Below are 72,089 nucleotides of genomic sequence, written 5' to 3'. Positions count from 1 at the left end.
TCTTTTTCAAAGGTGATTTGATCCATTATTTAATAAAAAATCTCACAAAGTTGTTGTGGGCTGGATCGAGAAGGATTTTAGGCTAACTGTGAGGAAAACTTAATTGATCAGCTCAGCAGCAAGTTTAATGTGAAGTAAATATTAGAAGGCAATTAAAATTCAACTTACAGTTCTTTTCACTAAATCACAAAAATGTTATTTTTAGGAGACGTTAGAGTAGAACAATAAATTCTTTTAAATTATTGTGAATAATTTTAAAAGCCTAAAATGCAATTGTTAATTGCATAAGATGGCTTATTTGACCACTATGAGTATACATTTATACTATATGAATATACCTTTATACTACACAGTATAAAAGATGCCAAAATGTCATTTTGTGACAATTGATGTTAACTTTCATGCATTGGATACGTTTATATTTTCTCTCTTCAAAACCCTACATTATGTACACAAATTTAAACAGTAATTCCATTGAAAGGAAAAAGGAGGAGGGAAGTGTTACAGTTTTTAAAATAAATTATAAACATATTGGTGCTGAAGTTATAAGTAATTAACATAAAATCTTTTAAATACTGAGGTTCAGTGTTTTATATAGTTGAAGTAGAGAATATATGATACCATTTAGTGGAATGGTTGAAAGATTTAGTGGAATGTTTCTTAATAGTTCTTCCTTAGTCTATTAAAGATGCTTGAAATTCTACCAGCAGAAAGGTAGCTATTTGTCCTAAGGCTTAATAGTTACCACCAAAAAGACATTAAGAGTTGATTCTACATCACTTTATAACAGTGACAAGGAGGAGAAAGTAAAAATAGTGGGAATGAAAGAGAGGAAATCCAGCCTGAGATACTAAGACTTGTAATATGGAAACTGAAAAGAGCACACATTTTCAGGATGGCTGATTAGGAAGAAGTGAACAATTTGTGTACATGAATTCAAAAGAAGCCAATTTATGCAAGTGGGTAAGGCATCACATGAGACTCTAAAATCCAAGCTAAATCTATTAGCATCCTCAACTGCCTTGCTAAGTGTCAAATACATTTGAGATTATAATGTTTTGAAAAACACAGATGATCATACTCACCTTGTTATTCTTTTGGTTGACTGTTAAATATAACACTTTATTTGTAAATTAAGTATATTTGTAATTAAGCACAAGAGAAATACAACTGATTATGGCAGTGGATAAATGCCTTATGATTCTAAATATAATTGTTGATATTTCTGTGTATCACCTTTTTCCACATAGGACATAAGGCAGGACATTTCTCACAGATAATATTATCCATATGCTATACTTCGTGTATTTGCATTTTTTGTATTTTCATTCAATGTTTCATTTATGTGTGTATTTTCTCAATAATAAACGGTGAGAATCACAAAGAGATGTTTAAATTTTTGTTGTTGTTTCTCCAAAAATACCATTTCTGTCATTCTATTGGGGCATAATATCCAGTTGTGTTTGATAATATATTTTAATAGAATTGTTACATAAATATCCTGCATTTGACAATGACAGTCTTTATCTCGGGTACCTGACATGTTTACCAGTAATTAATATTTTCAAGAAAAGAACAAAAAGACCTGCAGGAAATCCTTCCTAAACAAAAATTAAATTTCTATTCTCTTCGACCTTTGGACCCTTTCCATTATAATCTGCCCCATGCCAAGGAATGGTATGCATAACTAACTATATTTAAATATATATTATAAGGATTCATAATTTATGTAATTTCAGGTGGCTGCAAATTGCTTGGGATCATGGAAAATAGGAATAACATCACAGAATTTATTCTCTTAGGACTTTCTCAGAAAAAGGAAATAGAAGTTCTCTGTTTTTCACTGTTCTTACTTTGTTACACTGCAATTTTGATTGGAAATTTGCTTGTCATGATTTCTATCACCTGCAGTCAACTTAGTAACCAGCCTATGTATTTCTTCCTGAGTTACCTGTCCCTCTCAGACATTTGCTACACCTCCACTGAGACCCCAAAGTTAATCGTTGACTTGCTGGCAGAAAAGAAGACCATTTCCTACAAGGGCTGCATGACACAGCTCTTTACTATGCATTTCTTTGGGGGCATCGAGGTCTTCATCCTCACAGGGATGGCCTATGACCGCTATGTGGCCATTTGCAAGCCGCTGCACTACACTGTCATCATGAGCAGGCGGAATTGTGATGCCATGATCGCCGCTTCCTGTGCTGGGGGATTCCTACATTCCTTTGGTCAGTTTCTCCTCGCCATCTTTCTGCCCTACTGTGGCCCCAATGAAATAGATCACTACTTCTGCGATGTGTATCCTTTGCTGAAACTGGCCTGCACTGACACAAGCAGAATCGGTCTCCTGGTCGTTGCAAATTCGGGCCTGATGGGCCTGGTGACTTTTGTGGTCTTGTTGATATCTTACACTGTGATCTTACATACTGTCAGGTCCTCCTCTGCAGAGAATCGTTACAAAGCTCTTTCCACCTGCAGCTCCCACATCACTGTGGTGGTCTTTTTTTTTGCTCCTTTACTCTTTATTTATATTCGACCAGCAACTACTTTACCAGAAGACAAAGTGTTTGCTCTTTTTTATACTATCATTGCCCCCATGCTCAACCCTCTGATATACACACTAAGAAACATGGAGATGAAGAATGCCATAAAGAAACTCTGGTGCCAGATCATAGGAAGTAAGGAAATAAACTGAAAGAGTCCCTGATTTTCACCACAGAGTTTGAATATATGACTTCTCTACCCTGAAACCTTTAAAATGCATAATGTTTGCTTATCTCTTGTAGCTAGCAACATATATAGGCCCAAATATGAGCAAAAGTTTATGATTTCTTGGATTTTTTTCAGGTTTCTTCTCTGCTGTGCTTTCTTTTGTAGTTTTCTTATTTATGTCTCCTCTGCCCTATTGGTCCTTTGGCTGTGTAACTAATTTAGATATTTACCAGCAGACCCTCAAAGGCAGTGTGCAATACACATCAGCACTGCGAGCCCATACAGCTCATTCTTGCATGTCACTCTATTCAATGAACCAATTCCAGCCACCAAACAAGGGTGAAAAAATAATTCCAATATTTGACTTGCATCACTTACAAAATAGTTTAAATTATCTAATTTATGTTTCACAACAATATTTCTCAAAAAATGTAACTTCTACTCTGATAATTTTGTAGCCAGTGGCATTCTGGGGCTTCTCACATGCCCAATGCCAAGACTCTTTCCCAAGCCCCACAATAAAATTTTTCTTTTGTTCTAAATTACTTTCTCTCTCAGCTCTGTTCATATATAAATCAACTGCTCCTCTCTGGGTTATTCTAGCACCTTATAGGGTATCAGTTAAGGGCATGAGTTCCAGACCCAGAGTTTCTTACTAACTATTAGGACTTATGCCCAATGAAGCATCTATAAATGGAAGTGATAATAGTCACCACCCACTGTCTTGTGAGGATTGTATGTGAAGGGTTAAAACATGACCTGTCACACAGTAAGTGCTCAATAAGCGTGAGCTACTTTTATTGTCCAATTCCCTGTTATGCCTCGACTGTTTTCCTTCCTAAACGTCATCCTTGAGCAAATTTGCCCAGCATCACAAATGTTTGGGAGCAAAATCAAGGCACTGAATAATTAGTTAGGAGAGGGGAGGATCTCAAAGATCTTTAGAAACTCCACTGACACGACATGCTTGCATAAGAATCTCTTTTCGGGTTGGTATGGAAGGCATACCAAATACAGATGAGTTATTGTTGCGGGTTCCTAAAAAGGGTGAAGAATATACGGAGAAAAATAGCATAATGCTGTGCCTCAGTTTAAAATGCCCAACAAATAAAACTAAAAATATTACATTTTAGATATTTGAAAAATATCTGAACATACTTCCCAAGTTGTGTTTTTTCTAGTTCTTGACAGTTATCCTGAAACTCTTGAGTAGGCTTGTTCAGTGCCCATGTCAGAGAACATCATCACAGCAGAAACGTGAAAGACCATTTTCTGGCATACATTTAACAGAGTCTCTGGTAAGAGAACCAACAAAGCCTTAAAGTTTGCCTCTTAAACTCTGCCTCCAGGAGCTCTGTCTCTCAGCCAAACAGATTTGTATTATTGAAAAATAAAACTTCAAAAATTAATACAAATGTTTCTCTTTTATTTTTATTCTTGGAATAAAAGTTTTGAACAGGGATTATTAAACCATAAGGAGCAAAAGATATTGGTAACACCAACCATTAACCAGCGAATTCCTAATTTAACTTCTTCACTTTTGCATTGGATCTCCTCCCTTCTCACCTTCTCAAGAACATCATTTCATCATCACTTCATTGACTCTCCTGTCTTTCTCTGCATCAGCAATATTTCTCTCTCCAGCTGGATCATTAATATCAGCATAACATTGTAGGGAAACATGATCAGATTCTTTGCAATTTAGTAAATGACCTTACTAGCTCTTTCATTCAGGTTATCCTTCTTTTATTGTCTTTTACTAGGATATTTTACAACTCTATAGATAGAGAAGTTGATGCTTAGAAAATAATAGAAATGCCAATAATGGCTGCCCATGGAAATACAAACTGTGTTCAGTGAAATGCAATTTGATTGTAGCCCTGTGGATATTTTGCTAGTTTTGCTTCCACTTATAAATTCATTTCAGCCCTCCCTAGCAGACTATAAAAGTGTGGCACATTTTGTTCTTGTCTGAACCAATGGCAACATCTCACTGGTTTCTGCAGTAAATACTGAGGTAAACAAAATCTTTGACATGTCCATTCATCATTTGGGTGAAAATCACAATTGTATCCTCTTTAAATATTTATCCTTTAACAAACTAAACTGTTATTTCTTTCATCTAAAATAAAGCAAAACGAAAACCTCTTTTGTCTTTACTTTCCCTTTCCAATTTCCCCAGTTTTGATTTCTTTTCTTCCTGTGCTCACTGTATCTAATTTCCCTCCCCCAGGTTTATTGTAAGCTCTCAAGTCAGATTTTCCCCTCTATCACGTCACTGAGGCTGTTGGTATCAAGGTTGTCAATGACTTTCATGTCGATATATCCAGGATTTCACAGAATTGATCACTCTATTTACCTCCAGACATTTTGACTTGGCTTTGGGGTCACCATGCTCTGCAGGTTTCCCTCTTTTGTCTAAAAACTGTCTCAGTTTTTTTTCATTTTTTTTTTCTTTTCATGGCTCTTACTTTTCTCACTAAACTCTCTATGTTAGACAGTCATGGGGGTCATGTCTTGAATCTATTTTCTTTTCGATCTTGGTTACTTTATATAATCTAATAGTTTTAAATACTCCCTATGTGCAGAGGACTCCAAATTTTTAATCTTCCAACTCAGACCTCTCTCTTGAACTCACATACCCATCATCACTCACTGAATTACTGTAACAGCCCTCAATCTGATCTCCTTTCTTCTGCACTTGCCTTCACTTTTTTTTTTTATTGATGTTTTAATGGTTTCTAACATTGTGAAATTTGGGGTTGTACATTTTTGTTTGTCCATCACCACATATATGACTCCCTTCACCCCTTGTGCCCACCCCCCACCCCCACTGCCCCTGGTAACCACAGTCCAGTTTTCTCTGTCCACGTGTTGGTTTATATTCCACATATGAGTGAGATCATACAGTGTTTGTCTTTCTCTTTCTGGCTTATTTCACTTAACATAATACGCTCCAGGCCCATCCATGTTGTTGCAAATGGGACGATTTTGTCTTTTTTTATGGCTGAGTAGTATTCCATTGTATATATATACCACATTTTCTTAATCCAATCGTCAGTCGAGGGACACTTAGGTTGCTTCCACTTCTTGGCTATGGTGCATGGGATATCTTTCCATTTCTTTATGTCATCGTGGATTTCCCTCAATAATGTCTTGTAGTTCTCATTGTATAGGTCCTTCACCTCCTTGGTAAGATTTATTCCTAGGTATTTTATTCTTTTTGATGCAATTGTAAATGGTATTATCTTTTTGAGCTCTCTTTCTGTTAGTTCATTATTAGCATATAGAAATGCAACTGATTTTTGTAGATTGATTTTGTACCCTGCAACTTTGCTGTAGTTGTTGATTGTTTCCAATAGTTTTCCAACAGATTCTTTAGGGTTTTCTATATATAAAATCATGTCATCTGCAAATAGTGAGAGTTTCACTTCTTAGTTACCTATTTGGATTCCTTTTGTTCCTTTTTCTTGCCTAATTGCTCTGGCCAAAACCTCCAGTACTATGTTGAACAGGAGTGGTGAGGGTGGGCAGCCCTGCCTCGTTCCTGTTCTCAGAGGAATGGCTTTCAGTCTTTCCCCGTTGAGTATGATGTTAGCTGTGGGTTTGTCATATATGGCCTTTATTATGTTGAGGTACTTTCCTTCTATTCCCATTTTATTGAGAGTTTTTATCATAAATGGATGTTGTATCTTGTCAAATGCCTTCTCTGCGTCTATTGAGATGATCCTGTGGTTTTTATTCTTTGTTTTGTTGATGTGATGTATCACGTTGATTGATTTGCGGATGTTGAACCATCCCTGCGTCTCTGGTTTAAATCCCACTTGATCATGGTGTATGATCTTTTTAATGTATTGTTGTATTTGGTTTGCCAATATTTTGTTCAGGATTTTTGCATCAATGTTCATCAGCGATATTGGCCTGTAATTTTCTTTCTTTGTATTGTCTTTGTCTGGTTTTGGTTTCAGGGTGATGTTGGCCTCATAGAATGATTTAGGAAGTGTTCCATCTTCCTCTATTTTTTGGAATAGTTTGAGGAGGATGGGTATTAAATCTTCTTTGAATGTTTGGTAAAATTCACTGGAGAAGCCATCTGGTCCTGGACTTTTATTTTTTGGGAGGTTTTTGATTACTATTTCAATCTCTTTACTTGTTATTGGTCTATTCAGATTCTCCATTTCTTCTTGGTTCAATTTTGGGAGGTTGTATAAGTCTAAGAATTTATCCATTTCTTCTAGATTGTCCAATTTGTTGGCATATAATTTCTCATAGTATTCTCTTATAATCCTCTGTATTTCCATGGTATCCGTTGTAATTTCTCCTCTTTCATTTCTAATTTTATTTACTTGAGCCTTTTCTCTTTTTCTCTTAGTAAGCCTGGATAAGGGTTTGTCAATTTTGTTTATCTTCTCAAAGAACCAACTCTTTGTTTCATTAATCCTTTCTACTGCTTTTTTGGTCTCAATATCATTTATTTCTGCTCTGATTTTTATTATTTCTCTCCTTCTGCTGGCTTTGGGCTTTGTTTGTTCTTCTTTTTCTAGTTCTGTTAGGTGTAATTTAAGGTTGCCTATTAGGGCTTTTTCTTGTTTCTTAAGGTGGGCTTGTATCGCTATGAGTTTCCCTCTCAGGACCGCTTTTACTGCATCCCATATGGTTTGATATGGCATGTTATCATTTTCGTTTGTTTCCAGATAGTTTTTGATTTCTCCTTTAATTTCATCAATGATCCATTGGTTGTTCAGTAGCATGTTGTTTAATCTCCACATTTTTGTCACTTTCCCAGTTTTTTTTTTCATGGTTCATTTCCAGTTTCATAGCCTTATGGTCTGAAAAGATGCTTGTTATGATTTCAATCTTCTTAAATTTATTGAGGCTTGCTTTGTTTCCCAACATATGGTCTATCCTAGAGAATGTTCCATGCGCGCTTGAGAAGAATGTGTAGTCAGCTGTTTTTGGATGGAGTGCTCTGTCTATGTCTACTAGGTCCATCTCGTCCAGTTTTTCACTTAAGTCTAATATTTCTTCATTAACTTTTTGTCTGGATGATCTATCCATTGCTGTAAGTGGGGTGTTAAGATCCCCTACTATTATTGTGTTGTTGTTGATTTCTCCTTTTAGGTTTGTTAATAGTTGCTTTATGTACATTGGTGCTCCTATGTTGGGTGCATATATATTTATAAGTGATATGTCTTCTTGATGGAGTGTCCCTTTTATCATTATATATTTCCCTTCTTTGTCTTTCTTAACCTGTTTTATCTTGAAGTCTACTTTGTCTGATATGAGTATGGCAACACCTGCTTTCTTTTGTTTGCCATTAGCTTGGAGTATTGTCTTCCATCCTTTCACTCTGAGCCTGTGCTTGTCTTTAGTGCTAAGATGTGTTTCCTGAAGGCAGCATATTGTTGGGTCTTGCTTTTTAATCCATCCTGCCACTCGGTATCTTTTGATTGGAGAGTTCAATCCATTTACATTTAGGGTAATTATTGATATATTAGGGCTTAATGTTGCTGTTTTGTCACTTATTTTCTGGTTCTTTTGCATTTCCTTTGTTTCTTGTTCCATTTGTTTTGGACTGTCAATTCAGTTTGGTTGTTCTGTCTTATGATTCTTCTGGTTTTCTCTTTGTTTATCATATGTGGTTTTAATTTGATTATTTGTTTAGTGGTTACCTTGAGGTTTGGGCAAAAAATCTTGTGTATGAGATAGTCCATTATCTGATAGCCTCCTATTTCCTTATACTAAGTCAATTCAGTCACTTTCCTCTTCCCCTTCTAAGTTGCTCTTGTTATACTTTATTCTATCTTGTGTTGTGGCTGTGTGTTTACAGTGATGAGGTTAAATTTATTTTTGGTGAATTTCTTCCTTTGATCTTTGAGTTTAGTATTTAAGTGGTTTCTAACTTATTCCGGTAAAGATCTACTATTTCTCTGATTTTGTCTACCTACTTTTCTCCTTTCTCCAAGCTTTGTGTTCCCTTTCTCTTCTTTTTTTCAGACCTGAGGGCCTTCTTGAGTATTTCTTGTAGTGGGGGTCTCGTGGCCATGAACTCCCTTAGCTTTTGTTTATCTGGGAGAGTTACTATTTCTCCATCATATTTGAAGGATATTTTTGCTGGATAGAGTATTCTTGGCTGAAAGTTTTTGTCTCTCAGTATTTTGAATATATCATTCCAGTCTCTTCTAGCCTGAAAAGTTTCTGTTGAGAAATCCGCTGAGAGCCTGATGGGAGTTCCTTTGTACGTTATTTTTTGTTTTTGTCTAGCTGCTCTTAATATTGTTTCTTTGTCGTTGACCCTGGCTAGCCTTACCACTAGGTGTCGTGGTGAAGGCCTTTGTCTGTTAATGTATATAGGCGTCCTGTTGGCTTCGCTTACTGGTTTTTCCTGCTCCTTCCCCGGATTTGGGAAAGTTTCAGCTATTATTTCCTTGAATAGGCTCTCTGTTCCTCTTTCCCTCTCCTCTCCCTCAGGAATACCTATAATTCTTATGTTACATTTTCTAATAGAGTCAGATATTTCTCGGAGTCTTTCTTCATTTCTTTTTAGTCTTAGTTCTCTCTTTTCTTCCATCTGGAGTATATCTGTATTCCTATCCTCTAAAGTACTAATTCTTTCCTCCATATTGTCAGCTCTGTTCTTTAAAGATTCCAGATTCTCCTTTATCTCCTCCATTGTGTTCTTCATCTCCATCAGCACTGATTGGTTTTTCTTTATGATTTCAATCTCTTTTGTGAAGAAACTCCTAATCTCATTGAATTGTTTGTCTGTGTTGTCTCGTATTTCATTGAGTGTTTTTATGATAGCTATTTTGAAATCTCTGTCATTTAGTTTATGGATTTCTGTGTCTTCGGGGTTGATTTCTGAGTGCTTGTCATTTTGTTTTTGGTCTGGTGATTTCATATATTTTTGCATTGTGGTTCCTGTGTTGGTTTTGTTTTTCCTCATCCTGGAAGTCTCTGGTTGCAATTTCCACCTGCCGCCACTGTCTGGTGGTAAAGGGCTGTGTAGTCTAAGCCCCCTGCGCTCTGCCCGGTTTTTCTGCTGCGATCCGCAGTTTTGTTTTTTTTTTCCCCGCTCCGATCCACGGGTCCAGTCGTTTGATCAGGACTGCCTCGGATCGCTAGGTCTGGTCTGGTCGAGCTGCAAACTCCGGGTTGCGGGGAGGGGGGAGCTCTCTCTTTTGCCCTCTGGGTCCCTGACGTGGGGGGCTTCTCATTTGCCCCTCTTTATCCGCTCTCTGGGGTGCTCAGATGTTGATGGTAGCCCTGTGGCTCCTCTGAGTCCTCTGTGCGGGAGTTTCCCACTGGCTGAGAGAGTCCAAAGAGCCACGGTTTCCCGGTTTCCCCGCCGAGGGCCGCCCCTCCCCCCCTCTCTGGGAGCCAGGCGGACCGGGATCGCTGATCTGATGGGGAGGGAGCAGAGTTCTCCTTACCTCTCCCCACTTCCTCTGGGGGCCCAGCACGTTCTGCTCTCAGATGTGCGGCAGTGTGGATCCCTCCGCTCTAGGTTTTCAGTGTCTGGGATTCCGTTGTTGGTCTGTGGCTGTTGCTTTTGTTGTATTTTGTCCGGGGAAGAGTTCACGGGAAAGCTCACTCCGCCATGATGCTGACATCACTCCTTGCCTTCACTTTTTAATCGCAACTGAGCAATATCATTCAAAGTCAAAGTGTAAGTCCTGGGAGGCTCCAGATAATTTGGATCCCTCACCTTATCTCTCCTGCTAATTTCTGCCTCCTTCATTCGATCTAACTTCATTGGTCTGCTCACTATTTCCTGAACTTCCTCTTTGTGAGTGTCATCGTAAATTTTTCCATTCAAGTATTTGCATGACTAGCCAACTCAGTTTCTTGATTCTTTACTCAGGACTCATCTTCTCAGTAAATTCTTTCCTGGACAACCTATATAAAAGTTTCACACACATTCACACCCTTTGTATTCCTCTGCTTTGCTTTATTTTATCCTTAGACATATTAGTATCTAGCCTGTTATACATTTTATATATTTACCTTATTTAGTGACTGTCTCAATTAAAACGTAAGCTCAATAAAAGCAGGGGTAGGTGTGTATTTTTTTTTACTGTGTTCCTAGAATAATAGCTGGTGTATAATAAATAATCAATAAATATTTATTGAGTAAATACATGCTAAATAAATATATGGAGAAAAATCTCTAATGACAGAGAATATAATCTAAACGGGGGGATATATTCATAGAACTATATATTTATCATGTATTACAGTATATATATATTAAGAAATATTTCTAGGTTCTAAATTCTCTTCCAAAAATATTATTTGTGCATTCCAAAACCAGTTCCTTATTGAATTGATATCTGAGAAAGCAAATTCTCATTCAGGGTTCTCATTTGCATATTATTTAATACGTTGCCGGAAGTCTAGCCATAAGTTTCTCCTTTTTTATTTCTAAAAGAACCCTGACGTGGTTTGTGCTGTCAATCACTCAATCTCCTTTGTAACTAGGTTACTAACTTTTTTAACTAGGTTAGCCATCTAGCTTTTCTTCTTTCCTTTTCCAATTCAGTTAACCAATTCCTCTCTCTCAGACATAAACCCATATATTAAAAGTTTCCTTCAGACTTTTTTTTATGAAATCAATTTTTATGATATCTTATTAGGTACAAAATATTAATATTAACAATAATTTATTAAGTTATTCCTTGCTTTAAGTTCATTATATAATTTCATCTTCACACTGATGCATGTTTTGAGCTAAGTAGTATCACCTTTACTGTGTTGACAATACAAGCCTCTAACGGTTAAATGACTAGCTCAAATAGCTACTAAACAAAAAGAAAAAGGAATGTTCGTTCTGTGAGTGAAAGGAACAGGTTTTTGTAAGTTTACTATTTGCTTCCAGGCTTTGAAAATGTGGTGACCCTGAGGAAATGAGAGATTCCATGACTACTGAGTGAAGGCTCTCAGAACCTTGTGTTTCACTGGCTTTCCATTTCAACATAATGTCTGATGTGGACCAAATTTCCTCAAGCTGGCTTGTGTCAACACGCAGAAGGAGATAGCTTGTCATATCTCTACCAATAACACACATGAGCACCCCAGGATGGTCTTTAGAGATGTATACAAGTGCCTCATTTACAATCCCAATTCCTGATTCATTTCAGGTCATCTTAACTTGCTCTGCTGAGGGTTGATTTTGTTCTTATCATCTTTTTTTTTCCTAGAATGCCCTTCCAATACTTTCTGTTTCACGTGCTACATAGACTTATTTCCAAAATGATATTTCTTCATAATTTTCCAAAAGGCGGAAGGTGGTAAATTTGTGCAGTATCTATAAGGTTTACATGCATTTTTGAACAGATAACTTGAGAAGAGTCTTTGGATTCCCTTCTAAATCTGAAGTCCCAGAATGGCCAGAAAAGAAGTAACAAGATCACTTCCAAGAATATATATTTTCAAATTTATATTGAAGTGTAATTGAAATACAATATACATAATTAACATATATAATATGAAAGTCTTGACATATATATATATATACATACATATGCCTATAAAATCATCACCGAAATCAAGATAGTGAATCAATAGTTCTGTAAACTTTTCTCCTGCCCTTTTGTAATTCTATCCTCCCTTTCCTCCCTCATAACCAATAAAACGCTGATCTGTTTCTGGAACAGTAGATTAATTTGCATTTTCTGGAATTTTACGAAATGGAAGCATATTGCACATTGCTTTTTGGAGAGGAGTGTCTGGCTTATTTCACTCAATTTATATATTCTGAGATTCAGTAATGTCTTTTGTTTATCAATGTGCTTTCCTATTTATTTCCAAGGTCATTCCACTCTATGAAAATTTCACAATTTGTTCATCTATTTCCCCAATTTTAGACATTTTAGTTGAATCCAAATTTTGCTACCATTAATTAGCTGCTATAGTAATTCATGTGCAAAATATTTATGGACAAATGATTGTTTTTCTCTTGGGAAAGTGTGAAGGAGTAGAATGCCTGGTCATAGAATAAGTGTATATTTAATATTTTAAAGAAATTCCCAAACTGTTTCCCAGTGTAGTTGTACCATTTTACATCCCCAGTTGTGGAGGTTGTATGTCCTGCTTGTTCTGCATCCTTGCAAACACTCAGTAAGTTTAATCTTTACTTTTAGCCATTCAAATGGGTATGTAGCAGTACCATAATGTTTTTTATTTGCATTTACCTAATGATTAATGGTATTTACTACATTTTCATGTACTTATTTGCAATGGGCATGTTTTCCTTGATGAAGTATCTGTTCAACATTTTTACCCATTTTTTATTGGGTTGTTCATTTTCTTCTTACTGAGTTTTGAAAGACTTCTATATGTTCTGAATAGTAGTTCTTTAGTAATTATATAATTTTAAAATATTTTCTTCCAACATGTAACTTGTTTGTTCACCCTATTAACTATCTCATTCCTACAGCAAAAGTTGTCATTTAGATGAAGTCCGATTTACCCCTTTTTTCCTTCTTAGGACATACTTTTTTAGCATCCTAAGAACTCTCCGCCCAATCTAAAATCATGAATATTTCCTCCCATGTTTCATTGTAACAATTTTATACACTTGTATTTTACATATAGATCTGGATCTCATTTGAATTAAATTTTATACAAGGTATGATATACAGGTAGAGTTTCACTTTTTCTGCTTGTAGATGTACAATTATTCCATCAAGATTGTTGGAAAGACTATCTTTTCTTCGCTGAATTACCTAAAGACCTTTGTTGACAATTAGTTGCCCATAAATGTACAAGTCTGCTTCTGGACTCTCTAGGCTGTTCCATTGATCTACTTGTCTACATTCATGAAAATGCCAAATGGCTTGGATTACTGTAGCTTTATAGTATATTTTAAATCACGTAGTGTAAGTTCTTCAAGTTTTGTTCTTTTATAAAGTTGTGTGGGCTAACATATGCCCTTTCATTTTCAATATAAATATTAGAATAATCTTTTAAATTGCAAACAATGACTGCTTTGAGTTTGGGGGTAGATTTATTTGAGATTAATTTAAAGGGGGTAGAATATACCTCAATGTGGTCTTGTCATCTGATCAATGAACATGGATTGCTCTCTATCATTAAGCCTACTTTAATTTCTCTCAACTAATTTCTATAGTTTTCATGTACATTTCACACACATATTTTGTGATATTTATTCCTAAGTATTTTGTATTTTGATGCTATTACATATGACATAAAAATTATCTTCTGATTGTTTGGTACTAATATAAGTTTCTTTTATTTTTATTATTTATTTATTTATTTATTTATTTTGTGAGGAAGATCAGCCCTGAGCTAACATCCATGCTAATCCTCCTCTTTTTGCTGAGGAAGACCAGCTCTGAGCTAACATCTATTGCCAATCCTCCTCCTTTTTTTCCCCAAAGCCCCAGTAGATAGTTGTATATCATAGTTGCACATGCTTCTAGTTGGTGTATGTGGGGCACGGCCTCAGCATGGCCGGAGAAGTGGTGTGTTGGTGCACGCCCAGGATCCGAACCCGGGCCGCCAGTAGCGGAGCATGCGCACTTAACCGCTAAGCCACGGGGCCGGGTCCTGTTTGGTGCTAATAGAAAACACAAGAATTTTTTTGTACAACGATACAATATCCTGAAATTTTGCTAAACTGGCATTAATGAAAAAAAGTCATTGAGATTGCAGAAGAACACATAAACTGTCTTTATTCACAAGTGATATAGAAGCAATGCAATCATTCTGCTGATAAGACAAGCACCTGTGCAGAGAGAAATGTCTAGGGAAGTGGGAACCAAAGCACTGAGCTGAGATCTGGTTCTGTCATTCAATGGACAAACGGGTAAATAATGATTAAAATAGTAGGACCTCCTTAATGCAAAAATAAATAGCTTAAAAGACATCATGAGGGTTGAGGTCAACTGAATTTCATTCCCTCCCTAGTAGATACAGGAAATTTATTTTAAATTTTTAGCCTTTCTGACATTACTTATTTTATTATTAATGCATGATTGTTAAAGACAAAAGGAGAAGTTTTAGATATGTAAGAACAATGCATACAGTCAAATAAGAGAAGATAGTCTCTTTGAATATAATTCAGTAGCTGTTTATTTACATCTTAGTTTATGCCAGCTTTATTGTTGGAAAAAAGATACAAAGAAAAATAAAGATAAAGCACATAATCTTCTGGCTAAGTCAAACTGGAAAAACACAGTTCATAAGAAGAGACACTATTATAGGGCAAAGGATTATTTGAAATACAGTAAATGTAAAGCTGAACAGCAATAGAAAAACAGGGCAGGTATAAGAAATACTTTTGGTTTGTTGATGGATTTGCAAAATCTACATGAATAAGAAAAAATTAGGAATGTTAATGATATATAAGACATGGACACTAAAGGATTGGGGTGGAGGCATTGTAAGCAGAGGAGATAGCCGGAGAATAAAACCATAAAGGTGAGAGATTTTAGAGAAGTGTTTGGAGACTATAGAGGGGTCCAGTGTAGTTGGGTGAAAGCATCCAAGCACAGGGAAACACAGGATGAAAGGAAAGGGAAGAGAAAATCACATAACATGAGTTTCCTGTATGTGATACGCCATGCTAAAACTTCACGTGTTAGCCACAGTAGTATTACAACATTATGAAGTATAATATTGACCCATTTAGTAGATATTTAAAAAATGGAAACTTAAATAATTAAAGCAAATTGCCAAGACACAGAGATAAAAACTTACAGAGTCAGTGTGGCATCCATTTCTCCCTGACCCCAAAGTCTATCATTGTAACACCATACTTTCCTCCAGTGTAGAGACTTCTCAGACTAGCTAGTTAGACTCAGACCAATTTGGAAGATTCTGATAAACAAGTGAGAAGGTTGGGTTTTATATCAATGAAAATAAGGTTCCATATCAATTTTTGGAGAGGGCAGTGATATGATCAGAGATGTGCTTTCCAAGGACATTTCTTGCATTCCTCAAATCGACGTAGTCACACCTGGAACTAGTTGGACACTTTCAAGTGCAGATTGCATTCTGCATCACAGTGACTTGCTTCTTTGGCTCATATATTGTCAGAGGTCATTTACTCCAACTCCCCAAAGAAAGATTATACATTTTCTATAACATCTCAAATGATAAATGCTCTTGGGACACAGGACTGAAAGCACAATGGATATCATCTTAGTTATTTTAATGTTGAATGTGCCATTTGAGACCATACCTTCTGCATGGTGATTTTCCTCTCCTCATTTCTCAGAGTATAGATGAGAGGATTCAACATGGGAGCAATCACAGTGTAAAATACAGAGATTTCCTTATCCTTGTTCTCACTCCCAGCAGGTAGAACGTAAGTATAGATACAGGGCACAAAGAATAAAACTACAACCATTATATGAGAACTACAGGTTGAGAGAGCTTTGCGTCGTCCTGCAGAGGAGTGTGTCCTAAGATTATATAATATGAGTACATAAGAAGCTACTAGGACAAAAAAAATGACAACCACTACCATCCCTGAATTAGCAATCACTAAGATACTAACAATGTGAATATCCTTGCACACCATTTTCAAAAGAGGCTTCACATCACATATGTAGTGATCGATCTGATTAGGACCACAGAAAGGCAAACTGAGTACCATGAGCAGCAAAGCAATAGAGTGCCAAAACCCCACAACCCAGGCCACAATAATCAGCATGTTACACCTCTGCCAGTTCATGACGACCATGTACTGCAGGGGCTTGACAATGGCAACATAGCGGTCAAAGGCCGTGGACACCAAGATGAATATTTCCACACCCGCTAGTAAGTGGGCAGTGAAGAGCTGGGTCATACAGTTTTTATAGGAAATATGTTTTCTTGCTGCCGCTAAGTCCCTGATCAGCCGGGGGACCACAGTGGAGGTGTAGCAGAGGTCCATGAGGGAAAGGTGGCAGAGAAAGTAGTACATTGGTTGTTGGATTAGATGGCTGCAGGTGATCGTGAGTAAGATGATGAAGTTCCCCATTAAGATGGCCAGGTAACAGAGCAGGAACAAGAAAAAGAACAGTAGCTCTATTTCCTTATTTCCCCACAGCCTCACGAAAACAAATTCTGTGACATTGTTCTGATTTTCCATGAGGTTAAGTTGAATTCCTAGTACACAGCAGAAACTCAATTCATCTGAAATGGACAGAACATAATACATCTTTAGTAACACTTTTTAAGTTTTGGAGAGATTTACACATAAAAAAAAGATGTAGGTCATACAAGATTTATTACAGACAATCTTTTAAATACTTTTTAGATTACGGCCATCATTATATATCAAATGATATTTAAAAAGAACATATATTATGTCTAGAACTTTTGTAAATATTTTGCATGTATTTAACTTACACCAATCCAATAATACTATTCTGGTACTCATTTTAGAGATGGGGAACAAAAAATAGGAGGGTTCAGTTAATTACACCAATTCTTTCATATATTAAGTAGCAACCTAGGACGAAACTGCATCTGATGCCAGATTTCATGCTTTTATGAGCTATGTAACATTATCTGCTGACCAAATGAAATTCCAATTCTTGTTCACCTGTATAAAAGATATGAGATCTTTCTCCATCCCTGCCATAACTGCCTGTATAACTTAAAGCAAGTCCCTCCCCATCTCTATGCTACCTATCATTTATGTATAAAGTTTTAATAACAAACATTCTATACACCCAGTGAAACTAAATATTTATTCTTGAAGTAAAAGTAAATAAAGGTTCTGAATCATAGCAGAGCATAGCTGAATTAGTTGAAGATAGTTTCAGTGACTCTCCTTCTTAGTATGTGTGATCTTAGTATGTGTGATCGGAACATGGAGAGGCTGGACATAGGGAACTGGAGGCACAATGCTGGGCAGCTGAATACAGGAACACAGGTTATTATTAAATAAAACCTTCTCCTTTTTGCTAATTATTCTAAAGGTACATTTTAGAGGTCACTGTTGAAACGTTAGAAACACTTTAGAGAGCTAGTTATCTTCTGTTGACATGATGAAGAACTCAGTGTCATTGAAGAACAACCTGCTTATTTCAACTCACACTTAGAACAGTGCTGCCATCTTGACGCAGTATACCTAGGAGCAGAGAGTGAGTATGTTGAAACCATCACCTTTTACCCGTAACCAAATGCCAAATAACTCCACAGCAAAATCATGTCTTTTTAATTAAAGATTGTTAATTTCAATGAGTTGTTTCAATAGAACCAGTGGGGGAACAATATGATGTAGTGGGCAGATCCCTCATCTAATGATCATGACGAGGAGCATCCAGTCTCATATGTCCTGTTTTTTCTTGTTAGCATTGAGTAGTTCATCCTCTCTGAGCCTCCTTCTTCAACTAGTAAGTAGAACTAATAACATTGGGTCTATTTGTGCCAAGAGTAAAATAAATGAAGTTCATGCAAAGAATATTCAATATAAAGAACTTTTGATTCAAATTGACAACTCCATGGAAGAGTACTTCCACAAATGTTTGGAGAGGAACACACTGTAGTATAAGAAAATAGATAGCAGCATTTTCATCAATCAATTGGTTTTATCTGTCGATTTTTATATTCTACAGAAGAGAATCAATTGAAGAATCCATTAGACTACATTAAGTTTAAGGAAGAAGCATGAGTGTTGGTGTAAGTTTATACTGGGTTCAAAGCAGAGTTTAGCAAAGTACTTTTTAACGTACATATTGAGAATATCCAAACCTAGTTTTTATTTATGTGGAAGAATCTGATCAAAGATGTAAAGAAATCTAAAGATAACTTTAAAATCATAGTACAAACTGTAGAAAAATTAGAGAATCAAAACTTAGAAAGTATAACTTTTGGTTTAGAATGTTTCCTGAACATTGGTGCAAGCCTCAGCATCTCTTAACATTTGGGCCAGTGCTGCCTAAATTACAATGATTGAATGTCAGTTGGGAAAATACAGACTAACACAGAAAAGATCCTTCAAAGCAGTGCCCATAGACTCTCTACTAGAAATCCTGGGAACAAGCTACTTCATACAGACATGTCCCCCAGTCCCATCCTCAGATCATTTTACTTCTGGTCTCCTTTTAATCCATAAAATCTCCCTGAGATTCTTTCCTTTCTTTCTCTCCCTGTTCTCTCTCTCCCTGTCCTCTCTCTCACCCTCTCTCTCTCTGTCTCCACACACACACACACACACACACACACACACACACACACAAACCCTACCCATATATATATTTAGATACACAGGGATTTTGGGGTGAAGAATATTGAGTCCACCTTATCACATACCTTTCAGTTGAATAGTGTCTCACAAAAATCTCTCCTTTAAGCTTTACATTCTTTGAGAAAAATCTCTGTGAGGAATTGTTTGCAAAGGCATGTCAAGTACAGTTTGAAAGAAAAAAAACGTTGAAGTAAGATTCTTGGGAAGTGGGATTTATGACTAAAGAATTGAGAGTACATGGATAGTGTAAAAAAGTAAAAATCCATTACGGGCAATTCGAAATGATTTTTCTGTTTCTTTAACTATCACATGTACAGTAAAGAAAAATTTTGAAATTGAAAGTTATGGCCTTCATTACTTGAAGTATTTAGAGTAAAATGTTTAGATACCATTTATAAGTAATTATATGTTCTAGGCAGTATACTAAATACTTTTCACTTGCCAACCATTTAATCCTCACTATGACCTGATGAAGTATATATTATTATATTATTGTCCCTGTTTTGCAAAGAAGGAAAGTAGAACCCAAGATTACACAAGTTCTAAGAAAAAATCTGTATCTAAACATTTTCTGTATGATTTGGAAGCCCATACGTTTTTCATTATTTTTAAATGTCTTCTCACAAATACAAATAAAGGCTTAAAATCTTCCATTTGCCCTCAAATTATTATCCAGATTTTCCTGAATGCCCTCTCTTGAAAATAACCAACAAGAAAATTAATCTGGAAGAATTCAAGTTAAAATTTGGAATTACTGAAGTCAAAATTTTATATAAAATAGTTGTTCAAAATTCCACTTATTTTATCGCAATTTAAATACATATACATATAACTAATCATAATGCTCCCTTCTGTAAGATTTTACATTTCTTTGGAATGTCAGGTGATCCTTCAGGCTGGTTCCTTTTATTTTTCGGAGACTGTGCTATGAAACAGAAAATAGATGTGGAACGCCTCTGACCCCACCATGATTCTTCCATGCAAAAGAACCTGCTGGGAATACTTTGAATTAAAATCATATGGTATTTTGCTAACTCCATCTGACTTATTTTGCTTGCCATAATATCATCCAAGTCCATCAATGTTGTTGCAAGTGGAAAGATTTCATCTTTTTTATGGCTAAGTAGTAGTCCATTGTATATTTATATATATATACCACATCTTCCTTATCCATTGATCTGTTGATGGGCATTTAGGTTGTTTCCAAGTTTTGGCTATTGTGAATAGTGCTGCAATGAACATAGGAGCACATATATCTTTTGGAATTAGTGTTTTCATGTTCTTTGGATAAAGACCCAGAAGTGAAATACCTGGGTCATATGGTAGTTTTACTTTCAATTTTTTAAGGAATCTCCATACTGTTTTCCATAGTGGCTGCACCAGTTTACATTTCCACCAGCAGTCTGTTAGCTTTTCTCCACATCCTCCCCAACACTTTTCATTTCTTGTCTTTTTAATAATAGCCATTCTGACAGGCGTGAAGTGATATCTCATTGTGGTTTTGTTTTGCGTCTCCCTAATAATTATTGATGTGGAGCATCTTTTTATATGCCTGTTGGCCATCTATACGTCTTCTTCGGAAAAATGTCTGTTTAGATCCTCTGTCCATCTTTTAATTGAGTTTTTTTTTGTTGTTCTTCAGTTGTATGAGTTCCTTATATTTTTTGAATATTAATCTCTTATTAGATATGTGATTTACAAATATCTTCTCTCAATTGGTAGGTTGTCTTTTTTTGTTGGTGGTGGTTTGTTTCCTTGCTAAGACTGATGTCAAAGAGCATACTGTCTATGTTTTCCTCTAGGAGTTTTATGGTTTCAGGTCTTACATTCAAGTCTTTCTTTAATCCATTTTACATTAAGTTTTTTACATGGTGTAAGATAGTGGTCTAGTTTAATTCTTTTGCATGTGGCTTCCCAGTTTTCTCAATCCCATTTATTTTATTTTTATTATTATTTTTTTGGTGAGGAAAATTGGCCCTGAGCTAACATCTGTTGCCAATCTTCCTCTTTTTGCTTGAGGAATATTGTCCCTGAGTTAACATATCTGTGCCAATCCTCCTTTATTTTGTACGTGGGATGCTGCCACAGCATGGCTTGATGAGCGGTGTGTAGGTCTGCACCTGGGATCAGAACCAGTGAACCCCAGGCCGCCAAAGCGGAGCACACAAGCTTAACCACTAGGCTACCAGGCTGGCCCCATCAATCTCATTTATTGAAAAATATTTTTTTCTCCATTGTATATTTCTGGCTCCTTTGTCAAATACTAGCTATATATAAATGTTTTCATTTATTTCTGGGCTCTCAATTCTGTTCCATGGGTCTGTGTGTCTGTTTTTCTGGCCACACCATGCTGTTTTGATTACTAAAGCTTTGTGGTACACTTTAAAATCAAGGAGCGTGATGCCTTCAGTTTTGTCCTTTCTTTCTCAGGATTGCTTTAGGTCACCATATTTTAAAGAAGTGATATTATACAAAACTCTGAGCACAATAAAAGTTATGTCTAGATCTAGAAATAGATACAGATAGATATAGATATAGATATACACACATATACAATTTTTGAAAATTAAAACTATACCCTGCTAAATATCTAATTTAAGAAATAAATCATACCAGAAAATTTTAAAACCTATAATTGAACTAAAAGGAACATACTATATGTCAAAGATTATAGCATGCAGCAATAGTGGTGTTTTTAAAAAAATTCCAATCTTTACATTAGGAAAAAAGAAAAACTGAAAAGGATTCTATGTTTAGAAGACAAGACAGTTTAGAGAACCAGGAAGAAAAGAAATTGGGAAAATCATAGTAGAAATTAATGGGGAAAAAATGTACAAAGAAAAGAGGAACAAAATCAAAATTTGGATCTTTGAAATAAGCCTTATCAGAATAGTTGAACTTTGAGAAATATGGATCAAAAAAAGAAGAAAGGCAAATAAATAATACTAATGAGGGCATATATAACTACAGATTAAAAAGGAGATTAAAGAACTATAAAATATCAACAATTAAAAGCCAGTAATTTTGGGGCCGGCCCGGTGGCGCAAGCGGTTAAGTGCGCGCGCTCCGCTGCGGCGGCCTGGGGTTCGCTGGTTCGGATCCCGGGCGCGCACCGACGCACTGCTTGGCAAGCCATGCTGTGGCGGCGTCCCATATAAAGTGGAGGAAGACGGGCACAGATGTTAGCCCAGGGCCGTCTTCCTCAGCAAAAAAAAAAAAAAAGAGGAGGATTGGCGGATGTTAGCACAGGGCTGATCTCCTCACAAAAAAAAAAAAAAAAAAAAAGCCAGTAATTTTGAAAATGCAGACAAAAAGGTGTTTCTAGAAAAAATTATTACGAAAAGTGACTCAAGAAGAATTATAAAACCTGTCTAGTCTATAACTAGTAAGAAAAATGATTAATTAAAGATAATTCCATTAGAGAAATACCAGACCAGAAGGATTTACAAAATTTTACTATATTTTTCCAAAATAGATAATCCTATTCTCATACAAAATCTTCCATTGAAGAATAAAAAACAAACTATCATTTCTTTCTTTTGCAAGACTATTGTTACAAGGAAATACAATTAATTACTGATCCTTTTGCCTCAAAAGTTGAGACTGTAAAAAAAAATTGAGACAACAAAATATTAACAAACTTACTCTAACTTTCTACAAAAGTTAATGGTCCATTACCAAGTCAAATTTATCCCAGATATTCTAGAACTGTTTATTATTATAATCTTGGTAAATATACTTATAAAATTAGAAATTAAAAGGAAAACTAAGTAATTATTTTAATATATCTATAAAAATATGTAATAAACTTAAATGCTTATCATATTAAGTGATTAACATATTAAAACTCTCAAGTATATTAATAATATTAAGGAAGTTGCATAACACTGAAACATAATATTTATTAAAAATCCTACATAAAACACTAACCAAAAGGGATTAAGTTATACACATTCCCTTTAAAATCAAAAACGAGAGAAAGATATTCATTCCTATCACTACTTTCATTCAACATTGTGATACAGGTCTTCATCAGCACAATAAGACAAAAATCTGATACATAAGAAATGGAAAAGAGGAAACAGACTGACATTATTTGTGGATGAAATGCTCATTCACATAGAAAATCCAAAACTTTTGTAGATTTTATTAGAAATAGTATAGCAGCATAGTCTCTGATATAAGATTAATGTACAAAATTCACTTACAATTGTGTATGCCGTCAACAAACAATAAGAAATGCAATTAAAATAGGCACAATTTACAGTATTATTAGAGAATAGAATATCAAGTAACTAACATTTTTGATAATTTTCTATGTAGTATTCCATTGTTTGGCTATGCCACAATTTGCTTACTCGTTTGCCTATTGGTAGAGTTTTGGATTATTTACAGATTTTGGCTGTAACAAATAAAGCTGTTATTAATGTTCATGTATAAGTCTTTGTATATACATAAGCTTTTATTATTCTTTGGTAAATACCTAAAAATGGAAAGTCTGGGTCATATGGTAGGTATGTGTTTAGCTATTTAAATTACTGCTAAACTGTTTCCCAAAGTTTCAGGATTATGGAACCTTATCAAGAAGCTACAACAGCCAGGGAAATGCTTAGTGAAGAAATAAGTTAATAAATTTTGGAAAGAGAACATTGTGGCATTTTAACTTACCGTTTCCCAAGTCCGAGCTCAATGGCAGCAATGGATGGTGGCCCACATTCCTCATGTACCTTGCTGGTGCCAGAGTGAACAATGCAGACCTTGATCTCAAAGAATTGTGATTGTGTGTTTTGAATTTTATGGTGACTCCCTGAAGAATTGCCTCACTCGCTTGACTTTGCTTCATGTGGCTTGGAAATTTCTCTGCTAGAATGACTTCCAGGGAAGTTTTTACCAAAATCACTTAAAGGCAAATATACTGACCACAAGGGCCTGATGCAAAGGATAAGATAAGGAAGGGGTAGAGAGATTGAAAAACCTCGGAAGAATGTGGCTGAGGGAGGAGATAAGGGGCAGGAAAAAGGCTTTGAAAAACTCCTGTGTATACCAGGGAATCTAGAACACCATGCGTATCACCAGGGCTGGATACATGTTCAGAAAAGTTCAAGACACTAAATTTTCATCACCCACTGACCTTTAGGCTCTGTGAAAGCAGGAAGTGAAGGCTAAGGCGGAGTCTCTTAGAAGAAAGCATTAGGTAAAATTCATGACCTTGGATTAGGCTGTGGTTTCTTAAATACGTCAACAAAAGCACAAGGAAAAAACAGAGATAAATTGGACTCTAACAAAATTAAAAACTCTTGTGCATCAAAGTATACTCTTAAGAAAGTAAAAGTAAACCCACAGACTGGGATAAAATATTTGCAAACCATATATCCAATAAGCGTCTTGCATTGAGAACATGTAAAGAACACTCACAACTGAACAAAGAGTCAAACAACTAATTAAAAAATGTGTAAGGATTTGAATAGACATTTCTCCAAATAAGATATACAAATGGCTAACAAACATATGAAACTATACTTAACATCGGTAGTCATTAGGGAAATGCAAATCAAAACAAAATGAGAAACCACTTCACATCCACTGGATGGCCATAATACAAAAAAGCAAAAGAAATTCTCAAGTTTTGGCACAATATGGTGCAACTGGAAAACATGGACATTGGTGATGGGATTGTAAAATGATGTAGAACTGGGAGTAAACAGTTGCAATTCCTTAAAAGATTAAACATAGTATCACCACATGACCCAGCAATTCCTCGCCTATATATATATATGTAAAATATGTAAACAGATGTTCAAACAAACTTGTATGCAAATGTTCCCAGCAGCAGTATTCCATAATAGTCCAAACGACACAAATTTCTGCCAACTGATGAATGGATAACAAATTTGTGGTATACCCATAGAGTAGACTATTATTCCATCATAAAAAGGAATAAAGTACTTTACACGTGTTACAACATGGATGAACCATGAAAACACGCTTAGTGAAATAAGTGTCTAAAGACAACACGTTGTTTGGTAATATGTATATTAAATGTCCAGAAAAGTAAATCCATATGAATAGAAAACAGATTAGTGGTTTCAGATGCTAGGGAGAGGGGGAAATGGTAATTGACTGCTTCCTTGGAGTGGGGTGATGAAAATGTTCTAAAATTAGATATTTACAATGATTTCACAATATGTAAAAGCTCCAAAAGCCAATAGACTGTACATTTTAAATTGTTAAAATGATAAATTTTACATTATGTGAATTTTACCTCAATTAAAGAAAGAATTCAGACAACAAACTAAAAACTTTTTGAAATAAATAAAATGGAATTCACAACATATTTGAATAACTCAGAAGCAATGAAAGTCTTCATAGGGAATTTGGATATATGTACATAGTCTAAAAAGAAATATTTAGGGGCTGGCCTGGTGGCGTAATGGTTACGTTCACACGCTCCACTTTGGCTGCCCAGGATTCATGGGTTCAGATCCTGGATGTAGACCTATGCACCACTCATCAAGCCCATTCTGTGGCGGCATGCGGCATAGAAAATGGAGGAAGACTGGAACAGATGTAGCTCAGAGACAATCTTCCTCAAGCAAAAAGAGGAACATTGACAACAGATGTTAGCTCATGGCCAGTCTTCCTAAGAACAGCAAAAAAAAAATCAAAGAAACATTTAAAATCAATTACCAAAGGCTTTGACCAATAGATCTAGAAAAATAAAAGAACATTAAGCAGAAAGTAAATAAAAGACAGGAAATAATAAAGATAAGAAAAGAAATCAGTGAATTAGAAAATAAAAAATCAATGGAAAAATCAATGAAACAAAAAGTTGATTCTTTGAAAAGATCAACAAAACTGATAAAGTCTTTGCTAAAATAATGAGGAGAGGGAGAGAGAGGAAATACAGGAGAGGGGAAAAGAGAGAAAAAATAGACAAACTCCTCATACCAAGAATGAAATAGCTACAGCATAACAGTTTCTACAGACATTAGCAGGATAGTAGGAAATACTATGAACAAATTAAATTCAATAAATTTAAGAACTTAAAAACCAATATTTTCATGAGTGACATTAGCATCATGACTGAGTGAGTCATCCTCTTTGTCTCTCCCCTCTAAGTTACAACCAGTCAGACATCCAGTAACCAAAAGTGGACTCCCTGTGCACCAGAACACCGGAGTGATCCATGCATCTACACACCTGACGGTGGGCAGACTGGACTTCTAGGGGGCAATAGAATAAGGGGAGTAGACCCCCTCCCTCCCTCAGTGGTGGTAACCAAAAATGCAGATCCTCAAACTAGCACACATACCAGTGACCACAGGTTGCAAGGGCAAACACTGCACTCATGGCTTGGCCTCTGCCCCCTTTAGTGGTGGCAAGTGGCACACGTGTCCTGAGGCTCCAGGACACAGAGTGGTGCCAGCGACCCTGTCTCTGGCAGTGGTGCTGGTATTTCCAGCAGTGAGGACAACATTCAAGATGTGAATTTCCCTGATGGGGGCAGAGTGCCCTGATCTGAGGTTTCAGAGCACACCACCAGTGTATGCCAGTGCCAGTAACCAGAAGCTGTGGCTCCTGCCCCCCAATGGTGGTGAGTGATACACACATTCTGATGCTTCAGGACACATAGTGATGTCAGTGACCCAGCCCCCTCCTCCGCCCCTGGCAGTGGCATTGGTCTCTCCAGCAGTGGGGACAACCACCAAAATGTGAATTTCTCAAGCAGTAGAAGTGTGCCCTGACATGAAGTCTCAAAAACCACACCAGCACACACCAGTGACCAGAGACTACAGGAGCAGCAACAACACTTACAGATTAGCCCCTTCTCATCCCCCAGCAGCGACAAGTGGCACCTGAGGTTTCAGGAACCACAGCAGAATCTGAGACTCAGCCCCAGTGGTGACACCCATGACACTAGCTCTACCAGCAGCAGGGGCTACATACAAGAACCTGGATCCATGACAGCAAGAGCAACACCCGTGAACCCAGCAACCCTGGCCGTGGTGCTGCCAGCACCCCAATATAACCCAGGAGCAACAGACAGTTGGAGCATAGGGCAACAGCACGTGAGACCATGGAGACCCCACAGAGAGCAAGTGTTGGAACATGAGACCCAGGCAACCCCAGAAGCAGCAGAAGTGCTTGCAGCCAGGTGACCCTACTGGCAACACCTGAGACTGCAATGACATCAAAAGCAGCAAGGCACCAGCAACCACAGAGGCACAAGTGGCACAAGGAGGGCATTGATGATGCCTCCGGCAGAGTTAATGGAAGGTGGAAAGCGCAGGCACTCAAATACAACCAGAAGCAGCTCAGAACCAAAGCAGCCAAAGCCAAACCCAAATAAGAAAGGTGGTTACTACCACAAATGCACCAGCAGAGGATCAATTCAACAAGTACCATGAAGAACTACAGTAACACAGCAGAACAGAAGGAGAAGGACAACTCTCCAGAACCTGAAGTCACAGAAGATTACAATCTAACTGACAGAGAATTCAAAATAGCTGTCCTGAAGAAACCCAATGAGTAATAAGGAAACTCAGAAAGGCAGTTCCACGAGCTCAGGAACAAAATTAATGAACAGAGGGAGTCTTTCACCAAAGAGATGGAAACTAAAAAAAATAATAATAATAATAATAAAGGTAGAAATGCTGGAGATGAAGAACACAATTAATGAGATGAAAAATAAAATAGAAAGCATTAAAAATAGAGCAGACCAGGGGGCCGGCCCAGTGGCGCAAGTGGTTAAGTGCGTGCACTCTGTTGCGGCAGCCCAGGGTTCGCCAGTTCGGATCCCGGGTGCGCACCGACGCACCGCTTCTCTGGCCATGCTGAGGCTGCGTCCCACACACAGCAACTAGAAGAATGTGCAGCTATGATGTACAACTATCTACTGGGGCTTTGGGGGAAGAAAAGGAGGAGGATTGGCAGTGGATGTTAGCTCAGGGCTGATCTTCCACACACACACAAAAAGATATGTATTTGTAGAGCTCCTAACCCGCAGATGAAAACCAGAAAAATTTGCTGAGAAAAACTAAATATATAAATAAATGGAGAGATATGTTATGCTGATGGATTAAAAGACTCAGTATTTTTACCATATCAATTTTTGAATTTCAATGCAATCTGATAAAAACAAAACAGTGTTTTTGAAGAATTTGACAACCCTATTCTGATATTTATAGAAATATACAAATTTTAAAAAACCTGGAATAACAAATTATTCTAAAATATAAGAATGCAGTTTGAGTACTTATTTTACCTAAATTCAAGACTTACTATAAAGCTACCATAGTCAATGCTGTGTGCTGTTTACATAAGGATAAACATATAAATCATTGAAGCACAATAGGCCTTCCAGAAATAGACTAACTACATGAATTTTTATAAAGATTCAAAATATTTCAATGGGAAAAGCATAGACTTTTCAACAAATTATGCTGCATGAGTGGATATGCATCTGAAAAAAAATGAACATCAACCATTACCTCACACCATACACAAAAATTAACTTACAATGAATCAGAGACCTAAAAATCAACGTGTTAAAGTTAAATCTATAAATATTCTAGAAGAAATACTTTTGACCTTGAGGTATATCACTATTTATTATATATGACCCAATAAGCAAGAACCATAAGAAAAAATTAAAAATTGGACCTTGCCAAAATTTTAAATCTTCTGCTCATCTGATGTCACTCTTTAAGAATTGAAAATTCTATCCACAGACTAGGAAAATATTATATACATATATAATATTTTAAATAGTAAACTTTATATATATATATTTATGTATAAATAAAATAAATAATAAAATATATATATAATTTCATATATATTTTGCATATATACATTTTTAACAAATACAAAAATATTATATACAAATTTGTACACAAAATTTTATAAATAAATATGTATTTTTATATTTATATATATAAAACATACATAGAAAAGATCTGTATCTAGAATACGTAAAGAATACTTACAACTTAGTAATAAGAAACCTAGAAGCCTATATTTTAAATTGTGCAAAAGACTTGAACAGAAACTTCAAAAAATAAGATACACAAGTAGCCAATAATAACATGAAAAATTTAAAAATGCTCATCGTCATTAATAATCAGGGAAAGCAAATTAAAACCACAATACTTTACCACTGTACACCTCCTAGAATGACTAAAAGGAAAATAACTAACAATATCAAATGACAAGGACGTGGAACAAGCTGGAACTCTGTTCTGTTTTCGTTGTCTCTCCCCGTTCTAATGCTCCCTGATATTCCATATCGGTCATCACCTGAGACCCAGAGATAGCTATCAGGAGACTTTTAGAGTTTCTGTCTACTTCTATAGCCCTCTGGGGAATGTGAAAAACAGCTATCGGAGAATACCTGCTTCTAAGACAAAGCTTTTCCATCAAAGGAGATAATTAATTCCTGGGAGAGAAAGTAGCAGATACAAGACAAGGTCCCTGAATCTTTACGGAAACCTCTTCAAATATCCATGCAGCGCAAGGTGAAAATGTCTTTTGTTGTGTATGTCTCCAGAACAAAATTCATCATAGGTGGAATGACCCATTTGAATGTGTTTCCTCCACACTTTATGCCTTTTTCAAATGGACCAGAGCCACTTATAAAAGATTATTTCCCCACAGTGTTTCAAGTGAATCCATTCAAAATTCGAATTCGAGGTTTGGGGTCAAAATATTTTGAAGCTTTAGGCTAAAAGGAAAGAATTAGACTTGTAAAAACACTTATCAACTGATTTGATGTTAAATTGTCTGAATAGTCTCTTTCTCAGCGTGTCATATATTTCATATTGAAAATTACCTATCCCAAGATGAGGTCAATTTGAAAGTGGAATTTTTTCTGCACACCCGCAAATATCAAGATCATCTAAGACTAAAAGGTAAGTTTTTCAATAATGGTGATGCTTATCAAAGATTGTTACTTTTCATATATAGTAATCATTATGTTTCAACACTTTTCTAATATAGTTATACATTTCATGCTCACTCCAATTCTTCAAAAGATAGTTGGTAAATATCATTAACCTAATTTGAGAGATGAAAAATTGGAGACTCATCAAAATTAAGCAGATAGTAGGACCCAGCTCTCTGACAAGAGACACCATGCTTTTGCAATGAGGCACCTCCTTTAGTAATCAAGACTAACCATGAGAATGAAAACAAATTTTAAATACACTGCACACACAGAAGACATAAATATTAATATTAAATGACATAAATCATCAGCTCTTTTGTGCAAGCACGAACATGGAGCTCCCTCTCTGGGATTAACTGCTATGCATGAGTCTCTGCGGCTTCTTTAAAAGTAAAATTGGGGATGATTCATCTTGAGCTTATTGCACGGTTAAATGTTTCTCTGTTTTTTTGTTCATAATGTCAGTTCTTCTTATCTCCTAAGAGCACACATAGTCACAAAAATAGATGAAAACCCTACGTGTGTCTACAACACTGCATTGGATATACTCATATATGTTCCCTTAAACAATTATCATAAAACTTGTGAGGTGGACATTACTATTCTCTCTTTATAGCTGAGGAAAGAAGTATGCACACTGGATAAAAGATGTTGCAAGTGGAAGAATCAGGATTGTAGTCTGGTCTTTCTAGTTTTCAAAGGAATATATTTAATCACTGTGGTAGCCATTTGCAACATTTTGCAGAAGAATTTGGGGGTCCATGCTTTGGAGTGGGATTGGAGAAGGGATAACTGTGTCTGAAGAAAAAGTCAAAATAAAAACACTTTCAATGAGTGCAATATTTGGTATTTGGGAGTTCAAACATGGCATTGTGTATATGTGTGTGTGTTGGTGCATGTGTGTGTGTCTGGCTGATGAAATTGCTCCATATACACTTGCATCTGAAAAAGTATTAAAGTAATTATAATTATTATGGTCATATAAAAAAGAGATTACTAATTCAACATTGTTAATTATAACAATGGGTTAGGAGGTTACAGGATAAAAAGTGTTAACACGTATATCTTGACCTAATCTTGGCTCTGCCTTTTATTAGCTGCTTGGTCTTGGGCAGGAGCCTTAACTTTTCTATGCTTCTATTTCCTAATGTATAAAATAAGTATAAAAATGAAGGTGGTAATCATATCATAGGTTTGCAGTGAGGATTAAAAAGGCAGATGTCTGCAAAAACACTTAAAGCAAACTAAATATTCACTTTTATTTAATATTATAATTGTTTCTATTATTATCAACATAAGTCTCTGAGATTGTTTTCTTACCTGCAAAATGGATGAAACAATACCAACCACGAAGGTTGTTATCAGGAGTAAATGGGATCATATGTACAAAGCACTTACTTCTGTACCATGCACATAACCATCAATCATTAAAAAGCGTGTATTATTAGCTGTTATATATATGATTATTGGATGTAGACAACAAGCAAATGAATTCTTTTACAGTAGCTCTGGTGTACTTTCCTTACACTGCCTTCACCAATGCCCTGTTACTGTGTCTGGCTTCCACGCCTTTAATGAACCTCAGGCCACTTTATCCAAGACACACAAAGATCTTTGCCACAGCAATATAAATGATTTCCCCTTCCTCAAATTCTTCTTCATCCTTCCACTCATATTCTCAATTACTCTCCATGGTTTCCTATTTCTTAAGAATAAAGGGAAAATCCCTTACCTTTGCATTCACACTCTTTACGTCCCTGTTTTACCTCCCTTTTCTTGCTTAGCTGCCACCCTGCGTGTGATCTACTACTTCAAGTTAGGCTTTTAGTCATCTCAGACGATTGAGTGTACACACGTGGTCTCCTACCTATTCATTTACAGTAGATTCTCATGTCTATACTCTTACCAGAATCTTCACCAGGGAGGCAATTTGCGTAATCCTCAAAAACTCTGACCTTTTTTTCTATCTCATAAAAAATCTCATAAGAATTCATAATGCAATATAATTCACGCTCACTTAATATTTATTAGAATGGATAAGTTTAATGAATTCAAGTTTACATTAACAACAATTGTTTTCTTTTCAGGTAATGTAATTAACCATCATATGAAAGACATAGAGAATATGAATAATGTGACAGAGTTTGTTCTACTGGGACTCACAGAGGATCTGAAGATACAGAAAATCATATTTGCTGTGTTTTTCGTCATTTATATCATTTCTATTGTAGGAAATGTCCTCATCGTGGTCACCATCACTGCAAGCCCATCATTGGGATCCCCCATGTACTTTTTCCTCGCCTGTCTCTCCTTTATTGATGCCTGCTATTCCTCTGTCAGTATCCCTAAACTGATTGTAGATTCACTCTGTGAAAATAAGACCATCCTATTCAATGGGTGTATGACCCAAATCTTTGGAGAACATTTCTTTGGAGGTGCTGAAATCATCCTGCTCACTGTGATGGCCTATGACCGCTATGTGGCCATCTGCAAGCCCTTGCACTACACAATCATCATGAACTGGAGGGTGTGTGACCTGCTAGTGGGAGTGGCATGGATGGGAGGCTTTCTTCATGCAACCATACAGATCCTCTTCGTCTTCTGATTACCTTTCTGTGGCCCTAACATCATAGATCACTTTATGTGTGACCTGAATCCTTTGCTCAATCTTGTCTGCTCTGATACCCACACTCTAGGACTCTTCGTTTCAGCCAACAGTGGTTTCATCTGTATGTTAAACTTCCTCCTCTTGCTGGTCTCCTATGTGGTCATCCTGTGCTCTCTAAGGACGCACAGCTTGGAGGCGAGGAGCAAAGCACTCTCCACCTGTTTCTCCCACATCACAGTGGTCATCTTATTCTTTGTGCCCTGTATATTTGTGTACATGAGACCTGCAGCTACTTTATCAATTGACACAGCAGTTGCTGTATTCTATACTATGATAACCCCCATGTCAAACCCCTTAATCTATACCTTGAGAAATACCCGGATGAAAAATGCCATTAGGAAATTGTGTAGTAAGAAAGTTATTTCAGGTGACAAATAAATGTGCCTGGAGACCAACATTGATTTAACCAAGGAAAAGATCAAAAGGATTTTTTGTATGAACTCAGCAAGGAATACTTATGGGATAAATACAAAGATTAACTACTATGAAACATAGATGCCACATTGAGGGGAGCAGAAATGAGTACAAGAAAATGAGCAAACCTAACCCAGAACCACTCTTTTCATATTTGGAAATATTTACCAAATTTAGGCTTAGTTTTACTAGTTTCATCCATGTATATGGATTCAAAGGCATGTATATGGATTCAAAGGCTTTCTCTCCAATAAAAATATAAGAAATAATAACATATATTGGTTTTGAGCAGTAATCTCTGTAACAATCCAAAGAGGTAGAAACAGTTTTACATGTGAGGAAACTGACAAAAGGAAGAAGTCATCAAAACAGATACATTGAAAAGCAACAACCAGAACCTAACTGATTTCTCAGACCGTGCTCTAAATGCTATGATACACTGCCAGGCAATGATGGTAGAAAGGTAAGGTAATTAAACTAGTTACTACTTATTGAGCCACAGACTGTGCTGGGCATACTGTATATTAGTTCATTATCTATAACTAAATTCTAATAATTTTTCATTATTAATTCTATTCATTTTTATTTATCACAGTTGAGGGTAATATGTTCTCTGTAACACTATGGTGTCTAATTACTTTAGGGCTATAAAAGCAATAGATCATTGAACATCTGAGGGGAAAGTAACAAATACTAGATCATGTTTCCAAATTTCTCTGTAGACATTACAACCTTTTGGTATTGCTTATGTACCATCTTAGGCTGCTAACCCATGAGGAAGAGTGATGACTCAAATAAAAGAACATTTTAATGTTAGACAGGAATTTCTATTTATTATATAAGTGGGTATACTCCACAAAGCATTTGCCTTCTTGCTAACATTAGTTAGGAAGTCCTTGTAATTATTTGGGTGTGAAAAGATGGAGGACTGAACTTTTGTCATGCCAATAGGATGTAGAATGTTGTGGACACAGTTGCATCCAGCTCAAATCCCCTTCACTGGGCCAGTACAGCCAGGACCCAGCTGCTGTGTGTCCAGGCAACTAACAGCTCACAACCCCACCCTCCCCTGGACCATTATACCTAAGAAAATGAAAGCTGTCTCACTTGGGGTATAATGCCCATCATCCCAGGGCCCAGCAGTGATCAGGGACTGACTGTCACTGGGGAAAAAAGACTGGTCCCCTTGCTTCAAGGTGGAACCAGTTCTGTAGTACAACGCATACTCCAGTGCTCCCTTGGCTCCAAGCTGAGGCCAGACTTTAATTGAGACTACATCCTTCTTCTTCCTACCACAGTCAGATTCCCTCAGCCCCTTCTTGATATAAATCACCTTAATAAAAATCCTCATCTCGTTGTCTACCTCTAGGGAACCAAAAATAACATGGAGAGTTAGAGAGAGGTACAAGAAATGTTTAGGAGTTATAAAAAAGAACTTAATAGTGGTTGAAAACTAGAGAGAGAAGAGTTATGGATGAAACCCAGATTCTGGCTTAGACCACTGGATGGATCAGGAAACTGAGAAGATGGAACAGCATTTAACTTACAGGATATCAAGTAGAAAAGTAAGAATCACTCAAGAACTTTACCTCCCCTTCTGTGGAAAGACTTGGTGTGTTTTCAGTTGTACACAGGATAGTTGTGTCATGTTAGGTGGACTTATGGCCTTGTATTTTCTTTATTTGGAGATTAAGTGTGGTTTAAGGAGATGCATAAAAGTGCTAAATTGACAGACAATGGACTTGTGATGAATAAATTGACCAAAAAAAACTATAACTGATAGCAAGGTTGCAAGATATAGATTAATGTACAAAAGTCAATCACTTTCCTGTATACAAGCAATGAACAAATGGAATTTGAAATTAGAGGCACATTCCCATTTACAATAGCATCCCACAAAAATGGAATACTTTGGCATAAATATAAGAAAATATGTACAACATCTATATGAGGAAAACTATGAAACACCTAATGAAAGAAATCAAAGAACTAAATAAATGGTGAGATACTCCATGTTCATGGTTAAGGAAGCTTCAATATTGTCAAGATATAAGTTCTTCTCAAACTGATCTATAGTTTGAGCACAATCCTAATCAAAATCCCAGAAATTTGTTTTGTGGATTTTGACAAACTAATTTTACAGTCAAAGATTCAGAATAGCCAACTCAAAATTGAAGGAGAAAAACAAAGTTGAGGGACTGACACTACCTGACTTTAAAACTGCTATAAAGTGGTAATCAAGACAGTGCAGTGTTGGGAAAAGAAAAGGCAACTAGATCAATGGAAAAGAATAGAGCCCAGAGACAGACTTACACAAGTCAACTGATCTGTGACAAAGCAGCAAAGGCAATACAGTGGAGCAAGGACAGAGTTTTCAACAAATGGTGGTGGAACCAGTGTATATCCACTTGCAAAAAAATGAAAATGAATGTAGTCAGACATTTCACTCTTCCCAAAAATTAACTCAGAAATGAATCCTAGACCTAAATGTAAAACTCAAAACTTAGCTCCTAGAAAATGACGTAAGAGAAACTCTAGATGACTTTGTGTGTGGCAATGACTTTTTAACACAAAACCAAAGGAACAACACATGATAGAAATAATTGATAAGGTGGATCTCATTACAATTAAATCTTCTGCTCTGTGAAAGGTAATGCTAAGGGGATGAGAAGAATAGCCACAGACTGGGAAAAAATATTTGTAAAAGACACATATGATCAAAAATTGTTATAAAAAATATACATACAAAGAAATCTTCAAGCTCAACAATAACAAAATGAATAACTTGAATCAAAAATGGTCAAAAGACTTAAACAGACAGCTCATTATGGAAGATATGCAGACCCGGAGGCAGAATAGAGAGTTCCAGGTCTACACTAATGTTTGCCAATAGTTTCCTTTTCTTTTTCTTTTTTTTTTTTTATTTGTGGTGTCTTTGCTGGGATATGGTGTTAAAGTAATGCAGTTCTCATTAAATGAGTTTGAAAGTGTTCCTTCCTTGTTTATTTTTTTTTTTTTTGGAAGAGTTTGAGAAGTGTTGCTATTAATTATTTTTTAAATGTTTGGTAGAATTCGCTAGAGAAGCCATCTGGTCACGGGCTTTTCTTTCTTGGAAGATTTTGATTATTGATCCAATCCCCTTTCTCCTTATTGGTCTGTTCTGATTTTCTATGTCTTTATGATTCAATATTAGTAGTGTGTATGTTTTAAGAAATTTCTTAATTTCTTTTAGGTTATCCAAATTGTCAACATATAATTGTTCTCAGGACATAGTCTCTTATGATCATTTTATTTCTGTGGCATCAATTGTAAATTCTCCTCTTTCATTTTTAATTTAATTTTTTGTGTCATATCTCTATTTTCTTAGTTTATAAAGATTTGTCAAATTTGCTTATCGTTTCAAAGAAGCACCTCTCAGTTTCATCAACTTTTCTATGGTTTTGCTAGTCTCTATGTTATGTATTTCTGCTTTAATATTTATTATTTTCCTTCTTCTGCTAACTTTGGGCTTGGTTTGTTCTTTTCTAGTTCCTTAAGGTGTAAAATTAGATTGCTTTTATTTGCGATCTTCCTTCTTTTGTGACGTAGGTGTTTAAGGCTATAAACTTCCCTCTTAGTGCAGTTTTTGCTGCATCCCATACGTTTGGTATGTTGTGCTGTCGTTTTTATTTGTCTCCAAATATTTTCCAATTTACCTTTTGATTTTTTTCTTTGACCCGTTGGTTGTTTGGATTGTGTTGCTTAATTTCCACATATTTATGAATTTTCCAATTCTCCTTCTGTTATTAATTTCTAGTCTCATAACACTGTGGTTGTAAAAGATACATGGAATGACTTGAATTTCTCTAAATATATTAAGACTTGTTTTGTGGTCTAATATGTGATCTCTCCTGGAGAAAGTTCTGTGTGTGCTTGAGAAGAATGTGTATTCTGCTGTTTGGGTGGAATATTCTGTATATGTCTGTTAGGTCCATTTGGTTTATAATGTTATTCAAGTCCACTGTTTCCATGTTGAATTTCTGCCTAAATGTTCTATCTCTTATGGAAATTGGGGTACTGAAGTGACCTAATATTATTATATTGATCCTTCTTTCTCCCTTCAGTTATATTGATATGTATTTTTATATATTTAGATGCTCTGATTTGGGGTGCATGTATATTTATAATTATTAAGTATTCTTGATGAGTTGATCCTTTTATCATTATATATTGTCCTTCTTTTTCTCTTTTGACCATTTTTGACTTGAAAGATTATTTTGGGAGCCAGAACAGTGGTGTAGTGGTTAAGTTCACACTCTCCACTTTGGTGGCCCAGGGTTCGCCAGTTCAGATCCTGAGCGTGAACCTACGCACCACTTATCGAGCCATTCTGTGGCAGGCGTTCACTAGAGGAAAATGGCCATGGATGTTAGCCCAGGGTCAATCTTCCTGAGCAAAGAAAAGAAGAGGATTGGTAACAGATGTCAACTCAGGGCTAATCTTCCTGACCAAAAAAAAAAAAAAGGAATGAACAACTGATCCACAACGGCATTGATAAATTGCAAAATATTTTGCTGAGGAAAGAATTCTTACATAAAATAATACAAACATTATGGGTTCATTTATATTAAGGCTAGAACAGGCTAAAGTAATATGTGGTAGAAAAATAAAACAGCAATTGCCTATATTGGTTTAGGATGTGGGGATTGTCTGGGAAGCAGCATGTGGAAAATTTCTGGGGTATGTAAATTTCTATATCGGATAGGTATTTAGGTTACACAGATGTATTCATTTGCAAACTTTGTTGTATGCCTGAAAAATTTCATAATAAAATGTTGTGAAAACAAATTTTCTTTAACATTCAATGGTATTAGCCGTTTAGGATTTTTGTTTGTTTGTTTTGTTTTTTCTGAGAGAAAAACTGACTTTTTATTGTATTTTATTTTGGTAACATTTTTTACATTTTTACAGAGTATCCTGTTAGACCAACAATTTTCTATTCTCCTTCTTTTTCACTTTACTTCATAATATACACATTTCCCAAATTGTTGTAAAATTGTGACAGAACATATTTTTGGTAGTTATATAATAAATATTGCACCTTGTAAAGTACAATTTTTTTTAGCCATTCCTTTATTGCTGGAATTTTAGGTAGTTTTCTATCTTTCACTTCACTGAACATCTGTGAAAAGAGATTTTTTTTCCACATTTATTATCATTTTGGATGACAATACCCCAATCAATTTTATTCAACAGAGTTAGAGATTCACTAGATAGTAGCAATGATTTTTTTCATAATTCTACATTTTACACCTAATAACTTATCTTACTCTGAATGAACACGGTATGCTTTTCTCTTTGACCCAGACTGAAACTTGGAATCCAGGGATGGCAAAGCTGGCCTCCACAGATGTGAAACAAGAAAGAAAGCAAAATTTCTAGATAAGGAGCCAGCCCTACCTTTATTACGAACTGTGCCGCTAAGGGGACTTGTGTCTGGATCCCAGGCAAAGATACCTGGAAAGGTAGAGATAGACCAAATCATGGATTCTGAGGATATTACGGTTGAATTAACTCTTTTGTCAGTTTGAAATCACCCTCTTTGTCTCTAGGAATGTGTATTGCCTTAAAAACTGCAGTGTGTGATGTTAATATGACTTTCTTTTGGTGGTTATATGTGCATAGTTTCCTTTTTTTTTTACTTTCTACTCATGTGTGCTTTTATATTTAAAATCTATTCATTTAATGAGGCATAGTATTTTGTCTTCTCCTTTTAGTCAGTGTGACACTGATTACCTGTTAATTAATGAGCATTGAGTCCAAAATATAAGTGAAGTTGCTTTATATTGATTCATTTTTCTTATTAAAATGTTTTCACTGCACAAAGCAATTATTCAAAAGTTTTAACACATATTTAAGTACATTATGTAGAGCAAAATCATAGGATTAGGATCATATTAATGCTCACTAAATTTTTATTGCATTTTAATATGTTTATTGACAAAGTGAATTTTTTTCTACTGTTTTCAATTTTCCCATTGTTTTGAATTTTTCTTTTCCTAATTTCTTTTTAATTATGCAATTCTTCTATTCTATTTTTTCTCTTTTGTTAACCTTTTCTCTCACTTTTTTGTTACTATGGTTCCCCTAGATACTAAAATATGCATCTTTGAATTATTACAGTCCACTTTAAAGTAATTCCTTTACTGCAATCCTAAAATGAAAGATCATTAAAACAATTTAACTCAGCTCTCTACCTTTCTAGCTCTGGCTGCTGTGTCTTTTATTTCTACACATGTTATAAAGTCCAACACATTATTATTGTTATTGTTTTAATAGCTGATGTTCCTTTATATTTACAAAGCATATATAATTTTCACAATACTCTTCAGGTCTTTCTTATGTTCTGTGCTGTCATTTCCTTTCAGACTTAAAAATGGCCCTCAGTATTTTCTTTCAGTGGGATTACTCTTCTGATACTCTCTTAGCATATTTTTATGATTGGATAATAAAAATTTCAACGTTTATTAAGTATATTATATCTCATGGTAAACATCGGTAACTTCAGTCTTTGAGGAACTTATTCTAGGAGAGGAGAGAGATAGAAAAACATATATCCATAATATTTCATCAGTGCCATCGCATTATAGAAGTATTGAATCATTCCTGTGAGAACTCTCAAGAGATAAATAATACAAGTAAGGCTTAAGCCCATGAATATGTCCACTCTAATAGCATTGGCTTTATTTCTACAATTAAAACCACAAACATTGGCTGCTGTAAAATGCCTATGGGAGTTTTGCCCTCCAGTCCCTCTTGTGTTAATTCAAGGTATTCCCAGTAATGCTTTCCTAAAAGGTTCTTTTGGATGGAAGACTCATGGTGGAGTCAGAGGCATTACACATCTGTTTGCTGTTTCATAGCACAGTCACCGAAAAATAAAAGGTACCTTCCTGAAGGATAATCTGACATTCCAAAGAAATGTAAAGCCTTGTAGAAATGACCATTATGGTTAAAATTGGGATAAAATAATTGGGAATTCCAACAATTATTTTATGTAAAAACTTGATCTTAGTCATTCAAATTTTTAAGTTTAAATTCTTCTGGATCAGTTTTCCTGGTGTTTTTTCCCCAGAGGACATTCAGGAAATTCTGGATGATAATTTGAGGGCAAACTGAAAGTTTAAAGCCTTTATTTGTACTTGTGAGAAGACACTTAAGCATAATAAAAAACATATGAGCTTCCAAATCATACAGAAACGGCTTAGATATAGACCTTCCTGTTAGTACTTGTGTAACCTTGGGTTCTAGTTTTCTTCTTTGTAAAACAGGGACAATAATAGAATAATATATACCTCATCTTGTCATGGTGAAGATGAAATGGTTGGTAAATGAAAAGCATTTAGTATAGTGACTAGAACATATAATTACTTATATATGGTATCTAAACATTTTCCTCTAAATACCTCAGATAAGCCCATAACATTCAATTCCACAATGTTTTTTTATTGTAGATATGGTAAATAATTAAACAAACAGAAAAATCATATCAAATGGCCCTTGATGGATTTTTACACTATCCGTATACTCTCATGACCTTAGTCATAAATTCCACTGCCCAAGAATATTATTTATACCTGTTTTGAAAACATTTATAATGGTTTCCCCTAGGATTTACAGTGTACTCTTAAGTTATATGATTATATCTTCAAATAATGTTAGCCGGCTTCCCACGTAGCAAAAGAATCTTATAACAAAATACCCCCAGTTCCCCCCCCTCATTGCTTATGTCCCTGTTGTCATACATTTCAGATTTCCATTCACTATAAACAAAGAATGCATTATTACTGTTATTGCTTTAAACAGTCAGTTATCTTTAGAACAATTAAAGATAAGAAAAAGGTTGTATGGTCTATGGTGGAAATAATGACTAGAATGAACCCTGTGTTACTGGTTTAGAGATAGAAATTACTAACAATTTTAGAATGAACTCATTTTTAGCTTAATATGCACACTCACACAGTTAGATACAGAAACAATTATAAGTATTTGTGCACACAAATGTTTATACACTTACCTATTTTACCTAGTTCTTTCTGTTGGGAGGTATAGAAATAATGACCCTGCAGTAGCAACAAACATACCCAGCACGTCCACTTCCTATATCTTTGTTTCTAAATATCCTTCTCCAAAAAAAAGGAAACAGGATTCTTAGGAAAAATGGATGATTCTAGGACTGAGGCTGGGAAAACGGAAGACGAGCCTTGAATATCTTGTAGTACTATGAAGTCAGTAAGTTCTCAAAGAAATAGCAGAATATGGGCATGTCAAAAGGACCCAGGGACCAACCTGAACACGCTCCCAATGTCCAAAGTTGGAATAAATTGAGCAACAAAATAAGTAACATACCACTGGATTAAAGCCTAAAGTATAAAATAAATATAGATATGTCTATATTGACATAAATGAATGAATGGGTGAATAAATAAATGAGAGTAGAGACAAATATCTCTTACAGAATAATTCCATATATGTGCAAATACTAGCACCACAGGAGGTAAAGCTTCATCCCCACACATATCCCTGGAGGGTGAGCTAGATTTAGTGTCTCCCTTCCAAAGTTAGGAAAGGGAACTATAGCATCTTTACTGTGGAGAAATATGGCAAACACCACCTTAACCAATTGATAATGTTTAACCTCACTAGGGATGTCAAGTGAATATGATGTGACAAGACTGACTCTTCACCTCTGTGGTATTATTTCCAAAAACCATAACTCAGATTGGGGACAATCTACAGGTAACCTGACCATTACTCCACGAGACTATCAATGACATGAAAACCAAGGAAAGAGTGAGAAACTGTCAAAGACCAGAGAAGAGTAATAGAGAGACAAGACAACCTTATGCAACATGGTATTCTATATCAGATCCTGGAACTTAAGAAATCATAAATAAAGTCACTACCTCAAGAGATACATGTACTCTCACATCATTACAGCATTATTCACAATAGCCAAGACATGGAAACAAGCTAAGGTCCATCAATGGATGCATGGAGAGAGAAAATATGACATATATACACATATTAACACACACAAATGAATTATATATATTATTCCTATTACACTATTTCTATTCCTATTATTCCTATTATTATAGAAATAATATATAAAGTGCAATAATATTCAGCCATAAAAAAAAGGAAATCTTGCCATTTGCAACAACATGGCTGGACCCTGAGGGCATTATGCTAAGGGAAATAAGTCAGACAGAGAAAGACAGGCACTGTATGATCTCACTTATATGTAGAATCTAAAACAAGCAAATAAAACCAGACCTGAATTCATAGGTACACAGAGCAGATTGGTGATTGCCAGAGGCCTTGGAGTAGGGGGTAGATAAAGGTACAGATTCCAGTTATGAAATAAGTAAGTCCTGGGTAGGTAATGTACAGCATGGTGACTATAGTCAGTAATACTGCATTGCATATTTGAAAGTTTTTAAGAGAGTAGATCTTAGGAGTTCTCATTGGGGCTGGCCCTGTGGTCTAGTGGTTAAGTTTAGTGTGCTCTGCTTTGGTGGCCCAGCTTCGGTTCCCAGGCACAGACCTACACCACTCATCAGTGGTCATCTTGTGTTGGCAACCCAATACAAAATAGAGGAAGATTGGCAACAGATGTTAGCTCAGGGCAAATCTTCTTCAGCAAAAAAAAAAAAAAAAAAGTTCTCATCACAAGAAAAAAAAATTGTAACTATGTGTGCTGATGGATGTTAACTAGACTTATTGTGGTAATCATTTCATAATGCATACATACGTCAGATCATTATGTTGTACACTTAAACTAACAGTGTAGCATGTCAGTTGTAGCTCAATTAAAAAAATGCTCTCAGGTTATTAAAAATGACAATTACTATAAGTAAAAAGTCCTGAGTAATTTCTGTGAAAGCTGTTGGTATTATTGAATGCTAAAGTCTCATTAAAGTGGAATTTGTGTTTTAGATTTTTTTAGAAAAGTTCATTGGTACTAAGTCAACATTGTTTTCAAATAATAATTTTGATCATTAATAATGTTCGAAATGATAAATTCACATTATTAAGAAAACACAATAATGGAAACAAATAATCATTACCTTTTAAAAGAGTCCTTTAAAATGAATCTATTTTTTGGGTCAGCCCCAGTGACCTAGTGGTTAATTTCAGCATTCTCTGCTTCATCGGCCCAGGTTGGGTTTCTGGGCATGGACCTACACCACTTGTCAGTGGTCATGCTGTGGCGGCATCCCACATACGAAATAGAGGAAGATTGGCAACAGATGTTAGCTCAGGGCGAATCTTCCTCAGCAAAAAAATAATAATAAAATAAAATGAATCTATCATTTAAATATCTGATTTTCCATTTCATTTTTAGTGATGGTTTTATTTGCTCCACCTAAGTAATTAAACATCACAGAATGTGCCTTAAAAAATTAAATCACACAGTATTTTTATTTCGATATTAGTAATTGCTGAGGTAGTAATTTGTTTAATTCCTTTCTACTCCAAAAGCTCTACTTAATTTTATCTCCCGCATTATTTTTCCGCTCTTTATATCTTTTTGTACAGTGCTTCTAGAATGAGTGTATTATTGCATTGTAGTTACATATTCTAAAACTCTTTCAGTACTTTAACCATATTCCTTCTCATAAAATCCTGTTATCCGGTCCTTTCTGTCTTTTGATATTTGCTGTGTTTCTTTAGAGAACTTATTTTAAATTCTATTAAGTATGGACAAAAGACCTTTCTTAAAATTTTCTTCTGTTTTCTCTAGAAAATCTTTCTCAGAGCTCGCTTCTTCATTCCAGTTACAAGGTGATTTGATATATCTACTGTGCCACAATGTATATTTTTAATTAATAAACTTTATTTTTTAAAGCACTTTTAGGTTCACAGCAAAATTGAGACAAAAGTACAGCGAGTTCCCATATACCCCCTGACCCCACACAGGGACAACCCCCTACACCAGAGTGGTACATTTGCTACAAGCAAAGAAACATACATTGACACAACTCAATCAACCAAATTCATAGTTTAGATTACTGTTCACTCTGGGGGTTGTACAGTCTATGAGTTTTGACATGTATAACTACATGTATCCACAATTGGAGTAACATATAGAAAAGGTTCACTCCCCTAAAAATCCTCACTCCACCTGTTCATCCATCCCTCCCCCCAGTGCTTGACATCCACTTATCTGTTTGGTGTCTGTATAGTTTGGCTTTTCTAGAATGTCATATAGTTGAAAGCATTCAACAGGCAGTATTTTCAGGTTGGCTTCTTTCACTCAGTAATATGCATTTAAGTTTCCTTTTCATGGCTTGATCACTCATTTCTTTTTAGTACTGAATAATATTCCACTGTCTAGATGCAGCACAGTTTATTTATCTATTTTCCTACTGAAGAATAGCATAGTTGCTTCCAAGGTTGGCAATTATGAAAAAAGCTGCTATAAACATCCATGTGCAGCCAAAATGCATTTGCTTTTTTGTTGGTTGGTTTGTTTTTAGACCATCTTATTTGTCTTTTCCTATTTTTTTTGTCATTACAGCATGAAAGGTCTTTGGTCGTCGATCCAGTGACTCGCCATTTACTTATCAATTTTAGGCAGATAGGGTATTATTGACACTTACATTTTATTATTCAGTTCCCTAAGTTTTATGGGAAGTGTTCTTAAATTCTAATCAGTAGGTAGAATAATAGTAATTATGTTTCCAGCATTCTGAAATGTGGATTTTTGATCTGTCTTTACTAGTTATAAATATTTTTCAGTGTGAAGTCAGGAGGATTGACTCCCGGGAATCACTTTAAGACAAGCTCTACTACACTGATTTCTTTGTTGCAAAACTGATTTCTGAATGCAACTAAAGGATGTATATGTGAATGTTCTATGAGAAATGTAAAGATATTATTTTAGTTATAGATTTCAACTTCTCCACTACCACAGAATGTGTATTACTATGCCATCTGGCTCCTAAGCCCAGAGATTTTGTTTGCTTGTTTTTTGCTAAGGAAGATTGGCCCTGAGCTTACATCTGTTGCCAATCTTCCTCTACTTTTTGTATGTAGGTCACCGCTACAGCATGGCTTGATGAGTGGTGTAGTGGTGTAGATCCACACCCAGGATGTGAACCTGCGAACCCCAGGCCAGTGAAACAGAGTGCATGAATTTAACCACTACACCACCAGGCTGCCCAACCCCAGAGTTTTTAATAAAATTATCAATAGAATTGTAATTCATTGTAATTCATTAATTAATATGGCATTGCCTTATTTACTTTGGCCCAGATGGTTTTTCCTTGCAGGTAACCCTCCCTACACCATCTTATGACTCTACTCTATAAAGTTAACTAAATTTCTAATTAATTTTGGTGTGTGAAAATTAGTATTTGTTTAGTCATTCCTTTAAATTTCTAAGTGCTATTTCTCTCATTCATTCCCTTCAAGGTAGTGATGGAATATAAAATCTATGAGCTAGTTCTTCACTTTTTCATTTGCATAAAGTCTTTTTCTTTTATAAAGATGCTTAGCTATAAGCTTCTTCAAATTAATTGTGGGCTTCCTTTGAAAATAATATCTGACACCAAACTTTTCTCATGGTGTTTTTCATCTCTGTATTGCTTAATGTATAAATTAAGGCATTGAACATAGGAGCAATGATGGTATAAAATAGCGCAAATATTTTGTCCTCAGGGAAAGTAGTAGGAGGTCTAAGGTAGATAAAGGTTGTAGGCACAAAAAATAGGATGACCACAGTGATATGAGACCCACAAGTAGAGAGGGCTTTGCGCCTTCCCTCAGCTGAGTGATTTCGTAAAGTAAATAGTATAAAGACATAAGAAACAAATAAGACAACAAAGGCAACTAAGCTAAATATACCTGAATTGGCAACCCCCAGGGCACCAATGATGTAGGTATCAGTACAAGCAATTTTTAGTAAAGGGAAGATATCACAAAAATAGTGATCAATTTCATTAGGACCACAAAATGGCAACTGGATTGCCATAGATAATTGAGGAAAGGAGTGGACAGCCCCACTAGCCCAAGCAGCCAGAAGTAGGAGATCACATTTTGTCCTGTTCATGATAATCATGTAGTGGAGAGGTTTGCAGATGGCAACATAGCGATCAAAAGCCATAGCAGTAAGAATGAAGACCTCAATACTGCCGAAGAAGTGCATGGCAAAGAGCTGTAACGTGCAACTACCATAGGAAATAGTTTTTGTCCCCCCTAGCAAGTCAGCAATTAATTTGGGGGTAACACTAGAGGTATAGCAGATGTCCATTGAAGATAAATGGCTGAGGAAATAGTACATTGGCTGGTTATAAAGACGACTGCATCGAATGGAGATAAGGATCAGAAGGTTTCCTACCAACAGGGCAACATAACAGAATAAGAAGAGCACAAAGCAAAATGTCTGTGTACTTTGGTCATAAGAAAGACCTAGAAGAATAAATTCTGAGATGTTTCTCTGGCTTTCCATATGTTTGAGTTTGGTGTATGTTATATGCAAATGAATTATGTATCTGAAAGAAAGAAAACATAAATTTTGGTGAAAAACTAACAGTATGATCACAATAATATAAAATTTACTAAAAAATAAATTGATATGAATAGAATATTAGTTATTCTTGATGTATTAAATTAAGCATCTTTATCATTTTCATTAGTTTCATTAGTATTTGATGAATCTATTATGGAATAATTTTATCATGGGAATAATGGGAACAATTATACATTTCACCAGTAATGATTTAAAATATTTCAGTGATATTTTGAAAATTAAAAACTATTTATTAATTATGTTATTTAGATAACAAAATATATTTAAAAATTCATCAAATTAAAACATGCTTTTTTGTTTGTATTTTAATTGTGTGTGCTTTATACATAAGGTCATCTTTCTTTTTCTACCATTATCTGGACAAATATCCTGAATTATCTGGGAGTAAATCCTCAGGAAATGAAACATGTTTGAACACCCCAGCCTGAATTGCTGAATTTTAATTTGTGTACAGCATACTCTTCTTTGCGATGTGATTAACCATTTTCAATGGGTCGTGCTAAATCAATGTAATTGCTGCTGTATTCAAAAGCAAAGAATGGTTAAAAACTATCCAGCAAAAGAATGTCAACTAATGACCAAAATTGTGAACAATAGTCAACAAATTCATTCTTTTCTCATATTTACATTTCATGTATTAAAGACAATTAAAAAATATATATTGCCATTGAAGTTTGTGATGGCAAGTGTTAAAGGGTAGATAAAAATCATTAAATTGCCCAAGTTGTTTGAATTGTGCATATGTCATGGCTTTTGCTAGAAATTTCATGTGTTTTATATATAATCTAAGGAACTAACATCAATTAAAGGAGATGTTACAGAAGGTAACTTTAGAGAAACTTTGTGATTAGTTAGCACTCAGTGGTATTTGTTGCAATAATGAATAAATGAAAAATTCATGGATTTACATATTTTGTATCTAACGTATAGTCTTAAGACATTATTTAATCAGTGAAAAATGACTGAAGAATAAAGAGAAAGCACTTCCAGGAGGTATTTAACTCATTGATGAGGAATTATCTGACTCCATTTGGTTTGCAAAAGCTAGTACACCTTCTACTTTTGTCTGGATCTGATGTGACACTCATATCTGGGCCCCTAGATGTCTATTTTTAAAATAAATAACATTTTTGTAGCAAAGTTATTTAGAAATCATCAACTATATGATCCTTAAAATCAGTATCTATGTTATTTATACTCTTGAAGTCTGTTATAGATGCCAAAAAGGTAGGCATTTAAAAAACGTACTATAGGATATCAATTCTATTTTAAATTATTATTCAATTCTCTAACTTTGCAAGGGAGAAATTTTCAGTTTGTTTTTATTGTTTTAAGAATAATTATCAGTGACAGAGTGTTCAGCAGTTAACAATAAGTAAAGAGTATTGAAAAATTTTAGGGGAGTAGGGATCATAGACCTATCTTCTACTTATTAGAATTAATACTAACTCTTTTCTTATGAGGTGGAATTATGTTAATTTTTCAAATATATTGATTTACCTAAAACAAATTGATTTACAGAGAATTATTATATAAATTGACTGTGAACAATTTAAAGGTAGAAATCACTTGACTAATCCAAATCTCTGATTTTAAAGAGAAGAGACTCAGATCAAGAGAATCTAAGTATTTCTCAGGATTAGAAAATAATACACTGTGAATGTTAGAAGACAAAAGTCCTGATTCTTCCTCAATCTGGGACTACATTTAATGCATGAGAGCTGAGAGGGATGGCAGAAGATGTCACGAAGGACAGCAATGAAAAGTCTATTTTGAATCCCTACCCAAGTAGAAAAGAATATGAAAGATGATAGTTTACCAGAACACCCAGTCTGTCTTTCTAAGTATTTATATATGTAAAGAGATATGGATTATTTAATATAAACATGTATACTAGAATTCTCTGATTCTAAAACATTTGAAATAATTTTCCTTCAGTTTTATAAAAATGTAAATTGCTTAAATCAGGATCCTTGCTTGTTTTCTAGATCATCACTGGCATTTAATCTACAATAGTTCTTAAAATCCATCCTGTAATCTGAGTGAACTTGTTATAGGACCACTGCTGTTAGCAGAAGTAAAAGAGAAAGGTCAGTTGAGGAGAATATTGCCGTAAAAATAACATTTTGATCAGAGAGATTGAGGAGGACTCCTATGAAAAAGTTGAAGTTACAGTTGATGAAATAAAGAATATCGAGCTCTTTCCTCTTTGAGTGAGTAGTTTAGAATCACAGAAAGTGTCATGCACATATATACAATCAAGTTAAATGGAATAATAAAGAACAAAATTCACAACATGAATTTAATAACTGATTAGATAATCTTTAATGTCAGCATCTGTTAGTGAAACATTTAAGTTAATTTGATAGTAGATTGGTCCTCCTAGGGAATATTTAACATTACAACTACCTGGAATTTTTGCACTATAAAAGTATAGTCAAATAATTACGTTTCTTCTTTGATAGTACTGAATAAAAATCCTGAGTGCCCTTTTATCTAGCTATTTGCATAAGAATACAATCTCTTATATTTAAAGTTTCCACCACATATTCAAATTTTCTTTTAATGTATCAGAATGCAGAACAGTATAAACTTACCTTAGTTGACTCAGATGAAACTAGGCTATTTTAAGATGGCACGTGTTTTGAAATAGAGAAAACTCTTCATATTTGTAGATATTTAAGTGTAAACTGTGCTATTTCTTAACAGTACTATGGAGGATTGCGTGTAAGCACAAGTGTGGGGCACAGTGAAATTCACTACCAATTTGAGAATGTTTTAACTTCATTATCCCTAATGAAATTTTGCTTTTAAATGATACATAATTAAAACTAAAATACGCTAAAACACTTTTATAATAATCAAATTACTATAGGCTACAAAAGGAGTTATAGAAAGTATATAGAACAAATATAAAAATCATATAATTAGCCAAGCACGTGGCTGATGGGACCCTTCCCAAACCAAGCTGACATGGGTAATTCACTGCCATCAGATCTGAGTGGCTGTCAGGTTAGTTTTTTTAGCTGCATCAGGAAAAATTCCACCCCCAGATACTATGCCAATTCATCTACAGCACCAAAATCTGCAATAAAATGCACAGAATTGTAAACTAGTAAACCAAATACATCCAGATTAACTCTGAAAATATTTTGAAAATATCAGCACATCTTAAATCTTCTACAGGTTTACAAGGGAAATAGACTTCAAACATTTACTAAAACTTTCTGTGATGTAAGAACTGCATTTTTATGCCTCAGGAAAGCAGGCCAGGATTTTGAATGCCGATTTAACATCTCAATACTAGCTCACACCAAAAAATAAACAAAAAGCTTTTTTAAGTTTCTGCAAAAGCCAACACAAGTTTCTAGGTCCTAAGAATTGTCTATTTTATGCCTATGCCTGAAGAAAATTTGATTTGGAAGAACAATATATACCTAAGTGAAATACAAGAATTAATAGGTCTCTGAAAGGTGAAAGTAATTAATTTCCCAAAGGTGTTTCAAAACAAGTCCTGGGCAAATATAGTTAAACCACTGTCCAAGGTAATGTCCCTAGTGCACTTGAGCATTTGCTTTCCACATTTGCCTTGTCTTGCCTCAGGCTCTATTTTCCTGGAGACCCAAAACCATTATAGGAAACAGACTGCTCTGTGCTCTTCTAGCTTTCTGAAGAATACTAGGCAAACTAATATAGCCTGTGATAGTATTAGGTTAGCCTTAGGAAATCTGAGATGAGGTAGGACAGAGAGAACCAAACATAGGCATTTACAGTCCAAGAATGAACCATTATCAAGATCTTACGTGTGTAGAGTAGACAGATCAACAAAATCATTGACCTGTGACATCATAATTTGTACCAAGTTACTCCTTGTTAGGGACTAACATTCATGAAATAGATGGTTGAGGGATGGGAGACAAAGAAAAGGAAAGATAAAAGAATAAACATTATTTTCCCCATAAGCAGGGAGGAAAAGTAAAAATATATGGAAAAATCAGAGAAAGGAAGTACTCAAAGTTACAGTAAAGCTTTTACTATGCTTACCATTCAGTTCTTTCTCCCATCACTGAATATTCACACTGAAGTTCAGTTAGTCTCTCTCTCTCTACCATACACAAATCCACACATAAAGTTTGTTCTTGTGTTTAACACATCAGGAAATCAAATTTTATAGTATCTAATCTGATTTGGATCACACTACTTAGCAAAATAATAACAATAATTTATTGAGAGATTATTGGTTGGTATTTAAATTCATTATATAATTTAATACTCACCATAATGCATATTTTGACATAAATATTATGACATTTATTATGCATATAAGAACATAAAATATTCTAGAGGTTAAATAACTAGCTTAAATAACCAGTAAGCAACAGAAGTGAGAAAATGGATATTTCTAACTTTAGTGCTTGTTTCCAGTCTTTGCAAGTTTAGTAACTCTGAGTAAATGAAGGATCCAGCACTTCAGCATAGAAGATACCAAAGCCCAGTGTTTTATTGGTTGTCCACTTCAACATTATGCCCAGTGTTGACCAAATTTTACTCAAGCTAGCTGGTATCAATCCACAGATGAAGAGAGATGGTCATATCTCTAATCTCCTCCTTCAATAAACACACACTTGAACATCCCTTAGAAACACATACAGGTACTGCATTTATATCCTCAAATCTTGAATTCACCCCTGGACATATAAACTGTTCTGCTGCAAATGTTTTAATTTTGAGGATGTACATTTTATCTTTTTCTTTTTAATAACCACACAGATGGTACTGTATTTAAACATTTTTTTCTAATCCAAGGTCACAAATATCTTCTCTGATGTTTATTCTAAATGTTTTATACATTTGCATGTTATATATAGATCTAAGATACACTTTGAATTAAATTGGTACAAGATGTGGTGTATAGATGAAAGGTTTTTTGTGTTGCTGCTCTTGGTACATGTGGATGTTCAACACATCCACTACCATTTGTTGTAAAGGCTATTTTCTCCACTAAGTTATCAGACCTTTGTTCAGAATTAGTTGACCAATATGTACCAGTCTAATTCTGGACTCTCTAGTCTGGTCCATTCATCTGCTTGTATATCTTTATGAAAACACCACACCATTTTGAACACTAAAGCTCTATAATATACCTTGAAATCAGATACTGTAAGTTTTCCAACTTTGTTCTATTTTTTATTTAGTTTTATTTATTTCTTTTCCTGAGGAAGATTAGCCCTGGGCTAACATCTTTTGCCAATCTTCCTCTTTTTTTGCTTCCTCCCCTATATATGTGGGTCACCACCACAGCATGGCTGATGAATGGGTGTAGGTCCACGCCCAGGATCCGAACCCACAAACCTTGGCCGCTGAAGTGGAGTGCACTGAACTTAACCACTATGCCATGAGGCCAACCCCAATTTTGTTGTGTTTTAAAGTTGTGGGAATTAATTTAGGTCCTTTGCATTTCCATTTCCATTTTAGATCAGTTTAGAAATTTTAACTACATGCCTGTTCATATTTTGTTTGGGATTGCTTGAATCTAGAAAGTCATTTGTAGAGAATTCGTATTGTAATAATGTAGAGTTATCTGGTCCCTAAACACAATATATCAGCCTATAAATTAAGGTCTTTATACTCTCTCAACATGGTTTTTAGTTTTCAGCATATGTCTTGCTCATATCTTGTCACATTTATCCGTAAGTATTTTTTATTTTTGATGCTATTATAAATGGAGTTTCACAAATTCAATATCTGCTTGTTAGTATCTAGTAAAAACTATGCAATTGATTTTTATATATTGATCTTATATACTGTAACCATGCTAAGCTCACATTAAAATGAAAGTCATTCAACTTCAACATGAGTACTAGAATGTCTTTTTTCACAGTGAAATAATTGTTATATAGAAAATTCTAAGGAATGTATAATAAAGCCAAGGTAATTTATAAGTATCAGAGAAATGCTGGACTACTAGAATGAGTTCATATGTATTCACTTCTGTTCTATCTTTATAAGTGTTTGTGTAGAATAAGTATTGTCTTTTTCTTTAGCGTTTGGTAGAATTCACCACTGAAGCTATCTAGACTGGGGGTGTAGAGACAAAACAATAAATTAAATCTTTAAGATATAAAGTTGTACTGAGAATATCTATATTTATTTTGTAATAAGCTTTGGTAGTTTATATCATTCAAAAAATATATCCCTTCTATCTAAGGTGTTGAGTTTATTGGCCTTAATACGATCATTATATCCTTTATTATCCTTTTAAAATCTGCAGAATGTGTAATGATATCATCTCTATTATTAAAAACAACTACGTTTAGTAATCAATTATTTATAAGTATCCTAAGAATCAAGTTATAGGAAAAAAAAAACAAATTGAATCCAAACAATATGGAGATAATGATATAATAAATTAAGGAAAGAAATCACTGACATAACTAACAGTCCTAAATAGCAAATAGGAAAAAAAGCTAAACGTTAATTCTCTGAAAGGATTAATAAACTCAGAAAACTCTATCAAGATCAATCAAGAGAGAAGAGAGAGAAAAAAATATACAAATCACCAATATGAAGAATGGAAGTCATTTATTGCTGATTGTAGTGTAAATTTGTACAAAAACTTTGAAATACAGGTTGACAATATCTACTCAAGGTACCATAAGCTATTTTCCACCAATTCTACTTCTAGATATTAATTTAAAGTACCACAAAATTGCATGACTAACACCACGGTTTCATCAATTAGATGTGGATATAACATCATTAGACATGGAGTTATATCTGGTCTTAGAGAAGCAATATGTCAAATGAGCATATGGCTCACACTTAAAGTGCCCAAACCTTGTTTGTAATAAACATCAAAGACAAAACGCTCAAATTCAGTTCAAGTAGGGAAAATAAATTTTCTTTGGACTTAACGTGAGATTTAATAGCCATTTCAGCAGCAGAAACCAAAAACACTAAGGCTGGTCTTCTTACAACATGTACCCACTTGTTCAGGCACAGGGGGCATTAATTTCAACAAAGTGGACAGGTCAGGATTTAAGAGAGTATAACACACCAGAAGCCTGCTTGCAATGCACCTAAAGATTCGTGTACAAAACCCTTCAAGCTGGATTCAGAAGTGAATTCAATTATAGCTTGGTTATTTGGATAAACTAAACAGAGAGCCTGAGGAAAGCATATTTGTACGGAGAATAAGAAGCAACTTGAAAAAAAACTGATTGTAAGCAAGAAGGAGCCTTCAAGAAAGTCTTAATACAGTAACAAAGCTTTTGCAGTTGGAAGAAAAATATATTTAAGGAAAACATATGGTGTCCTGCCCATCCTCATGTTTTAGGTTAATTGTGGCACAGTGAAATCATTATATTATGATATCTCAAAAATTTACAAAGAATTTGAGAATTTACAACATTTAGGGGGCAGAACTACATAAGATTAGTGAAAATAAAACATTGAAGTTAAAGAATTTGGGGAGCATAGAATGCTAACAGTGCTCGAGAATTCAGTCAGAAAGAACTTGTGTGTGTGAAGGAGGGGACCACTGGCTGAACTTGAGGATGTTCAGTGAAGGAAGCCAGGACTCTGAGCAGGCAAACAGAGGCTTCCAAGTTCTTCCTTTCTTCTAAGGAAAAAGTGAAGTCAGGACACATCCTTGCTCCTCAGGAAAGAAGATCCAGTTGACCTCATAGTTACCTTCAGAGAGAAAATCACCATCTCCATCTCCCTTTCCCCATCAATCAGTGGAAAGCTGAGGCAAGAACCCAACACCAGTGCTTCTTTTATTAACTTATGATTAAGAACAGACTTTTGCTTCTGCTAAAGGACACGTAGGCAGCACAGCTTTTAAAAACTTGAAACTTCAAACTCAGAGAGACTGGACAGAACCTCTTACTAGCCACGCTGCTTAAGATCTCTGGAGAAGGGACATACATTTGATAAAATCCTGATAACAAGAGCAACGACTACAACCACACATGGGACACCTAGTTTATAGCAAGAATCAAACTAGAAACCGCATGTTTAGATATGTTCAAAGCCACTCAGCTAGCCTACCATAAACAGGTCTTACTGACGTGAAAGCCTTGATTCCTGGCCACCATAATGCACCTGGCACATCACATCCCTTGAGAACCACTTGCATGTGAGAACATATTCTAATCACTGCGGCTCTAATATATGAACTGGACAGAGATGGGGAGGCTCAAAGCCTCACAAAGTCCCTCCATCCTCCTCTGAAATATTTAGCTCTAGACTACTTTTCCTTGTGGTGTACCCAATTCAGATTATGGCTCATTGTGCAGTAAAAATATCAGAACTTGAAGTGAAATAAGACTATTTTTGTGCAGTTTCAGATGAACCAGCTACTCTAAGAGATATTTAATAAAATCAAAATGCTCTAGGAAAGTTGATGATTTAGGTATAGAGAAAAGGAAGACCTGTTTGAAACTAAAGTTGCTTTAAAATATCTAGGCTATGTGACACCATAATCATAGGCCTCTCTCTCTTGTGTTGAAGAGAATACTAGAATAGCCTACAAGCATCTAAATCAGCGATCTCAATGGATGCCTAGAGACAGGTGTAAGGTTGAAGAAAGAGTGAGGGATGGAGAGAGTGTGAGTGAGGCAGGAAGTCACATAGAACTACATGACCCATGGCTAACTATGGTCTCCAATCTCTCCATTAGGCCCCAGTCACATCTTCTAGTCTTCTTCCAGTTCGATGTTTTCTGACAACCCTGGGGCTTAAATAGTGTGCCTATGTAATGTGGATGCTCATTAACGGATTAAGGTGTTCCTTTAATAACATTTAGTAAAGGTGGATTTTTAAATTATCAATAAATCTCTGTGTAAATAGATAATGTATTAAATTACACATTTACTACCATAAGTACGTCTTAAATATTCTGTGTGCACTCACATGCTGAGGAAAATACATTAACTTGACAATTTTTTAAAGATTTTACACATTGTGCTTTAGGCTGGAAAGTCAGACTTAGAAACAGCACATAGCCAGTAGACAACCAATCTTAGTTCAGTATATTCTGTGAGCTTATTATATAATATCATTAGATTTTTGTCAAAAATCTTGTAGACACTTGAGAAAAGAAAACAAATAATATTTTTGTGTGTTTGTAGTTTTGTTGCATAGCATTCTTTCTGATGGCATGGGAAATCCCTGTGACCTGTCCACAAAACTCACAAAACCCCCCATACCATATACACACAACACAACCCTCACACATACGCAGGCACACTTATACACACCCTCTTTCTTTACTGAAAAAAAATCCAAATACTCTTTGGAAACATTCTACATTAAACCAGATCAAACAGGACTGTGAATAATTTGCCAAAGCTAATTTCCTAGGGAATGGACGAATGTTTTCTCATTTTATACCAGAGGTTTGCATGGATCCAGGAGAACCAAAAAAAAAATATTAGATGTGTGAAAGTTTTTAAAGGTTAAAACACTAAAAGAAGGGTGTCTGGCCCTCAAGACAAACACTGCTATCTCTATGGTTTTTCCTGGATTTTGTGTTTGGCTGCAGGGCAGGAGTAACTCAATGAAGGAAACTCTGTGTGGAAGCAACGCAGTCATTGTGCTGAGAAGACAAGTGCCCAGGCAGAGAGAAATGTCTGGACAAATGGGAACCAAAGCACAGAGCTGAGATCGGGTTGTGGGATTCAGTGGACAAGGAAGTAAACAATAATTCAAATAGGAGTGCCTGCTTAATGCGGAAAATAAATAGATTAAAAGACATCATAGGGGGCTGAGAGTCTGCTTGATCTCATTTCCTCCCTGATAGACACATGATATTTATGTTAAATTTTTTGCCTTTCTGATGCTACTTATTTTATTATTAATGCATGATTGTTAAAGACAAAAAGTGGAAGTTCTAGATATATGAGAACAATGTATTCAGTCAAATAAAAAGAGAAGGTAGTGTCTTTGAATGTAATTCAGTAACTGTTTATTTACATCTTGATTTGTACTGGCTTTATTGCTAGAAGTAAGAGAGATACAAAGAAAAACAAAGATATAGCACATAATCTTCTGGCTCAAACTGAAAAAACACAGTTTGTAAGATGAAACCTATTATAGGGCAAAGGACTATTTGAAATAGAGTAAATGTACAGCTGAATAGCAATAAAAATACAGGGCAGGTTTCAGAAATACTTCTGGTCTGTTGATGGATCTGCAAAATCTTCCTGAATAGTAAAACAACAGAAGCATGAATTGTATGTAGGAAATGGACACTGAAGCATAAGGATGGGGACATTGTAAACAGAGGAAATAGTAGAAATAAAACCATAGAGGTGAGAGATTTTAGAGAATATTTGGAGAATGTAGAGGGGTTCAGTGTAGCTAGATGAAAACATCCAAGCAAAGGGAAACACAGGAAAAAATGTAGAGAAAGAGAAAATGACCTACATGAGTTTCCTGTACACCATACGCCATGCTAAAACTTCATGTGTGTTAGCCAAAGTAATATTCTATCTTTATGAAGTATCACTACTTCATTTTAAAGACATTTAAAAAATGGAGATGCATATAGTTAAAGTAAATTGCCAAGATACAGAGATAAAAACTAGAGTCAATATCACTCATTTCTCCCTGACCCCAAAGCGTATCATTGTAACAGCATAATTTCTTCCAGTGCGGTGACTTCTGAGATGAGCAAGTTAGAATCAGATCAATTTTGGAAGTTTCTGATAAACAAGTGAGAAAGTTTGACTTTATTTCAAGGAAAGTAGAGTTCCATATCAATTTTTAGAGAGGAAAATGATATGATCAGAGATGTGTTTTCAAAGGATATTTCTTGCATTCTTCAAATTGAAGTAGTCACACCTGGAACTAGTTTGACCCTTTAAAGTGGAGATTGCATTATAAATCACAGTGACTTGATTCTAGGGCTCATAGATTGTCAGAGGTCATTTAGGCCAACTCCCCAAAGAAAGCTTATATGCTTTCTATAAAATCTCAAGTGATAAATGCCCTAAGACACAGGATCAAATGCACAATGCATATCATCTTAGTTACTTTAATTTTGAATGTGCCATTTGAGACCATACCTTCTGCATTGTGATTTTCATCTCCATATTTCTCAGAGTATAGATGAGAGGATTCAGTATGGGGGCAATCACAGTGTAAAACACAGAGATTTCCTTATCCTTGTTCTCACTCCCAGCAGGTAGAACATAAGTATAGATACACGGCACAAAGAATAAAACTACAACCATTATGTGAGAGCTACAGGTTGAGAGAGCTTTGTGTTGCCCTGCAGAGGAGTATGTCCTAAGATTATATAATATGAGAATGTAAGACGCTATTAGGACAAGAAAAATAACAACTACTACAATCCCTGAATTAGCAATCACTAAGATACCAACAACATGAATATCTTGGCACACCAGTTTCAAAAGAGGCTTCACATCACATATGTAGTGATCGATCTGATTAGGACCACAGAAAGGTAAACTGAGTACCATGAGCAGCAGAGCAGCAGAGTGCCAAAAACCCACAACCCAGGCCATGACAATCAGCATGTTACACCTCTGCCGGTTCACGATGACCACATAGTGTAGGGGCTTGACAATGGCAACATAGCGGTCAAAGGCCATGGACACCAAGATGAATGTCTCCACACCCGCTAGCAAGTGGGCAGTGAAGAGCTGGGTCATACAGTTTTTATAGGAAATATTTTTTCTTGCTGCCGCTAAGTCCCTGATCAGCCGGGGGACCACAGTGGAGGTGTAGCAGAGGTCCATGAGGGAAAGGTGGCAGAGAAAGTAGTACACTGGTTGTTGGATTAGATGGCTGCAGATGATTGTGAGTAAGATGATAAAGTTCCCCGTTAAAACTGCCAGGTAACAGAGCAGGAACAAGATAAAGAACAGCAGCTCTATTTGCTTATTTCCCCACAGCCCCATGAACACAAATTCTGTGACATTGTTCTGATTTTCCATGAGGTTGAGTTGAGTTATGAGTACACAGCAGAAACTCAATTCATCTGAAATGGACAGAACATAATACATCTTCAATAGCACTTTTTAAGTTTTGGAGAGATTTATACATGAAGAAAAGATTTGGTCATACGGGATTTATTAGACTGAATCTCAAATCCATTTTATAATAAAACCATCATTACATCCATAATGATTTTTAATAAAAACATATTTTATATCTGGAACTTTTGTAAATTTTGCATGCATTTAATTCACAACAATCCAAAAGTTAATATTCTCATACTCATTTTTAATATGGGGAAAAAATGGGAGACTTCAGTTAATTACACCAATTCTTTCATATATTAAGTAGCAACCTAAGATGAACCTGTATGTGATGCCAGATTTCATGTTCTTGGGAACTATCTACATTATCCACTGACCAAATTCCAGCCATTGTCCACCTCTATAAAAGATCTCCTTCCCCGCCATTAACTACCTGTATAACTTTAAACAAGTCCCTCCTCTTCTCTATGCTACATATAATTTATGTATAAAGTTTTAATCACACACAAACATTCCATACATCCTGTGAAACTAAATATTCTTGAAATAAAAATAAATAAAGGTTCTTAATCATAGCGGAGCATAGCTGAATTAGGTGAAAATAGTCTTGGTGACTCTCTTTCTTGGCATGTTTGTTCAAGATTCAGAACACGGAGAGGCTGGACAGAGGGAAGTGGAGGCACAATGCTGGGCATCTGAACACAGGAACAGAGGTTATTATTAAATAAAAGCTTCACCTTTTTGCTAATTATTCTAATGACACATTTCAGAGGTCACTGTTGAAACGTTAGAAACACTTTAGAGAGCTAGTTGTTTTCTGTTGACATGTTGAAGAGCTCAGTATGATTGAAGAATGACCTTCTTATTTCAGCTTACATTTAGAACAGTGCTGCCATTTTGATGCAGTACAGCTAGGAGCAGAGAGTGAATATGTTGAAACCACCACCTTTTACCCGTAACCAAATGCCAAATATACTCCACAGCAAAATCATGTTTCTTTCCTTAAAGACTGTTAATTTCAATGAATTGTTTCAATGGTACCAATAGGAGAACAATATGATGTAGTGGGCAGATCCCTCACCTAATTATCATGAAGATGAGCATCTAGTCTCACATGTCCTGTTAGTTTTTTCTTGTTAGCGCTGAGCAGTTCATCCTCTTTGAGCCTCTTTCTTCAACTAGTAAGTGGAACTAACAATACTGGATCTATTTGTCTTGTGCCAAGAGTAAAATAAATAATGTTCATGCAAAGAATATTCAACATAAAGGGCTTATATTCTAACTTGTCAACTCCACAGAATGCTACTCCCAAAAATATTTAGAGAGGGCCAAATTATTGTATAAGAAAATAGATATCGGCATTTTCATCAATTAATTGGTTTTACCTGTGGATTTTTGTATTCTGCCATGAGAGGATTGGTTGAAGAACTCATTAAACTACATCAAGTTTAAGGAAGAAACATTGGAGTCAGTATAAGTTTGTACTGGGGTCAAAGTGGAGTTCAGCAAAGTACTTTTTATGTATAAATTGAAAATATTCAAACCTAGTTTTTATTTATGTGGAAGAATCTGATCAAAAGATATGAAGAAATCTAAAGATAACTTTTCGTTAAAATCATAGTACAAAACTGTAGAAAAACTGGATAATGCAACTTTTGGTTTAGAATGTTTCCTGAACATTGGTGCAAGCCTCAGCATCTCTTAACATTTGGGGCAGTGCTGCCTAAATTACAATGACTGAACATCAGTTGGGAAAATACAGACTAATATGGAAAAAGATCCTTCAAAGCAGTGTCCAGAGAGTCTCTACTAGAAATCCTCTGACCAACCTACCTTATGCATAAATATTCCCCAGTCCCATCTGCAGATCATTTTCCTTCTGGTCTTCTTTTAATCCATAAAGTCTCTCCTGAGACTCTTTCTTTTCTTTCTCTCTTTCCTTTCTTTCTCTCTCCCTTTTCTCTCTCTCTCTCACATTCTTTCTCCTACACACACACACGCACACACACACTCTATCCACATATATGTTTAGACACAAAGGGTTTTTGGAGTGAAAATATTGAGTCCACCTTTTCACACATCTTTCAGTTGAAGAGTGTCTCCCAAAAATATCTCCTTTAAACTTGACATTCTTTGAGAAAAACCTCTGTGAGGAATTGTTTGCAAAGACATGTCAACTAGAGTTTGAAAGGAAAAAAAACACTGAAATAAGATTCTTGGGAAGTGGGATTTATGACTAAGTACATGGAGTATATGGAGGGTGTAAAAATCCATTAAGGGTAACTTGAGATGATTTTTCTCTGTCTTTAACTGTTTATCACATCTATAATAAAGAAACATCATGAAATTGAAAGTTATGGGCTTCGTTATTTGATGCATTTAGAGTAAAATGTTTAGATATCATATACTAAATAATGATATGTTCTAAGCACTATACTAAATACTTCCCATTTACCAATCTTTTCATCTTCACCATGACTTGAAGAGTTATGATTATTGTATTATTGAGCCTGTTTTGGAAATAATGAAAGTAGAACCCAAGGGTTACACAAGTAATAAGGGGAAGGTCCATATCTAAACCACTTCTGTATGATTGGGAAGCTCATACTTTTCAAATTATGCTTAAATATCTTCTCAGAAATACAAATATAAGCTTAAAACCCTCAATTTGCCCTCAAATTATCATCCGATTTTCCTGAATGCCCTCTTTTGAAAATAACCACTAACAAAATTATTCCAGAAAAAAGTAAACAAAAATTTGAATTACTATGATCAAATTTTTATATAAAATGAAGAGTTTTTCAAAATCCCAATTATTTTCTCCACATATATATAAATTATTATACTCACTGCTGCAAGATTTTACATTTCTTTGGAATGTCAAGGTAATTCTTCAGGCTGATTCCTCTTATTTTTCTGAGACCGTGTTATGAAACTGCAAATAAAGGTGGAAAGACTCTGACTGTCCCATGAGTCTTCCATTCAAAGGAACCTTTTAGGAAAACATTTCTGGGAATACCTTGAATTAAAAGGCACAAGGGGGACCAGAGGGAAAAAATCCCACAAGCATTTTACAACAGCCAGTGTGTGTGTGGTTATAATTGTAGAAATAAAGCTAATGCTATTACAATGGTCATATAGAGGGGTTTGAGGCTTACTTCTATTATTTATCTCATGAAAGTAATCACAGGAATGATTCAATACTTCTGTAATGGGATAGCACTGATTAAATATTATGGATATTTGTTTTTCTATGTCTCTACTGCCCTAGAATAATTTCCTCTAAGATTGAACTTGCTGATGTTTACCACGGTTTTATATATATATATGTAAGATATTGAATTCTTTATCATCCAATTAAATCAATATCTTAAGAGAGCTACAAAAGAGTAATATTTTCCTCATCAACATAGAATCATTGCCATTATGATGGAGATTTGGAAATCGTATCTCAATATTTAATTACAACCATTGCATACATAGAAGACATGTCCACTGTTCTGTGTTACTGAGTATCATCTAGTATTAGGGTACTGGTTAGAACAGGGAAATGTCATATTGCATATTTTTCACCTTATTTTAGTTCATATTTGTTTTGTATTTTTCCCCTCTTGAGTGAGTGAGGAAGAGGCGTGTCAGTTGAGCCTAAAGGAACAGTTTGAGTCAATTGTAGTCCTTAGTTCATAGCAGATGATCCTCTTGGGTCCGTGCAAGGTCCCTCCAAAGTTTATTTTATAATATATTTTTTTTCTGTTTTTCTTGCTCATTTCCACTCCGTTTGGCCTTGCAGATGTCCACTGTGCTCTAACACACTCAACTCCCGCTAGTCCCGGTGTATCGCCTTCCCTGCGGTTTCCCTACAACTACCACATCTTGAGAATAATCTCTCACAGTATTCCCCTTAAGTTACGGCATGTGACTCAGTATTCCCCTTGCTCAATGATCCTGACTCATACATGTACTTAATAATATAGCCTTAAAATACGTGAAACAAAATTAGATAAATCCAAATTTATCTAATTGGATAAATTAGATATCGAATATCTAATAAGAAGGAAAATATCCATCCACGTTCACAGTGGCAGATTTCAATGCTCTTCTTTCATTATCGATGAGTAAAGCAGGCAAGAAATCAGAAAGGATATAAAAGATCTGAACAAGACAATTTAAAAGTGTATAGAGGCATGTATAAAATTGTATTTTAAAAAAGACTACATATTATTTGCATGCATAGTTAGGATATTTACAAAGTTAATTATTAGATCTTTAAAAGAGCCTGAACATATTTTAAAGAAGTGATTATATACAAAAATCTGAACACAACAAAATATATATCTAGATCTGTATCTAGGTACAGATATCGACTTTGGTTTAGATATAGATAGATATAGATACAAACACATACACGATATCAGGAAATTATAACTATATCCTGCAAAATAGCTAATTTGTTAAAAAAAATCATACTGGAATTTTAAAACCACCTGTGATTGAAATATAAGGAACATACTACATATCAAACTTTATAAGATGCAGTAATTGCAGCACTTTTAAAGAAAATTATAACCTTACTATTTACATTAGAAGAAAAGAAAATCTGAAAAGAATTCTATCTTTAGAAGACAGGAGATTATAGAGAAATAAAAAGAAAAGACATAAGAAAAATCATAGGAGAAGTAAATGAAAGAGAAACAACAACAACAAAAAAACAAAAGAGCAACAAATTCAAAAATTGCATCTTGGAAAAAAACCTATCATAATAAAGAAACTTTGAGCAATATGGATCAATATTAAAAAAAAGACGAATAAATATTAATGAAGGGGGATATAGCTACTGATAAATAAAGAAATTAATAAAACTATAAAATGTTATGAACAACTAAATGCCAATAAATTTGAAATTGTAAACCAAGTAAAGATATTTCTAGAAAAAATTGTTACCAAAAGTGATTTAAGAAGAATTACAAAAGTTATCTAGTCTATAACTAGTAAGAAACAGAATTAATTAAAAATAATTGCATAAAAGAAATATTAAGCCAAAATGCATTTATAAAATTTTACCATATTTTTCCAGAATAGATAATACTACTTTTTTATACAAAGTCTGCCTTAGAAAAGTAAAAAGCAAACTATCATTATTTTGCAAGAATACAACTATTATAACAAGGAAATACCATTAATTACTGGTCCTTTTCCCTTCAAAATTGAGACTGTAAAATGTCTTAAAAAATACTTGCAAACCTACTCTAACTTTGTATAAAAATTATTGTTCCATTACCAAATAGAATTTATCTCAGATATTCTAGAATGGTTTATTGTTAGAATCTTGATAAATATATCTACCAAATTGGCAACTAAAAGTGAAAAACCAAATAATTATTTCAAAATATGCAGAAAAAGCATGTGATAAACGTTTATCACTATCAAAAATTTAAAAAGTTTATTAATATAAAGAAACTCGCTTAACACAAATAGAATTTATTAAAAACCCCACATAAAACATTACCCTAAACAGGTTAAGTTAGATACATTCTCTTCAAAATCAAGAATGAGAGAAAGATGCTCATTCCTGCTACCGTTATCACTCAACATTGTAATGCAAGTCTTAACCAGCACAATGAGACAAAAATCCGGTACAAAAGAAATGGAAAAGAGGAAATAGAACTGACATTATTTTCAGATGACATGATCATTCATAAAGATTTTATACATATTTTTAGAAATAGAGCAGCATAGTGTCTGAGCACAAGATTAATATACAAAATTCAATTACATGTCCATCTGCCATCAACAAGCAATAAGACGTAATTAAAATAGTTGTAATTTACACTAGCACTAGAGAATAGACTATTGAGTAACTAAGAATTTTCTATAATTTGATGTGTAGTATTCCATTGTTTGGCTGTGCCACAATTTGCTTACCCATTTACCTATTGGTAGACTTTTGGATTATTTACGGTTTCCGGCTATTGCAAATAAATCTGTTATTAGCATTCATGTACTAGTCTTTGTATGTATGTACACTTTTATTATTCTTGATAAATATCAATGGAATGTCTAGGTCAAAAGGTAAGTGTATATTTAGCTATTTAAATTACTGCTAAACTGTTTCCCAAATTTTCAGAACTATGGAATCTTATCAAGAAGCTATAACAACCAGGGGAATGCTTAATAAAGAAAAAAGTTGATAAAGACAACATTGTGGCATTTTAATTTACTCACCTACCATTTTCCACTTCCCAGCTCAGTGGTAGCCATGATGAGGATGTCCCACATTCCTCATGTTGTTTGCAAGTACCAGAGGGAACAATACAGACCTCAATCTCAAACAACTATGATTGTGTGTTTTGAACTTGGTAGTGGCTCCCTGGAAAAGTGATTCACTAGTTTGACTTGTTTTTACCTGCCTTGCAAGTTTCTCAGGGCTGGAGTGACCTCCAGGGCAGATTTTGTCAAAACCATCTAAAGTCAAATATACTTATGCAGAAGTAGAAGTATAATGATGTATACCTGAAATTTATACGTTATAAACCAACATTACCACAATAAAAATTATAAATACATCTGATTAACCAAAATCAAAGGCACAATAAATGAAATCATCCATTCAAAAATATATATATATACATGCAGGCCACAACTGCCTGTTGCAAGGGGTAAGACAAGGAAAACAGCAGAAAGTCTGAATAACCTGAAAAGAATGGGGCTGGGGAAGGAGATACATAGGAAGAATCAGGGCTTTGAAAAACTCTTGTATATAACAGGGACTCTAGACAACCATTCATACTCTCAGGGCTCGATGCATTCTCAGAAAATTTCAAGAAGACAATAAACATTTACCACCACTTATCTTTAGATTGGTGAAAGAAGGAAGTTATGGTTAAGGTTGTGTTTTAAATAGCCTGGCTAAGTATTCAAGAAGTGCTCCAACAGAGGGCCAATTGCAAAGAAGTGAATGGTATATTATTTATTTATTTGTTTAAGGATATCTCTGTCAAATAACTAGCTGACCACTAAACTAATACAAGAGACACTTCAATAACCAACATGACAAAGAATACAGTTTTACAAAAAAAATAGAAAAGTCACTAAACAAACAAACCACTATATCCCATAAAAAGCTTCCCTCATAAAGTTAGAAGAATACAAGGATGTCCACTCTTACTATTTATATTCAACATTTTACTAGAAATTCTTGCTAGAGAAATTAGGTTAAAAAGACAGGTAATAGGCATCCAAATTAGAAAGAAAGCAAGAAAATTATCTCTATTCACAAATGTTATGATCTTATATATAGAAAATCTATACTTTATAAATATTAGAGTTATTAAACAAGTTCAGCAAAGTAGTAGGATATAAGATAAACATGCAAACACCAGTTGTATTTCTGTAAACTAGCAACAAAAAAACTGAAGAGAGAATTAAGTAAACTATTCCCTTTATAATAGAATTGTATAGAATAAAATAATTAAAGATAAATTTAACCAAGGAGATGAAAAACTTTTTACATTAAAAGTCAAAACATTTTTGAAAGAAATTAAAGTAGACCTCAATAAATAGAAAACATCCCATCTTCATGGATTAGAAGGCAATATAATTAAGATAACAATAGTCCCCAAAGTGATCTACAGATTCAATGCTTTCCCTATCAGGATATCAATAGCCTTTTTTGACAGAAAGGGAAAATTGATTCTAATATTTATATAGCATTTCATGCAACCCCAAATGCCAAACACTCTTGAGAATAGAAGAACAAGTTTCAAGGACTCATATTTCCTGATCTATGACCTTACTGAAAGCTATAGTAATTAAAACAATGTGGTTCTGGCATAAGGAGATGCATATAGATAAATGGAATAGAATTGAGAGTCCAGACATCAACACATACATCTATTGTCAACTGCGTTTTGGCAAGATTGTCAAGATCATTCAGTAGAAAACTAATAGTCCTCAACCAATGGAGCTGGGAAACTGGTATCCAAATACAAAAGAATGAATTTGGACCCCTACTTCACACTATCTACAAAAATTAACTCGAAGTGGATCAAACCAAAAAGTAAAGCTAAAACTATAAAATTCTTGGAAAAAAAATAGACAAAAGTCTTCATCATTTCTTGATAGAAAGGTAAGATAATTAAACTAGTTATCATTTTGAGCCAGGGACTATGCTGGGCACACTATATATATTAGTTCATTATCTGTAACTAATTCTAATAATATTTCATTAATAATTCTGCTCATTTTTAGACATCATAATTGGTGATGATATGTTGCCTACTACATTATGGTATGTAACTACCATAGCGTAATAAAAGCAATGGGCCACTTAGCATTTCAGGGGTAAATAACAAAGAATATATCATGTTTCTAAATTTCTTTGTGGGTTCAGGATCATGTCTTCAGTCTTAGGCTGCTAACCCATCAGAAAGCATGATGACCCAAATAAAAGAATATTTTACTTTCAGACAGGAATTTCTATTTATTAAATAGAAAGTCATCCTCTATAAAGTACTTGCCTGCTTACCAACAGTAGTTTCCACAAGGTAGCATAATGTCTGATGCACAAGAAATATTAAATAAATGAATAAAAGTATAGTGAAAGATGAATAAATTCAATAAAATGCAGAGCAAATGAATAGTATTAGAGACTAGGGAATTTTTTTCTACCTTTACCTGTTTCAGACTCTGAGAATTCTTTCTAGATCCTTGTAAAACCATTATTGATTTTTATTCTTGCTTAAGCTTGGGAATGAGAAAGAAATTGAAACTGAGATTGCCATCTAATTAGCAAATGGTTGACCTTGATATTCTCCCTGCTGTCAGCACGTTTTCATCAGCTTATGAGTGTGGACTGTTTGTGTTATAGTTCTCTGTTACTCATTTTACTTTTTGGTAACATTTAATTATGAAAAGCTGTTTTTTAAAAATTGTAGCTACATCTACACAAAAAGCGTTTCAGGATAAATTTAGTCCATTCTTTCTTTCTGTTGTACGTTCGTTAATCAACAAAAGTTTTTGAGTCAAAGGAATGTATCAGGTACATTGAAAGCTTCTGGTGCTTCAGTGGTGAATAAACAGATAACAGGGCATGCCTCCACAGAGCTTAAGATCCATTGAGAGAGTCCCAGAAGGGAGCAGAAAATGACAACACCGTGCTATAAATGAGAAGATAGTGGAATCACTGGGTGCTATAAGAGAATGTTTGAGGGACGCACAACAATTCCTAGATGAAAAGACATAAAGAATGGGACACAAAGGATGAAAATAAATCAGCAAAGTGAATAAGCATGAATTAGGATGAGAGCATTCCTAGCAGAGGGAATACATAACAAAGGCCAAGAGGTGAAAAAGAGTATGTGGGAAGGGTAATCAATTCAATGTCATCGTGACTTATAATACATCCTTTCATTCAGTGATTATTTATCGAATCCCCACTGTGTGCCAGGCAACATGCTGGACACTGACCTTCTAAAAGGGTAAACAGTGAGATATGAAACTGGAGAAATAGGAAGAGGAAAGATCAAGAAGGGTCTCGTAATCACGTTCAGGCTCAATGCTAAGTACCATGGGGTAAACATTGAAAGGCATTTTAAACCACTGAGTGGTGCAGATAGATTTGAGTTATAGAATGATAACTCTAGCTACAGCATAGGAAATGCATTGAAGGGGACAAAACTGATAGCAGAAGAGCAGTTAGGAGATTTTGTAGTGATTGGATGTGAAATTATGGTGCCAGTGAGGATGTGGTATGTGGTGGACACTGCTGCATGCAGCACAAATTCCTTTCACCGTACTAGGGCTCCCACCTTCAGCAGCTGTGTGCCTAGGCAGCTAACAGCTCACAGCTCACAGCCCCATCCTTCTGTTGACAATCAAACCTGAGAAAACAGAAGCTGTTTATCTGAGGTATTATGCCCACCATCCCACTGCCCACCAGTGATCAATGACTGACTGAAGTGGGGGTAAAAATGGCCAGTCCCCTTGCCTCAAGGTGGAACCAGTTCTGTAGTACAATGTGTACTCCAGAGCTCCCATGGCTCCAGCCTAAAGCCAGACTCCAGTTGAGAACACATCCTTTCTTTCCTGCCGTAGTCAACTTTTCTACACCCTTCTCATTATAAATCACTTTCATAAGAATCCCATCTGAGGGTCTGCATCTAGGGTACCCAAACTAACATGGAAAGATAGGGAAAGGTTCAAGAAATATTTAGGAGTTATAAACAAAAGAACTTGATAGTGGATGAAGATTAGAGAGAGAGGAGTCATGGATGAAACCCATGTTCTGACTTAGGTCACTGGAAGGGTAAGGCTACAGAGAAGATGAAACGAAGGGATGAGTCTTTGTTAGAGGAAGAGGCCTTTCTATCCCCTGTGGAAGCAGCATTTCCCTTTTAGCTTGAAGTACTAACCTTGTACAGTGTGAAAAAACTGTAATGGCCTCCCCTGAGGCAGTCAGCATAAAAGGCAATGCTGATTCTCCTCAGGACTCAATCCACTACCCTCTTTGTTTCTAGACCTATAACTGAACTCATATCCCAGCAGGCTTCTAATGGTGAGGTACAAAGTGTGACCACAGGTAGATGCACCACACTCCAAAAGAACTACTTGAGTTGTTTAATTTATACGGACAGAAAACTAGGTATCATACGTGAGGATGGAAATTAAGGTATGGGATAACGGTGGAAGGAACAGAAAGTTGGATCAGGCTGAATTTATTGATATAAGCAGAGATTCTTCATTTAATGCTGCAGCTTGGGGAATTAGGAAAAACTCTAATAGTTTGTTTGGTTGGTTGGCTGAAACATGAACCAAAAGGTGGCCCTCAGTGAGTAAATTAAAATGTCAGACCTGCCTTAGTTTAATGTAGAAGAAGGGATTCAAAATCTTGTGGAGATTGGAATGTTAGAGTGGACTTATCATTTAAGACCTGTTCACTCTCACTGGGACGGTCCAGAAGAAATACCTTTCTGGAAAACTGTGAGAAAGAGATTTGGGAGGGGAGCTCTGTGATAGCTGTCTTCTGTAGACCAGAACTTAGAGTGGGAACTATGGTCACTAGACTGGGAAACCTAAACACAATGGGAGCGATTTAATCCCCAGTACCAGGGGCCAAGTGGTGGCACTCAACCCTCAAAGGCAAGGTGGGCATGATTATCATAATGGACAGAAGAGTCAACACAGCAACCATAATAATTTGATTCCAGCAGCACTTTGGCATTGGCTAGTTGATCATGGTGTTCCTAGAGGGGAAATAGAGAGGAAGCCTACTCAAATATTAATTGATCTGTGTCAGCTGAAAGGTTAAGTAAACACAAGTCTAGTTTGAATCAGAAAAACAGGAAGTCATGTATTCTCAATCAAACTCCAGACATGAGCCTGTTTACAGATTCAGAACCTATTGAAAGAAGGGAAAGGCAGGTACCCTGGAGGAAGGACCCTGGTGCAGTGCCAAAAGTTTATATGTTAATCTTTCTCTCAGCCTTCCCCAAAGGGATCTACAGCCTTTATCAGAGTGACTGCGCATTAAAGAAAAGGAAATTATCAGAACTTTCAGGAACTACTAGACACTGGCTCTGTAGTGAAACAGATTCCAGGAGACCCAAAAAACCTCTGTGGTCCACGAGTCAGAGTAGGAGCTTACGGAGGTCAGGTGGTCAACAGAGTTTTAGCTCAAGTCTATTCCACAGTGGGGACAGTGGAGCCCAAACCCAACCAGTGAGTATTTCCCCAGCACCAGAAAGTAAAATTGGAGTGGACATACTCAGCAACTGGCAAAATCCCTACACTGGTTCTCTGACCCATGGAGTGTGGGCTATTATGGTGGGAAAGGCCAAGTTTGTAGGCAACATATTCCTCATTTGGGTGTTACTCTAGCCCATTTTTCCAAGTGACCTGAAAAGCTGCTAGTTGTGTGTAGGGCCCAGAAGAAGAGAAGATTCTACGACAGAACCAGGCTGCTGTAAAAGCTGGTCTGTCACTTGGGAAATATAATACAGCAGATCCAACGATACTTAAAGTGTTAGTGGCAGATAGGGATGCTGTTGAAGACTTTGGAAAGCCCATATAGGTGAATTGCAGCGAAAGCCCTTAAGATTTCAAAGGAAAGTTCTACCATCCTCTGCAGATAATTATTCTCCTTTTGAGAATCAGCTTTTGGTGTGCTACGGCACCTTAGTAGAGACTAAATGCTTAGCCTCGGGCTATCAAGTTACTAAGCATCCTGAGCTGCCTGTCATGAACTTGGTGTTATCTGACCCATGAAGCAATAATGGTGGGCACAGCAGCACTCCATCGTCAAATGGAGTGTGTGTACTTGATTGGGCTCAAGTAGTCTCTGAAGGAAAATTACATGAAATGGCCCAGGTGCCCAGGGAATCCACTCCTACTTCAGTGTCTTCCCTCTCCCAGACTGCATCTATGACCTCATAGGAAGCTCCTATGACAGAGGGAGAAAGGACTTGGGCCTGGTTTCCAGATAGTGCTGCAATGATATGCAGGCACCACCCAATAGTGGACAGCTGCTGCACTAGAGCCCCTTTCTGGAACATCCCTTAAGGATAGTGGTGAAGAGAAATTCTTCCAGTGGCTAGAACTTGAAGTAGTGTACCTGGTTGTGGACTTGGCTTGGAAGGAGAAATGGCCAGATGTATGATTATATACCAATTTATGGGCCATGTCCAAGTGTTTGGCTGAATGTTCAAAGACTGGAAAGAACATGATTTGAAGATTGGTGACAAGGAAATTTGGGAAAGGAGTATGTGGATATAACTCTCTGAATGGGCAAAAAAAAATGAAGACGATTGTGTCCCAGGTGAATGCTCACCAAAGGGTGACAAGCAGGGAATAATTATAATAAACGAGTGAGTAGGATGGCCCATTCTTGTATAACAATCAATCTTTTTCCCCAGCCACCTCTGTCATCAACCTATTGGTTCAAAAACAGCGTAGCTATGGTGACAGGCATAGTGGATATGCATAGGCTCAACAAAACGGCCTTTCATTTACCAAGACAGATCTGACTATGACCACCATTGAGTGTCCAATCTTCCAGCAGCAGAGACCAACACTGGATCCACAATATGTCACCACACGAAGTGATCAGTCTGATCGCAGGTTGATTACATTGGACCACTTCCATCATGGAAGGGGCAGTATTTGTTCTCACTGGCATACATACATAATCTGGATATGAATTTGCCTTCACTGCATGCGATATTTTTGCCAATCATCCATGCACTATAGATTGCCTTATCTACCATCTTGGTATTACACACAGGATTGCTTCTGATCAAGGAACTCACTTCACAGTAAGAGAAATGCAGCAATGAGCCAATGCTCATGGAATTCACTGATGTTACCATGTTCCCCACCTTCCTGAAGCAGCTGGACTGATGGAATGTTGGAATGGCCTTTTAAAAAATCAGTTACAGTTCCAGCTAGGTAGCAATACCTTGAAGCATGGGGCAAAGGTCTTCCATTCTCTAGAAGACTGTATATGCTCTGAATCAGCATCCATTATATGGTGGTGTTTCTCCCATAGCCAGGATTCACAG

At 35.5% G+C, this 72,089-nt stretch overlaps 4 protein-coding genes and 1 pseudogene across 4 annotated transcripts; 2 read left to right on the top strand and 3 right to left on the bottom strand.

The window, feature by feature from the left end:
* The first annotated feature begins 1,762 nt into the window (after positions 1-1,762).
* Positions 1,763-2,695, top strand: LOC131395718 (olfactory receptor 4P4-like). Its single transcript, XM_058527559.1, has one exon. The coding sequence runs from the start codon at positions 1,763-1,765 to the stop codon at positions 2,693-2,695; it is 933 nt and encodes a 310-aa protein (XP_058383542.1).
* Positions 2,696-15,883: 13,188 nt separating this feature from the next.
* LOC131395717 (olfactory receptor 4P4-like) lies at positions 15,884-16,813 on the bottom strand. The gene has a single exon (XM_058527558.1). The coding sequence runs from the start codon at positions 16,811-16,813 to the stop codon at positions 15,884-15,886; it is 930 nt and encodes a 309-aa protein (XP_058383541.1).
* A 15,158-nt stretch (positions 16,814-31,971) lies between these two features.
* LOC131395716 (olfactory receptor 4C46-like) lies at positions 31,972-32,910 on the top strand (annotated as a pseudogene).
* A 12,598-nt stretch (positions 32,911-45,508) lies between these two features.
* On the bottom strand, positions 45,509-46,444 carry LOC131395715 (olfactory receptor 4P4-like). The gene has a single exon (XM_058527556.1). The coding sequence runs from the start codon at positions 46,442-46,444 to the stop codon at positions 45,509-45,511; it is 936 nt and encodes a 311-aa protein (XP_058383539.1).
* An 11,117-nt stretch (positions 46,445-57,561) lies between these two features.
* Positions 57,562-58,491, bottom strand: LOC131395714 (olfactory receptor 4P4-like). The gene has a single exon (XM_058527555.1). The coding sequence runs from the start codon at positions 58,489-58,491 to the stop codon at positions 57,562-57,564; it is 930 nt and encodes a 309-aa protein (XP_058383538.1).
* Between the last annotated feature and the right edge of the window lie 13,598 nt (positions 58,492-72,089).

This window comes from Diceros bicornis, chromosome 31 (assembly GCF_020826845.1).
Source record: "Diceros bicornis minor isolate mBicDic1 chromosome 31, mDicBic1.mat.cur, whole genome shotgun sequence".
Classification (NCBI taxonomy): domain Eukaryota; kingdom Metazoa; phylum Chordata; class Mammalia; order Perissodactyla; family Rhinocerotidae; genus Diceros; species Diceros bicornis.
Note: the sequence above shows the minus strand (reverse complement) of the source record. Positions and strands in the feature narration are given on the sequence as shown.

Excerpts from the sequence above, each read along its gene's own strand:
- LOC131395718 (XM_058527559.1), top strand. The coding sequence starts at position 1,763 with ATGGAAAATAGGAATAACATCACAGAATTTATTCTCTTAGGACTTTCT.
- LOC131395717 (XM_058527558.1), bottom strand. The coding sequence starts at position 16,813 with ATGGAAAATCAGAACAATGTCACAGAATTTGTTTTCGTGAGGCTGTGG.
- LOC131395715 (XM_058527556.1), bottom strand. The coding sequence starts at position 46,444 with ATGGAAAGCCAGAGAAACATCTCAGAATTTATTCTTCTAGGTCTTTCT.
- LOC131395714 (XM_058527555.1), bottom strand. The coding sequence starts at position 58,491 with ATGGAAAATCAGAACAATGTCACAGAATTTGTGTTCATGGGGCTGTGG.